A 56,505-nucleotide genomic window follows, 5' to 3' on the forward strand; every position below is an offset into this window, starting at 1 on the left:
AATTTGAACTCAAGTACTCCTGAGTCCAGGGCCAGTGCTTTAACCACTTCACCATCTAGCTGCCCCCAATATCCATCTTACAAGAGAGAATAGGGAGGAAAAATTCAAGGAGTTACTATGAGAAATTTGAAGTAGAGAATACCACCTTTATCTGGGAAAGGTTAGGGGAGGCTTCATGAAGAAGGAAGCTTCTGAGTTGGGCCTTGACAAAAGAGAGAGAGTTCTATGGACAGATCCTAGAAGACAAGAACTTTGTTTTATTTGTCTTTTCATCTCCTCAAGGACCAAGGATAGTGGATTGACTAGACTGGGTTTGGGAAGTGCTTCTGCTCCATTTGGTCACTGCCTCTGCCTGCCAGGACCCTGCTGAGAAGGGTGACTGAAAAAGACTGGATCTGGCTAGAACAATCCTGGAGAATAGGGGTGACTTGGCTGGAATCTGAAGGCAATGATGAGTAGAGTAGAGCCAGTCAAGTCATGTCAAGTCAATAAGCATTTATTAAACTCCAACTATATACTAGGCACTGTGCTAAGTGTTAAGGATACAAAGAAAGGAAAAAATAGCCCCTGACCTCAAGGAGCTCTCCATTTAATGGGAGAGACAACATACATACAACCATGTATGAACAGTATATATCTGTATATTGTTAGTATATATTATATCAATACACATAATATATATTGTATCAAGATTATATCTATAAAATAGATATAGATATATTAAATTATATATAAACATGTACATATTGAATATAAAAACATCAACATTATAGATATATAGCTATGTCTCTGTATATATAGATATATCTGTATGTATATATACATGCATATATATAAACATATGTGCATATACATATATACTATATATACACACATATAGGTATGCGTGTATATATACATATACACAATATATACACACATACACATATAACAAATTGGAACTAATCTCAAAGGGAAGTCACTAGCATTAAGGGGGATACAGAAAAACTTCTTGCAGAAGGTGGGATTTTTACCAGAGATTTGGAGGAAGCCAGGAGGCAGCAGTGAGCCAGGCCTAGATCAGAGGATGCAGACAAGACAGGCTTTAACTCCTCTGGGATAGTGAGATCTGGTTCAAAGTGGTGCCGACCTCTGATCCTTCCCCACCTTTGTTTTTCAAAGTGCTTCTGAACTTAGTGGATTCCAAATTAACTATCCCATCTCTGTTATTTTTCCTCATGCCATGGACAGAGAAAGGGTGGAGGGCAGGAATCTTAGAGAAGAGTCTTTGGCTTGTTAGCAATTACCTTATTAATAAGTCACACTCTAAATTCTATGAATGAGGTTGGTTAGTTGGGGGATGTGAAGGGAGATCTCCAAGCTTTTCTGATTCCCCAAGTTGTTAGTGTCTGCTCCCCAAAATCACTTTCTTTTTTTGGTATACTTCTTGCATTTATTTAATTTTTTTTTAATTTAATTTTTTCTTTTTTGGTGAGGCAATTGGGGTTACGTGACTTGCCCAGGGACACACAGCTAGTAAGTGTTAAGTGTCTGAGGTCAGATTTGAACTCAGGTCCTCCTGATTCCAGGGCTGGTGCACTATCCACTGCACCAACTAGCTGCCCCACCATTTATTTATTTTTGAGGGTGTTAAAGTTTCCTGTTAGAATGCAAGCTCCTTGAGAGGAGCCATTTTCTCATTTGTATATTTATACCCCTAGATCCTGAGTCAGTGCCTGATACATGGTAGGAATGTAACAAACACTTGATTGATTTATTAGAAACAAGAGGGAGTCACTGATGGTTTTTGAGCATGAGAGTAACCTGTGCCTTAAAGAAGATTATTTTGCCAGAGATAATGGATTGAAGAGGGGGAGAGACTAGAAACAGGGGAGCCAATTTGGAGGCTTTTGCAGTACTTTCGGCAAGATGTGCCATGGGCCTAGCAACATACATGGGGAGAAAGTACAGGTGTGAGAGAAATGGTGGATATAGAATTTACAAAGATTTGGCAACTGATTGAATCTGAGCAGTAAGGGAGATAGAAGATTCAAAGATGAACTGTGAACTTGAGTAAAATGAAAGGATTATGATATCCTCAGCAAAAATAGAGGAGTTTGGAAGAAGGAATAGGTTATATGGGAAAGATGAGTTCCATTTTGGACAAGCTGAGTCTGAGATGCCAATGTAGGTGGAGATGCCTTGGACGCAGTCAGTAAAGTAGGCCTGGGATTCAGAAGAGAGATTAGGATTGGATATATAGATTTGGGAGTCATTTGAATAGGGATTATGATTGAACCAAAGGAAATGATGAGGTCACTAAGAAATTACATAGAGGGAGGAAAGGAGAAGAGGATCTAAGTCTTGGGGGTACCCATTACTTAGAGGGTAGGGCATGGATGGTGATTATGGAAGTATACTGAAGCTCCCTGCTTCCTCTTTAGGCTATAGATAAAAAGTAATATTAAGACAGTAATTTAGTCAAGTTTTTCCTTAATTGTCTACCAACTGCCACCCCCTGGGGTGGACAAACCACCCTGACTAAAGTGAGTAGTTCCAGAGAGAGACAGGGGGCAGCAGATGCCAGACAAGTTTAAGCCACTACCACCACCACCTTGACCATAGTCTCCCCTCACACCCTGCTGGAGACAGCCTAGGACCCGGAACCCAAAAGCCTTGGGAAGAATAATGCTGCCAGCCCAGCATCCTCAGCCATCATACTGGGAAGCAACCCATGTGGAGAAGCCTCCTGGCAATTGCTCCTGCAGGTATTACAGCCACAGCTACCAAAGGCCCAGAAAAGCAAGTTCTTGTCCCCAAAGTCTTTGGCATTTTAAGTGGTTCAACATCAAAAACTGGAAATGACACTAAGTAAGAGGCATCACCATCTGCTTTGCTATTGTATCCTAAAGGACCATGGAACTTTTCCATCTGATTTACAGCTGAATAAAGTGTTATCTCTTCCAATTAGAGTGAGAGCTCCTTGAAAGCAGGCACTGGTCTTACTTTTCTGTTTGTATCCCCAGAGCTTTACATGTAGTAAGCCTTAATGCATCATTCATTCATTCATTCATCTATCCATCCATCAGTTTCTAAGCAATGTCTTGCCTCAAAATCTTTTTTATATCATACTTACCAAAAGCCTAATTTCTTTCTAGGGCATGAAGGTGGTGCAGTGGATAGAGTGCCAGGCCCGGAGTCAGGAAGACCTGAATTCAAATCTGGCCTCAGATAATTTTAACTGTGTGACTCTGGGCAAGTCACTTAATCCTGATTGTCTCAGTTTCCTCATCTGTAAAATGAACTGGAGAAGGAAATGGAGAACCACTCTAGTATCTTTGCTAAGATAACTCCAAATGGGGTCATGAAGAGTGTGACACAATTACTATTTGAAAGGCACTGGGGTCAAAGTTTAAGAAGGAACTAAATCTAAGCTCTTAGAAAATGGATTAGGGTGGTAACCAGTTTAAGATAGCAACACCTTAACCCAATTAAGGCCATTACCTATTTCCACCTTTGATTTACTTTAGGAAAATGATTCTTCAAGATGTGCTGACATTTTAAGTGATTATTATTCTGTTTGATGACTGACACTAATAACTGAATTTTCACTTAAGCTCTGTAAAGAAGTTTTATCTTATTGTGGAATTTTGTCTCTGGGAATCCTATAAATTGTAATTTGAAAATTGCTTGCATCTTAAGATTTTAAGGCAGAATTGATTGCTGTCTCTTTGGATTTCTCTCTTAGCAGTGATTCTTCGAATCAATTAATTAATAAAATAATGTTTGACTGGCTTGTGTCCAAAATGCAGAATATTCACTGCATTTTTCTGAGAATAAGAGGGAAGAGGAGAACTAGGAGAGAGCCAGGTCACAGCAGCCAAGGAAGGAGAGATGGAGGGAGGGTGGTGGACAATACAAAGCTGCAGAGTCAAGGAAAATAGGGTCTGAGAAGAAACTACAGTATTAGATCTAGCAGGAAAGAGATCCTTGCTCATCTGAGAGAGAGAGAGAGCAGTTTCAGTTGAGCAGAGAAGTCAGAAGCCTGAATAGCAGGGAATTGAGAACCAAGTGGGAATTTTAGGTACAGGCTATAGCAAGAGGCTCTATGCCTGCATCGCTACACATGCTGCCTGGCTTTGGGCTCTCTCATTCAGGCCCTTTAACTCCCACTCCACAACCTGTTGCCAAGTAGGTAACTGTGATGGAATGAGTCCTCACTTTTGTTGAGGACTTCCTGGCCAGTGGTATCTCCGCTGCTATGTCCAAAATAAAATAAAGGAGGTGCTACAGAATCAAACTGCAAATGTAGCAAACAACACATTTCTGCTGATAAGCAGCACAAGAGCATCAGGGATTTCATGGTCTGAATTCCAAAATAATGAGGTGCTTTCTTTCGGGTGGGGTAACTTAGCAAATGCCCCCCTTGGGCTCTTGCTTTGGTTTTAAGAATAAATTAGAGGGGCAGCAAGGTGGCACAGTGGATAGAGCACTGGCCCTGGAGTCAGGAGGACCTGAGTTCAAATCTGGCCTCAGACACTTAATGCTTACTAGCTGTGTGACCCTAGGCAAGTCACTTAACCCCAATTGCCTCACAAAAAAAAGAAAAAAGAAAAAAAAAAGAATAAGTTAGAAAGAAGCTTTTAGCATTTTTAAGGAGGAGCAGACCAGAACTGGTCTTTTTTTGCTGGTAATCTTGCTTCTGTTGATGCAGATCTCTCCTCAACTTAGACCAACTACTTCATTTATTTATTTATTTTGAGCGGGTCAATGAGGGTTAAGTGACTTGCTCAGGGTCACACAGCTAGTAAGTGTCAAGTGTCTGAGGCGGGATCCAAACTCAGGTCCTCCTGAATTCAGGGCCAGTGCTCTATTCACTGTGCCACCTAGCCACCCTAGACCAACTACTTTAAATGCTATTGTGAAGGACCATGAATTAGTGTTTGGTACTTTTTAAAAAATCATAATTCCCATTGGTGCTCATGCACTAGACATTCTATTTTGTACAGTTGAATAATTAGCAATTATGATCGGTGTTGGATATTCTGCTAGAAAATAATAAATACATAGTACACTTTGTGGGGGAAGAGGAGTTGGAGGTGTTATGGGGGAAATGGTTGGTGTGGGGGTCCTTAGGAATTCCTCTTTAAAGAGTGCCACCCTCCTGCACCCAAATCCAATTAAGATAAAATAATCTTTTATTTAGGCACTAGAGAAAGGAAATCAAGAGAAAAGTCCTTGGAACTTTTCTCATGGGGAGATGGCTTGGCACAGAGACATGGTTCTCTGAGATACTAATCTCCTCAAGCAGGAGAAAGGCAAATACTTTCATAGAGGACCAATGGTGGAGGGACTGATGGGGTGATCATCTGACTGTGGAAAGTTCCCTTTGGGGGTAGGGGAAGCTGGAAGGAGGGAGAGGTGGTCCTGACTTCTGGAGTTATCTGTCCCCTAGGCACCACTCAGACAGCAGTCACAGGGTGGTGGTTCTGGAGTTAACTCAGTCCTGATCCAGTGCTGCTTATCTCTTCAAGTGTGTCAATCCTTTGGTTTACATTGTTAAGGCCAAATTTAGTATTGGGGAGAGTTAATTGGGCAGCTCGCTGTAATATTAGGTTCAAAAAATAATGGGAGACTTCTAGGTCCAGAGTTTCCCCTTCTCCAAACTGACTCTTTTTCAGTTATGTCTCCCAGACTGATAAAAAAGGAGATTAACAGCCTCTGTTTCACAAACAAATCAGGTTTTATTAATGTGAACAATAATACAACACAAGTGGAGTTAATAAAGCCAGGGACAATGAGAAAAGGGATAGAGAAAGGGAAAATTATGACCCTCTTCCCAGAGGAGGTCTAGGGTAAAAAGGCCCCCAGGTGCCTCAAACAAGCTCTACTTCCTCAGCTACTCAGAACAGCTTGGATCTGGCAAAAATTAACTCAAACTCTAAACTTGTTTCCAGCTCAGCTGGCTTAATGAGCCAGCTTCACCTCGCTTTAATAACACAAACTCACCACCACTTGGAATCTGTAGTTCTAAGAAGAATCAGCTTTTCAGTGTCTCCTGGTTAGGTCGGAAGATCAAAAACACACCAGCTCCTCCCTCCACTTTCCTCTCCTCATCCCTCTCTGAGTACTCTCCTCACCTTCCTGCCTCTCTCACAGGAAGGGTGGTTCTATAGCAATGCCGAGTCTCCAATTGGTTCAATGTACCTGCTGGGCTGTTCCCATTATAATTTGGCCAGGCCCATGTGGGTGTGGGGGAACTCCTAAATCGGGGTTAGGTACTTTGGTTTGATACTTTGACTCAGTAAAAGTTCTTTGTGTTGTTTGTTCTATAATCTCTTAAAGTACCCACCCATCTCCTCTTAGGCATTTTTTCATATGGCAATAGATAGCTTTGATTTTGATATAGGGGAAATCGGGTACGGGTTGGGGTTGGGGTTCTTGGGAATTCCTCCTTAAAGAATTACACCCTCTTGCACACAAAACTGTGATAGTTTATTTAGGAGCAAGGGAAGGGAAGGGTGGGGGGAGGGAAACCATGAAAGAAATCCTTAGACTTTTCATGGGGAGATTTGGCATAAAGCACATGGCTCAGAGGTACCAAATCTCCTCGAACATGAGACCTGAAGGTACTTTTATAGATGACTGATGGGGGTGGACCATCCCCCACTGGTGGTAGCTGGGGGAATTGGGTGAGCAGTGGAGGACCATCCCCCACTAGTAGTGACTAGAGGAATTGGGTGAGGGGTGGCTACGGATCCCTCTTCAGGACACAAAGGCCGCAGCCACACCCAAACTTATCTCCCCAGGGTAAGGGAGACCAGAATGAAGGGTAGGAATCCCAAACTAGCTCAGTCCGATTTGGTTCCTCTAGGCGTTATCTGTCCTCTGGTTTAGTTTCTCAAGGAGAAGATTCCTCGGTGTGCCCCAGAGAAATTCTGGGGTGCTCTGCGCCCCATGACAATTTCTTCATCAGAAAACTGCCTGTTAATATCCTTTGACCATTTCTCAATTGGGGAATGACTTGGATTCTTATAAATTTTATTTAGTTCCCTATATATTTTAGAAATGAGGCCTTTATCAGAAGTACTGGCCATAAAAATTGTTTCCCAGCTTTCTGAATCCCTTCTAATTTTGGATGCATTGCTTCTGTTTGTATAAAAACTTTTTAATTTAATGTAATCAAAATAATCCATTTTTCATTTCATAATATTCTCTATCTCTTGTTTGGTCATAAACTGTTCTCCTTTCCAAAGATCTGAAAGGTAGACTATTCCTTCTTCTCCTAATTTACCTATGGTATCACCTCTTATGTCTAAATCATGTACCCATTTTGACCTTATTTTAGTATAAGGTGTAAGATGTTGGTCTATGCCTAATTTCTGCCATACTGTCTTCCAGTTTTCCCAGCAGTTTTTGTCAAATACTGAAGTCCTATCCCAGAAGCTGGAGTCTTTGGGTTTATCAAACAGTACATTACTAATGTCATTTACTAACTCACAGTGATTCTCACAGCCGCCCTATGAGGTGGTTGCTTTTATTATCCCCCATTTACAATTGAATAAAATGAGCCACAGAAAAGTTAAATAACTTGCCTAGAGCTAGTAAGTATCTGAGGTGGGATTTGGTCTTCCTAATTCCAGGCCCACTGTAGCAGTCAGAATAGGAAATGGGCTGGCCATATAGCAAGTGTAAAGGGTAACAGATGGCCCTTGTGCTGCATTGGTGAAGAGATCTAGAGGAAGTCTGCTAGCACACTGGGTAGACTCCTTATAGAAGATTTATAGGAAGGCATGGATAAGAATCTCATAGTATGAGAAGCTGTGGAACACCATCTCTTTAATGTCCTTAGTCAGCTAGGTAGTGCAGTAGATAGAGCACAGGACCTCAAATCAGCAAAGACCTACCAGTCTTCAATGCCTCTTAGCAGCGTGACTCTGAGTAAGTCACTTAACCTCTTTTTGCCTTAGTTTCCTCATGGGTAAAATAGGAATAACCACAGCACTTACATTCCAGGGTGGTTGTGAGGATGAAATGAGATAATATTTGTAAAAGCACTTAGCACAGGGCATAGTAATATAGCATAGTAAGTGCTATATTAAAATGTCAGTATTATGGTTTGAGTAGCCACTGGACCTGCCTAGTCTGGGACCCAAAGCTAAAATTTTCACTATATCATTATTTTTGGCGGCTTTCTACTGTCTTGTGAGAATTTCTAGCAGTTTTGTTCCATTGGTGGCATTTGTGTTGCTGTTTTGGGTAACATTAACCACTGCTGGGCCTGGGAGGGAGGAATGCTGTACCTACTCTTCCCTAAGGGGCCCAGCTTCCCAGGACTCAGGTCTTTGTCTGGAATAGCAGCAGCCCTGAAGGAATTTGGTTTCTCATAAGAGAGGTTAGGCTCCTCTTTTTCACACTCTTCTGCTTATTACAACCCCCATACAAGCACTATAGGGAAAAATTGCTTAAGGCTTAAGCAGAATAGAAAGGTACTCATTATGGGACAGATTTTTTTTTTTTTGGGTGAGGCAATTGGGGTTAAGTGACTTGCCCAGGGTCACACAGCTAGTAAGTGTTAAGTGTCTTGAGGCCGGATTTGAACTCAGATACTCCTGACTCCAGGGCTGGTGCTCTATCCACTGCGCCACCTAGCTGCCCCCATGGGACAGATTTTTATTGCCTACACATAAAGGAAATGCTAAATGATATAAAAGACTCAGACTCATGGTCTATTACTGCATTGACAGAACAAGAAATCTATTCAGTAACCTAACATAACTACTGCTGTCATCTCTCTGGAAGCTTTTAGAATTTTTTTTTGGGGGGGGCACGGCAATGAGGGTTAAGTGACTTGCCCAGGGTCACACAGCTAGTAAGTGTCAAGCGTCTGAGGACAGATTTGAACTCAGGTCCTCCTGAATCCAGGGTTGGTGCTTTATCCACTGCACCACCTAGCTGCCCTCTGGAAGCTTTTAAACTTCATTTTTGGAACATAAAGTAGTTTTTGGAATTGCTGAATAGACAGTGTTATATTTCACCTCAGGCATGCACTGTCCAAACAATTCCTAGTCTTGGCTCCATCCTCTTGGTGGTGGTCATCTTCAAAAGTGGTGGAGATGTGTGCCATGGACTCCTGCCAGTCAGCTCTCACCATAAAAACCCAGCTCTGTACCTCTTAAATTCATAAGGTCTAAAACTCATAACTCTAAGACATATCCATCTCAGGATAGAGACTCATTCATCTAAGACCAGGAAGGAACAAACACAAAAGAGGCAGCCCCAAACCTAGACCCAGGCTTGCCTAGATTTTCTTTGTTAGCCATGTACATTCATGACTGAATGACAGATGGGGTGAAGAACAGGGTAAGCTGCCCTCCTCTCAGTTCTCTCAGGAATGGACCTGAAACAGTCTTGACATGATTCACAACCAGCAGGGTGACCCTTTTAAATATCTGAGTCATTGGATATTTTTTCCTTCACTTTATTTTTTATTCTGAACTTACTACATACCAAATAAAATGAGCATTTCCATATAGATTCCATAGTAAAACAGGAAAAATAAATGATATATGAAATCTCTGTTATGCACAACTTGCTTTTCTTTTAAAATATATAATAAATTCAACATCACTTTCAAAGCTATCCTGCTTGTTTGTGATTCCTTTCTTCTCTTCTTTGCATTAAAAAATGCTTCAATGACCCTCTTTTCTTTTTCTTTTTCTTGTTCCTTTTCAATCATCAACAATTCCTGTTCAGTCTTTGTTACATGAAGATTTCTGTCAGTTTTGCTCCTTGAGTGACATTTGTGTTGCTATTTTTGAAGGGGTTATTGAGGCTGTAGGCTTCCCTTGAGAACACTAACTCTACTTGCTGGAAGGTCACTCCTTGTCTTTTTGCCCATGTCTCTCTTCCTGTTCTAACTGTCTCCATGGAGCTCCCAGGGAATGTTGCTGCTTTCCTTCTCCTCTCCCTATTTCTATGCAGTTGCATCAGAACAGAATGGAAATCCTCCACTTGAGGAGAAAACCAGTTGTGACCAGGAGTTTGCCAAACCTGGGACAGTCGGCAGGTTAGACACAAGTTTATGTCACTAGAAGACATGGAGCCTACTCTGGTCATTTTAGGTCCCATCCCTAAAGAAGCAGAACCTCATTTGGTGATGTTAGACATTTCAAGCCGTTAGAGACTTGCCAAGCTAACAATGTAGTAGTAAATTCAAGTCAAATGGAAGCTACCTACCTTCATGAAACTTCTTAAATGAAATCTCTACCACACTCCAGCATAGCCAGGAAGCCATCTGCTTGTCATAATCTACAGTTGAGAAGGGGTCAAGTGCTATCTCTAAGACCCCCTGATTATTCTTTCCAATTCTTTTTGGTTCATTGGTCCTACTACCGTATCACCTAAGTAGCAATAGCGAGTAGTCCACCCAGCTGTTGGGAGGGGGGGTGACAGAGACTGGACCTATGATTTCATTGATATAGGGAACTCTAGGGTATGGACATTCCCTCTATTAATACAGGTATCACCTTCTCTAAAGCTTATAGTCTTAGGGAGCTGAGAGGCTCATTCTGAGCACTCATAAGTCAGAATTTATTCCCAGATCCAGTAAGTAGGACAGGGACAGGAGTACATAGACCTGTGATTTCACTGGTATATGGGAATCCCAGATGAGGAAGCCCCTTCTACAAATGCAGGTCAACACCTTCTAGTCTTAGAGAATTGCCTAGCTTACTGAGAGGTTAAGTTAGGTCAGGGTTAAGGTCACCATAGCCTGTATGTCAGTGGTGAGATCTGAACCCAGATTTGAACCTTCATGCTTTCAGGGTCAGCCCTCTGGTCCACTGGTAGTGAGTAGAGAAAGAACCAAAGAGCTGCCTCTTATAGAGGATGCCACACTAACTCAGCCCCAATAGTTTCTGAGATGACTAAATGCCAAGTGCTCATAGTTTCTGAAGATTCCATGAGTGGCCCCCTAGTCTCAGCCCTTTTCACCATTAGCCAAAGAAATGAGGGCCTTGGAACTCTGAAGATACAGACATCAAAGGTCATCACACAGAATGGGAAGGGAGGAATTTCATTGTCCTTCCTGCCTGCTGTAAAGCCTGCTATGGATTTCAAAAGTATTTGGGATTTGTACCCATTGATGCTTAAACAACCATGAGCATTGTAGAGATGTCTGTTTCCTTTTCTATTAGAGCTAATGCTAATTGGTTGAGTAAAGAGACATGGCTGGCAATGACTAGATTCAGTAGTTCTCTCTTCTTATAGGTGAATTCTCAAAGTATAACCCTCTAACTTTCAGAATGATAACTGATCTGAGCTACACACACACACACACACACACACACACACACACACACTTCCTATATGCCCTCTCAAGACAATTTCAGTCTTGCAAATAGCCTTGAAAATTAGATAGGAACATTTATACCCCCTCTAAAACTTGTACCCACCCTTCATTTGCCTTGTGTCATAAGAGGGATTAAGGACTCAGAGGAATGGAAATGCTAGAAGGGACTTCTAGCAGGAACAAGTTTAGATTTGGGATTTTTGTTCATTTGCTCACAAAATCCTATATTCTGACCAAGACCAGTGTATCCCCACAGACTGGCATCACTGAGATTGTATATGCATATTCTTTATTTTATGTACACATGTATATTACATATGGTTATATACATATTCTTTTACAGCCGGGTGAAAAAATCAGAACTAAAAACTGGTACCAGAGTGATATGAGGCATAATTTCTATTGAATAGCAAATGCAGCCAAGACTAGATTAAGCAATGATATAGCTTGGGATGTATCAGGTCCCTCAGGTATAGGTAACAATAGATAAATAAGATCTCAGTTAAGGGGATGGATGGAATGGGATGCAATTAAGTTGGGTGCAAATCAGGGATGCTATATTGGGTCTAAACTGGGGTTCTTAACTTGGGATCCCCAGATCCCCAGCAAGTCCATGATTTCAGGCAGGCTCAGGAACTTGGATGGGGTAAAAATGTGTGTATATATATTCATATGTGAATGGATATATATCCTTATTTTTGCTAACCTCTAGCTAAAATTTAGTATTTCCTCCAATTATGAATTTTTAAAAATAACATTCTGAGAAGGGGTTCCTGATTCAAAAAAGATTAAGAGCCCCTGATCTAAACTAAATTCCTAGGTATTGATACGTCCAAGTCTTGAAATAAGAGGAAAAAGGGAGTGGGATGTGTTGTTGGACCTCCTGAAAAGAATTTAGATGCTATCTTATAGCTCCTGCACTCTTCCCTCCTTCTTAGCACTGGATAAGTCTTGTATGACCCAGGTACCAACCTGTTTCTAGGGGCCCATGGCTTGGTATCTCCCTCCATTCCTAAATTGGGCCATTTTATTTCAGGTCTAAATCCTGCAGAATCAACAGGAGCCTGTGGTGGTTGGGCCATGCCTGTCACATGTGGTCCCATGGGAGAGCCCCAGGAATGAGGGGTCTAGGAGGTACAAGGAAAGCAAGAGTGCACCAACGAGGCAGATGAGGACCATCAGGAATCTTAGAAGCCCTGGGCTGTGGTGCTGTTGCTTGTTCCAGGTCTGGATGTAATGGTCTACTGAGTCAGCGAAGTTGAACTTCTCCGGAGTGTAGCCAAGGTGGTCACGGGCCTTTCGAATTTGGAAGGTGTGAGTCACGGCTATATTCCACACCTGAGGGGGTAAGAGGCTAGAGGGAGCCTTTGGGAAGAGTAGGATGGAGTGGGAAAGGAAGGAGATAGAGCCTAATCCTGGCTGCTAGAAGGTGGTCCTAATGCTGGGCAGGCTTAAGCCTCAAGTGCTTTGTGTGAAAGTTATCTCTAATTCTTTCTAATGTGAAATCATTGAAACTCTTGCAAACTAGGAGGTAGAAGAAAGGATCAAAAGAACTTTCCTTGAAAATGCTACTGAGGGAAATAGAGGGAGAGATTTCAAGGAGGGACAGTTCAGGGAAGGAAGCCTCAGGGGAGGATACAGAGATTTGCTGTTGTTGTTCACTCTTTTTTGAGTTGTGTCCCACTCTTTGTGAACCGATTTGGGGTTTTCTTGGCAAAGATACTGTAGTGGTTTGCCATTGCCTTCTCCAGCTCATTTTACAGATGAGGAAACTGAGGCTACTAGCGTTAAGTGACTTGCCCAAGGTTACATAGCTAGTGAGTGAGTTTCTAAGCCTGGATTTGAGCTCAGAAAGATGAGTCTTCTTGACTCCAGGCCTGGTGATCTATTCACTGAGCCACCTAGCTGCCCACAGAGATTTGTTAATTCAGTTCAATTGTTGTTAAACTTGACACGCTACTGTGAAAAGAGTACTCACTGGGTTTAGAGTCAGAAGACCCAGGACAATGGAAAGAACACTAGCTTTGGAGTCAGGGGACCTGAGTTCAAATCCTGTTGCTAGTATTCATTTAGTACCTACCTCGAACAGTTGTTGTGAGGATAAAATGAGATAATATTTGTAAAAAGCAGTTAGTACGGTGCTTGGTACAGGGTAAGGAGTGATATAATATAAACCTTTATTCCCTTCCCTTTCTCCACATAACCTCCCTTGTTCTAATGTTCCTTATTTGTAAAATAAGGGGTTAGGCTCAGAAGTCCTTTCCAGTTTCAGATTCAGACCCAATACAGTGGCTCCATACTCCCAGGATTAAATATAAAACAGTCCATTTGGCATTTAAAACCTATGCAAGCAGTCCACAGCACTGTAAGAAAATTTCTTTCCACACACTCTGATTAAGTTCATTGACTCCTTGCTCTTCCTCCATCTCCCAACTTTATCTCCATTCCTGGAACGATTCCCCTCCCCCCCACTTCTTTCAAGGCATAGCTCAATCCCACCTTCAGCAGGATGCCTTTTCCTCTATTGATCTGTCAATGGGGTACCACTGACGGTGGCTTCCTTCCGAGGCTACCTTCCATTTACACTGCATATATCTTATATGAACCTAGTTGTTTACATGTTATTTCTTCCATTAGAATATGGGGTCCTTGAAGTCTGGAACTGTTTTTACCTTTGTATATCCAATGCTTACCACAGTCCCCTGCACAGAGCAAGCCCTTAACAAGTGCTTTTTGACTTACTGACTTACAATTAAATCCTTACTGCTCATTTCACCTTGGGCACTTAAGTTACTTATGTCTCTGGGGTTCCGTTTCCTCATTTGTAAAAATGCAAGGGTCGGGCTGAGTGACCTTTAAAGTTTCTTCTAGTTCTAAATCCTATGTTCCAAAGAATAGCTCATGTTCTTATATCACCCTGTAGTTCATAAAGTGTTCTTCTAAAAGTCATTACCTTGAGGCTTTAAGGGAAGTAGGTAGAGAAAGTATTCTTTTTCCTATTTCATAGATGAAGAAACTGAAGGTCAGAATTGTGATTTTGGCTTTCAGTCTTAATAACCTGGCCTCTTTCTACCTTTCTAAACTTTTACCGTACTCTCTCTACATACTCTGAGATCCAGTGACGATCTTTCTGCTTTTTTTTTTCTTTTCTGGGGCATTGAGGGTTAAGTGACTTGCTCAGGGTCACATAGCTAGTAAGTGTCAAGTGTCTGAGGCCAGATTTGAACTCAGGTCCTCCTGAATCCAGGGCCGGTGCCACTGTGCCACCTAGCTGCCCCAAGAATTGTGATTTTGGACAGCCAACAAATGATGGTATGCTGTCTTTACTCCTCTCTGGCCATCCTCCTTTAGGGTCCACCTCTTCCATGAAGTCTTCCTTGATTACCCACACTGCCCTGTGCATACTGATTTCTCTCTTCCCTTAAATCCTTTAGCACTGATAGAATGCCTCATATTGTAGCACATACTATTCTCCAACTATTACATGTGGCTTAGTCTTGTCCCTCTAACTAAATTGTACTCAGAGATTTTGCCATTTTTTATGACTCCACAGTGCTGGGCACACAAGTAATTGAATACCTGGGGATATGCTTAATTTTGTTAGTTGATGTTGAAAATCCCTGGCAGTGGGATCAGGGACTGGGTCAACCTGGGGAGCTTAGATTGCCTTTTTTTTTTTTGGGCACGGTGATGAAGGTAAGTGACTTGCTCAGGGTCACACAGCTAGTAAGTGTCAAGTGTCAAGTGTCTGAGGCTGTGATTTGAACTCAGGTCCTCCTGAATCCAGGGCCGGTGCTTTATCCACTGCGCCACCTAATTGCCCCAACCATATCTATCTGCCCCTAGATTGCCCTTTAAGCTTTGTTTTGCCTACTCTGTTCTACCTACACAGAAGGGGCTTTTCAAAGATTACCTTCCCTGGACACATACATATCCAAACTTCCTCTCAGATAGGCAGGCAGCCAGAAACTGGGAAGCCCAGACAGAAATATCTAAAGGGAGGGAGGGAGCTCTGAGCAGCTGGTGAATGTGCCAGGGCCTTCCCTGGAGTATGACCATAATTTTTCCCTTCTGATTAAAGGTTCTCCTTACACAGATTGCTGCAATTATGCAAAACTGATTTCTCTCAAGGGCTCTTCTCTCTACTGCCTGGAGCTGGCCTGGTACTGATGCCACACTCAGGATTCAGGGAATGAGAAAAGACTCCATGATGACAGACAAGTGGGAGGTGGGGACACCGCATTCCAGGCCCACCTTTGAATCCTCATTCTCTGAATTCTGAGTTGGAGACTGAACATGATTCCATCTGTCTTTTTCTTGTCAATCAGCCAATATGTAACCTGCTAGGAGGACACAAAGGAACATAAGACATGGTTTTTGCTCTCAAGGAATTCAATATCTAGTGAAGAAGTCACTATTAACTCACCTAGAACATAAGGGGACCACTAAAGAGCTAAATTTTATAGTAATATCTGTAGTGTTCAGAGAAAAAAAGTCTGTCCTGAAGTGGGGAAAAGGCTAGGGTTGCCAAGAATTTCTTCTATGGGCTGGGGGTCCACAGACTCCCAAGGGGCCCATGGATAGATGTTGGGGGGGGTCTGTGAAATTAGATGGGAAAATATTTTGATAACTATTTCAATATAATTGGTTTCCTTTGTAATCCTATACATTTTATTTTGTGCGTTTAAAAACATCATTCTGAAAAGGGGTTCATAGGCTTTACTAGATTGGCAAAGGGGTACATACACAAAAAAGCTAGAGAATCTTTGTTTCGAAGCATGTAATTTTATTTAGAGAAAAACTGGGTTTTCCTGTCTAAATTGGGATGGGAAGGTAAAGGGGTTAGGAGACATTTGGCTCCTCATCTGAGCCTGAGGTAGCAACCTGCATATCAGATAGTGTCTTGGACTTCTTCCCTATCTGGGCCCAGTAGGTTAATGATAATACTTCCTGAGCCCTACCTCTCCCTATATATTCACGGAACCATCTTTGCAACTTCTCTGAACCAAAGCCTGCAGATGAGCTCTTTGGATTTTTGATAGCTTATAGCCATCTACTTCCCCCCAGTTGTGACTATTTACCTTCAAGGTCCAGCTCCTTACCTAATCTAAGAAGCCTTTCCTAGTTACTCCTCAGTTGGAAATCTCTCCTCCCTTGGATCACTCCACTGTATTTTGAGTCCCTTTATTTGATATTGTGTGTAGGCCTCCATCAGTCGCAGACGACCATGGATCAGCGCCTTGAAGAGCCACAGGCCGCAGTGTGGCTGTGCAGTCCAATATGGGAGCTGCAATTATAGTTTTTATAACCATGTCTTATCCACTTTGCTAAACTATAAGCTCCTTGAGGTTAGGCACTGTGTCTGTTATCTTTGTATCCCTAGTGGCTTACATATGAATGTTGACTCTGGAGTAGGACAGGAACAGGGAGGAGGCATTATTTTTATTCATTTAGGGAACTCCCATATGAGGAAACTCCCTACCAATGTAGGTCAGCACCTTTTCTGTAATTTGTCTCAGAGAATTCCCTAGAGCAGCGAGAGTTTAAGTGACTTGTCCAAGGTCACATAACCAGTATGTGTCAGAGGTAGGACTAGAACCCAGGTCTTCCTGTCTTTGAGGACAACTCTCTATCTACTATGTTATACTGGTTGGTGGTCTGCTGTCATCTCTCCTATTTGAGAATGTCATATTAATTCAGCCTCCCTGTCTCTGAAGATTCCATGAGGACCCTAGAATCTCAACCCCTTTCAGCATTAACAAAAGAACCTTGGAGCTCCAGATTTCCAAATCCAAAAAGGAAGGACCAAGTAGAGAAGAAAAATTTCATTGTCTTTCCTAGACTTTTTATGCAAGGAAGGCCACAGGCACAATCATCTTTTAGATGTACTCATGGCAAATAAAAGGATGATTCCTAATAACAACTTTACTGATTCTGTATTCATTCATCTTCTTGCTATCCTAGTGATGGCCAAGGAGACCTTCTCTAGACTATTTCCCTGTGCACCATCTAAATTCGCTTCCTTACACACACACACACACACACACACACACACACACACACACACACACACACACACACACTCTCTCTCTCTCTCTCTCTCTCTCTCTCTCTCTCTCTCTCTCTCTCTCTCTCTCCACCAAACCTAGCTAGGGCCTGGCCTCAAGAATATGCTCCACAAGCTAGGTTACTCATGCACCCTTTAGGCTCTCTCTGGCTCCCAAACACAAGGCTATCCTTTGGATGGAAGTAAGGATGAGTGCATTGTCATACTTTGGTCAGCAGAGGGCACCCGTGTCTCAGAACAGCACATACCTTGGCTGAATTATTGATTTAGACCTTGAAGAGACCTTAGCCCATCTAACCCAATCCCTTCATCTTTCAAATGAGGAAACCGAGGCCCACAGAGGTGAAGAAATGTGTTTAAGGTCATTCAGGTATTAAGTGGAAGAGCCAGGATTTGAAGCCTTAGTTAGTACAGATTCCCCTTCACAACTGGTGACCACTTATTAGATATGATGCAATGGGGATTCTTTTTTTTTTTCAGGTATGGCTTGGATTAGATGCCAAATAGGAAATAATTAAGAAATCAGTAGTAGAGCCTAACACAGCACCAAACTGAGGGGTGCTACCAACCCAATAAGTGAGACTGGAGCTGAAAAGATGGAGCAGCCTCTATGAGCTTGTGCGTTCTAGAAAGACTTCATGGAGGAGGTGGGACTTCAGCTGAGCCTTGAAGGATTACATTATTGTCATTTAGACAAAATTGAGTATGTAGCATGATGGATGGGTAGGATTTATGTTGGAGGGTATTCCAGGAGGAAGGAACAACATGAGCTAAGGGTAGATAGGCTTGGCTCAAAATAAGGTAGGATAGAGTGGGAGGCTGTCCTGTGGAGATCCTTGCTAAAAGACCAATGTGAAATATTGCATATGCTGTCAGACATTTTGCTGACTTGACCTCTTCCTTCTTCTTCTTCTTTTTTTTTTTTTTTGTGGGGGACAATGAGGGTTAAGTGACTTGCCCAGGGTCACACAGATAGTAAGTGTCAAGTGTCTGAGGCCGGATTTGAACTCAGGTCCTCCTGACTCCAGGGCCGGTGCTCTATCCACTGCACCACCTAGATGCCCCGCCCTTTCCTTTTTTAATCTTTGTTGCAATGTATGGATCATTGGGTAGGGGAGTGGGAAGGAATATATTCAGAAATGAACAAGAAGTAAAAGCCAAAGATATCAATAAAAATAAAATGAGATTTAAAGAAAAAGAGTAACCAACCTACTCTAGGAACAATTAGGAGAGATGCTGTCCTAACTCTCCTTGGTGTAATCATGACCCCAAACTAACACCCTCTCAGGCAATGCACCCAGCAGTCCCTTCATGTTGAGGGGACCAGGACGGGAAAGGAAGGGAAGGAAGGAAGGAAGGAAGGAAGGAAGGAAGGAAGGAAGGAAAGAAATCAGCAATCAGGGCCTTCAAGACAGGGTCAGGTTTGTTACCTCACTTCGGGTCAGCAGAGGTGGGAAATCACAAATGGGTTTCAGGACCAGGTGAAGATATTCCATCCCTGAAGCTATGAAAGAGATAATGGGGCAGGAGGTGATTAGACATCCCAGCTGAGAATACTATGTTTTAAGTAAATCCAATATTTATAAAATATCAATTGAGGTGACAATTTGCTTTATAAAACATTCCTTCCTTTGTATAAAAAAAAATTCCACAGGGTCCCTTTAAATAGAGGGTTCCCATAGTGCACTTAAAATATCAACTGCTTTACATTCAACTATTCAGGAATGTAGCTATTTTATTAGGTGATGCACACTCTAAATACATGAAGGATGACCGCAGACCCATCTAATCCTGATAGCTTTACTTTTTTGTTTCTGCTTAATAAAGTTGCCTGGTTTTCTGACTTGTAACAGTCCTGGGGGTTGGAGGGGGTGGTTTGGGAGAGGATAAGAGGATAGTGTGTTGGTGGAGAGGTGTGTGAATTTGAGGCATGAGGAAGCTTCAAAAGTTGCCAGTTGCCTCCACAATCATCTGTCAGGAAGGTAGAAACTTCTGTTCAGAACTGTGGTTGGGTGGTTACTTTGGCAGCACACAGACAAAATTAGAATGAAACAGAGAAAATTAGCCTGGCTCCTGATCAAGGACAACACACAAATTTGTGGAGTGTCCCATATTAAACAAACAAACAAACCAACCCCAAACACCTCCTCCCCACCATAAAAAAAAGCAGACCAAGTTGGGAATTTGGTCGTGAAGAAGAAATGAGAAAATGTTCCTCATTCCCTTCTTGGCAGAGGTGGGAGAGATGACAGGCGGGGAACACTACATATATTTGCCCAATATCATGTGATGGATAGTTTTGATAAAATTTTTTCTTTCTTTTTTATTCTTTGTTACAAGGAGAGCTTGGATTTGGTCTGCTGGATAAGGTAGGAGAATGATACATTTGGAAATGAAAGTGATAGAAAAACAAAGGAGAACAATAAAAACTAATTAAAAAAAGAATTGTAGTTGGAAATCTAAGAGAATGATAAAGCTCTGTGTGGGAAGCATTCATAACCTTAGATATGAGGATTTTTGTGTGTGTGTAGTACAAAGAGGGTTAAGTGACTTGCCCAGGGTCACACAGAGATATTAGGATTATTAAAAAGGTTATGGAATCTTGGAGATGGGGTCTCTTCATCTCTGCCATGATAACCCACCTCTCCCTCTTCCTTTTACCTTTTTCTCCCCACACAGACTGTCTTTGTTGTTTACCTGCCAGGTAAGCCAAGGAAGTAGGAATCTGGATCCATGGCCGGCTGTATCCCATCTTATCAAACTGTAGGAAAATGGGAAAAGGGCAGAGTGAGCTCAGGGCCCTGCAGGGCTGAGGATCAGGAGGAGGTGGAGAGGTGGTGGCATTCATTCAAAGGCCAGATCCCCTCCATTCTCCCCCATGCTAGGTAAAGGGCATTTCCTGTACTTTTGTTTGTTTGTTTTTGTTTTTGTTTTGTTTTTGCGGGGCAATGAGGATTAAATGACTTGCCCAGGGTCACACAGCTAGTAAGTGTCAAGTGTCTGAGGCCGGATTTGAACTTAGGTCCTCCTGAATCCAGGGCCGGTATTCTATCCGCTGCACCACCTAGCTGCCCCCATTTCCTGTACTTTTGGTTGAGCTATGAAGTGATCCAACCATTCTGGAAAGCAATTTGGAACGTTGCCCCAAAAGTTACTAAGGTATGCATACTCTTTGACCCAGTGATATCACTATTTCATCTCAAAGAGATTAAAGAGAGGAAAAGGACATAGAGATATGAAAATATTTATAATGGCTCTTTTTGTGGTGGCAAGGAATTGGAAACTGAGGGAGTATCTATCTATTTGGGAATAGCTGAACAAGTTAGGGTATATAATATGATGGAATATTATTGTGCTATAAGAAATAATGAAGGGGCAGCTAGGTGGCGCAGTGGATATAACACCGGCCCTGGAGTCAGGAGTACATGAGTTCAAATCCGGCCTCAGACACTTAACACTTACTAGCTGTGTGACCCTGGGCAAGTCACTTAACCCCAATTGCCTCACTAAAAAAAAAAAAAAGAAATCATGAAGGGGGCAGACTCAGAGAAAACTGTGAATATGAAGATAAACATATTTTTCTGGTTATGGCCAATGTGGGGAATTTGTTTTGTTTGACCTTACCTGTATGTTTATTTTTTAAGAAGAGTTTTGTTTTTCTTTCTTTGTCAATGGGGAGGAAAAGGTGGGAAGTGAAGATTAAGATAAACATATTTTTCTGGTTATGGCCAATGTGGGGAATTTGTTTTATTTGACCTTACCTGTTTGTTTATTTGTTAGAAGAGTTTTGTTTTTCTTTCTTTTTCAATGGGGAGGAAAAGGTGGGAAGTAGGGAAGGCAGGTAAATTGAAAACAAAAAAAGAAAATTTAATTTAAAAAATACATTGTACAGTTAAGGTAATGTCAGATGTGGGATTTGAACCCAGGCCCTTACTCTAGTCCATGCACTTTCTGTTGTTCAGCACTGCCCTCCCATGGATCATGATGCTGCCCATGTTGTGAAGTCTTTACTTTTATGAAAATATCATCTTTGCGAAATGCTTTAATACTTTAAGGAACTTTTGTGGAGGCATGGTAACATAGTTGGGAGAAAAATATCATTTCTAAAGTTGGATGTGAACATCTGTTTTCCACATGGTTTCTGTTTTTGGTTTACAGTGGCATTGGAGCATGTAGAAAAATAGCAGATAAATTGGAGTTCAGGATTGGGAAGAGACGAGGTATATGTCTGAATAAATCAAGAAAGCCTTCTCTAGGCTCTTAATTTTACAGTAAAAAGAAGATCAAATTCAGCTTCAGGGCCAATTCTTGTTGGGGAGATCCTAGATGGATGCAGGAAGGAAAAAAGATTCTTGTGGGCTGTGGTTAAGCATCTTTCTTTGGGTCTTTAAGGGCAACCCAGGGACTACTTAGTGACACAGGTAGCCCTGATATCAAATAGAAGCCTAAGGGATCAGGGTTGGGAGGAATATATAATCTCCATATCCTGGGGCATCTGTGGGCATATATGGTACCTACCAGAGGGGATATCCATTCAAAGAGGTTGACGCTCTCGCCATCATTGATGTAATATGCTTGGCCACTCTGAGACAGAAATAGAAGAGAGACCAGTCAAGGACACAATATGACAGCAGCCCCATTTTTAGTTTGCATCAGGTGGTCCAAACACCCAAAGAGGCCTGTTCTGAGTTGAGCTCCTGTAGCAGCCTTCTGCATATATTGGAAATGAATAATACTACTCAGAGCCAGGGTGATGAAAGAGATGCTTTTGTGAACTTTGTGGGAAAGCAGCCATCTTGGTTTAAGCCTATATCACTTCTCTCCTACTTTATGGCAATAGCTTCCCTGTTGGTTTTCTTACTCCAGCCCATCCTCCCAAAACTTCCAAAGTGATTGTCTTTAAGAGAGTCTGGGACCAGGAGAATGTTTTGCACAGGAACAGCAATATTGTTCAATGAAGAACTGTGAATGACTTAACTATTCTCAGAAGACAATCTCAAAGGACTAATGATAAAGCATACTATCTACTTCCAAAGGAAAAAAAAAAAAACCTGATACTGATTGAACACAGACTGAAGTATGCTATTTTTCACTTTCATTTTTTCCTTTTATTCAAATTTTCTTATATAAAATGACTAATATGGTAATATTTTACATAATTGCACATGTATAACCTATATCTGATTGCTTACTGCCTCAGGTATGGGTGAGAGGAAGGAGAGAAGGAGGGATAGAATTTGGAACTCAAAACTTTAAATAAAAATATTTATTATTAAAAAAGAAAAGAAAAAAAAGAGTTTGGAACCATGTTACTCCCTTACTCAATAAGGGAGTAACCCAATACTGGCTCCCTATTCCCCCTTTTTCTTGTTGTTCAGTTGTGCCCAACTCTTTGTGACCCTGTAGACCATAGCATACCAATACTGTCCATGGGGTTTTCTTACCAAGGATACTAGAGTGGTTTGCCATTGCCTTCTTCAGTGGATCAAGGCAAACAGAGATTTAAGTGACTTGACCAGAGTCACACAACTATTAAGTTGTCTGAGGCCAGATTTGAACTTAGGTCTTCTTGACTTCAGGAACAGCGATGTATTTATTCACTGAACTGCCTAGCTGTCCCTAATTCCCTCTAGGATAAAATAGAAACTTCTCTGGTTAGATTTAAGAACCCTTCATAACTTGATCCCAATCTCTCTTTTCAGCCTCAGTGCTTATTAACTGTGCCCCCTCCACTCACCACACACCATGCAACCCAACCAAACTGGTCATCTCTCTCTCTCAAACATTCTTATGCTTTTGTACTAGCCATTAGGGAATGCACTCCCTTCTCACCTCTCTCTCATAGGAGCTGAAACTTAATTCCCTACTGCCCTAACAGCAAGTGCCCCCCAATACCTTGTGTATACTTTATATTTATTTTCTTTACTCTTATTTTATATAAGACTCCCTACAGCAAGCTTTTCCCAACCCCTCTTAATTCTAGTGTCTTCCCTCTGTTAATTATTTCCTATTTATCTTGAACATAGCTTGCTTTGTATATATTTATTTGCATGTTGTCTCCCCCCTTAGATTTTAAGCTCCTTGAGGGTAGAGGGCTGTCTTTTGCCTCTTTTTGTATCCCCAGTGCTTAGCACAGTACATGGCACATAGTAGGTACTTAACAGATGTTTATCAACTGATTGATTGATTCTATATAAAGGACAAAGGAAAGGATTTTGTTTCTCCTTCCTCCATAATTGAAGTGATTCCAGAAAGCAAAAAATAAATAATTGATATAATGAGTTATTAACATGTTATCAAGGTACTCTCTTGGTGATCCCTGTACAAAGTATGTAACATACGTCTTCCATGGAATTATAGGAGAAAATGGCTATGCCTCTGAGAGTCAGTAAAAGGCTGAGTTGTCAGCTCTGCATGTAGTACTTGTCAAGAGAAAGAAATAGTGGAGGCAGCTGGGTGGTGCAGTGGATAAAGCACTGGCCCTGGATTCAGGAGGACCTGAGTACAAATCCAGTCTCAGACACTTGACACTTACTAGCTGTGTGACCCTGGGCAAGTAACTTAACCCCCATTGCCCCACCAAGAAAAAATAAATAAAAAAAAAGCTTATTAAACAAACAAACAAACATGTTATCAAGGTACTCTCTTGGTGATCCCTGTACAAAGTATGTAACACACGTCTTCCATGGAATTATAGGAGAAAATGGCTATGCCTCTGAGAGTCAGTAAAAAGCTGAGTTGTCAGCTCTGCATGTAGTACTTGTCAAGAGAAAGAAATAGTAGAGGCAGCTGGGTGGCGCAGTAGATAAAACACCAGCCCTGGATTCTGGAGGACCTGAGTTCAAATTCAGCCTCACACTTGACACTTAGTAGCTGTGTGACACCCTGGGCAAGTCACTTAATCCTCATTGCTGAGGCCCCTGAAAAGGAAATTACTCTTGGGAGGAAGGAGAGGATTTCTTCCCCTCCTACCCCATCCCAGTCAAGTCACTTTGGAATGGAGCTTCTTAGGAAACAAAGATTCACACTCCAGACAGACAGAGATAAAGAGACAGAGAGGCAGTTACTTGAGGAGGAAATTGTTTCTGGGAGTTTGACCTCTGGAGGCAGGGAAGAGAGCTGGTTGTATACCCTAAGCCCAACAATGGAATGTCATATTTTGGAGGGAAGCAGACCCGGGGACCCCAGCTGAGCAATCTCCCTAGCAGAGATTCTGTGCCCAGCGCAGAACTATGTGAAACATCCTTATGTCATTGAGGCCTGTGGAATCAGAGTCCTGAGATGCTTATGCCATGTGCTCCCTCATTTCTATTGTACTCAAGTTTGTGCTCACTCTTAGTTTTGTTTGTTTTGTTTTTGCGGAGCAATGGGGGTTAAGTGACTTGCCCAGGGTCACACAGCTAGTAAGTGTCAAGTGTCTGAGGCCGGATTTGAACTCAGGTACTCCTGAATCCAGGGCTGGTGCTTTATCCACTGTGCCACCTAGCTACCCCTGTGCTTACTCTTTTCATGTATGCCATGTATATTTTTGGGAAGTATGCTCCAGGTTTATGGGAGGAATGTTCTGTAACTGCTGTTTTTTACTATGCCTTCTGAGTAAATGCCTTTGTGAAGAGGTGTCTCAAATGGAATGGGGAGCTTATTGGACAGGATTCATGAGCTATCATTTTAGGAGTTGGTATCCCCAGGGTACCCCTTAAAACTTAAGGTAGTAGCTGTCCTGTGGGAAGTAGCCTGTTAGGGGTACAACTGTGCCCCAGAATTAGCAATCATCCTATAGGGAGTCAACCAAAGAGCATGAATGTAAATTGGGAAAGTAGCTCAGAGAGAGTGTTATATGCATAGACATATGTTATATATAATAGTTAACTATATCTAGATCTGTATCTGAATCTATATGTATATTCATATCCTTATCCATATCCATACCTATACCTAGATCTATGTCCACATCTATATCCCTATCTATATCTGTCTCTATCTACATCTACATTAGATGTATATTTACATCTATACCTACAATCACATCTATATCTATACCAACTATCTCTCTATCTGTCTATACTTGTCTCCTCTTTTAGAATGTCAACTCCTTGGGGCGGCTAGGTGGCGCAGTGGATAAAGTACCAGCCTTGGATTCAGGAGTACCTGGGTTCAAATCCGGCCTCAGACACTTGACACTTACTAGCTGTGTGACCCTGGGCAAGTCACTTAACCCCCATTGCCCCGCAAAAAACAAAAACAAACAAAAAAAAGAATGTCAACTCCTTGAGAGAAGGATTTTGTCATTATTTGTATTTGCATCTCTAGTGCCTAGCCCAGTACCTTGAACATAGTAGGTGCTTAATAAATGTTTGTTCATTGATTGATTGGCTTATTGAATAGGTTGAATTGTTCTGCTATTCTGCGTGATATGGAACAATATTTTAGTATGTGATACTTCTTTTTATTTTTCTCCCTGTTTTGAGTGGAGGAGATATAAAGGCCCAGGGCCATAGCTTTTATATTCAGTAAAACTCAGCTCTCAAGGCTGTATGACTAAGTCTGAGCTCACTATATCCTCTCTATGGACCAATTCTGTTGGTATAGTTGCTATAATAGAAAGAGTTGTAATTGCACTAAAAGTTGGGAGACTTGGATTCTAGTCCTGGTCCACCATCAACCACCTTTATGATTTTTGGGTAAGTTACTTCACTTTGTTGGGTCATAGTTCCTTCCTTCCTTCCTTCCTTCCTTCCTTCCTTCCTTCCTTCCTTCCTTCCTTCCTTCCTTCCTTCCTTCCTTCCTTCCTTCCTTCCTTCCTTCCTTCCTTCCTTCCTTCCTTCCTTCCTTCCTTCCTTCCTTCCTTCCTTCCTTTTTTGGCAGGGCAATGAGGGTTAAGTAAGTGTCAAGTGTCTGAGGCCAGATTTGAATTCAGGTCCTCCTGAATCCAGGGCCAGTGCTTTATCCACTGCACCACCTAGTGGCTCCTGGTCTTAGTTTCTTTATCTATAAAATGGGTGTAGTAATGGGTGTTAAGCCATTTTCAGTCGTGCCCCTATTTGTGACCCCATTTGGGATTTTCTTGGCAAAGTTACTAGAATGGTTTGCCATTTCTTTCTTCAGCTCATTTTATAGATGAGGAACTAAGGCAGACAGGGTAAAGTGACTTGCCCAGGGTCACACAGCTAGTAAATGTTTGAGGCCAGATTTGAAATAATAAAGAGGAGTCTTCTTGTCTCCAGGCCCTGCACTGTATTCACTATGCCACTTAGCTGCCTTGCCCCTCTGATGGGTGAGAACTTATTATATTTAGCTGACCCCAGACAGACATCTCTCCACCCAGTCATACTTGATTCCAACCATCTTTCTGTCACACTCCTCACTTCCTTCCACTCTTGCTATGGAAACAGATGGTCACATCAATATTTCCATTGTTTCAGGAAATGTCAATTAGCTACCTTATGGCTCCACTCAAAATTCCCGTGACTTCCCTGTCCTAGCTACTACTGTCTTCCATGTGTTAGCTCTTCCTCCTAAAATATAAGGTCCTTGAGGACAGGGATTTGTCTTTGCTTCTGTATTTGTGTGCATGTAGCATAGTGCCCGGCCCATAGTAAGTACTTGATAAATGCTTTCTTACTCATTTCAGGGTGGGGGACAGTTGGATGAGGTGATTTCTAAGGTTCCCTCTAGCTCTAATATTTTGTCTCTGTGTAAACAACTTTATCTAGTGAAGCTGCTCTAAGATCACAGGTGACCTAATCCTTCTGCCCAAGGCACAACTGAAGCCAATCAACGAATCAAGAAGTATTTATTAAGCACCTGCCACATGATAGGCAGTGTGCTAGCAACTAGGGATACAAATGGAAAGAATAAAATGATTCTATGTCCTTTTTATGATAAAAGTATTTTATGATATTAATTGTGTGGTTTTATGGGCATTTGATATTTTACCTAATGGGTCACTTGAATAACATTCTGAAGTTATTGAGAAAACTTGTTGTATTTCTATTAAATACCTTAAACAGCCATAATATCCCACTAGTTACCTAGACAAACCTTCTACTCCAACCCAACAAGTTGATTAAATATTTTTTGAGCAAGCTTTCTACTTGAGGAGCTGATGGATAGAGGAAGGAAAGGGAATAAACATTCATTAAGTGTCTAATGTTTGCCAGACACTGTGCTAAAACGCTTTACAAATATTACCTTGTTTCATTCTTACAACCACTTTGTGAAGTGCTATTATTGGCCTTATTTTACAAAGATTTGTTATTAAGTTGTTTCGGTCATGTCCAACTCTCTGTGATCCCATTTGGGGTTTTCTTGGCAAAGATCCTGGAGTGGTTTGCCATTTCCTTTTCCAGTTCATTTTACAGATGAGGAAACTGAGGCAAATAGGGTTAAGTGACTTGTCCAGGGTCATACAGCTAGTATCTGAGGCCAGATTTGAACTCAAGGAGATGACTCTTCCTGACTCCTTACCCAGTACTCTATCTACTATACCACTTAGCTGCCCTTTTTTTTTTTTTACAGATACCACACATACAAAAATATTTACAACATAAATATAAACTGGATAAATGCACATATATGTATATATATATAAAACATATATATTTGTGTGTGTGTATGCATATGTACAAAGTAGTTAAATATAAGGGACTATGGGAGAGAAGAGACTTAACATTTGAGGGTGGGTAGAACAGGAAAGACTTCCTGAAGAAGATGGATCTTAAAGGAGAGGGACTCCATGAGACAAAGGTGAGGAGGGAGTGCCACTTCCTTCAGGAATCTTTCCCTGAGAAGACCTCTCCTTTGGCCAGCTGATAGGGGTTTAGATAGCTAGCCAGAGACTGAACAGAGGAAGGGGTCCAGACCTTACCGCAATGTAGCTTTTGTTTGCAGTGAGTGCCTCTGCAGCCAGAAGGTGTGCCTGGACCAGGTTCTGGACGTGGACCCAGTTCATACGTGTCCTGGGATCCCCAAATTTGAAGGTGAATAATCTCTTCCTGATGCTACCCTGATAGTGAGAGGGAGAAAGCACAGATTTGACCTCTGGAACAGTTGGGGATCTTAGGAGAGTCAGGGAAACTTCAGGTCTGTTAACCACAGTGTCACAAGTTCATGAGACATTGTGTTGGAACTAGATTTATTACAAGAGCATCCTAAGCTTGTGGAACCCTAAGCAAACACAAAGAGCTCATAATCCAAATAGAAACTTGCATATTTATGAGATTACAACAAAGGAAGGACAAGGAAACAGAAATCTCCTAAATGGGAGCAGGAGGAGAAATCATGTAAAACTGCTAGACCATGAAGATAGGATGGTCTGCTTATCTACAAGGGTCCCACCTGCATAAGCAACTTCTCTGTCTAGTGCTGACTGGCACCTGTCTTGACTCCCAAGGATATACAAGGAGATCAGCTTGGAGTGTAAACAACAAATTATGTCAACTTGGTGCATGGTAGGTAGGTGGGTGTGGTGGGTTTCATCTTAGATGCCTTTGGGACCTTTTGGATATGCTGGGTCCAGTGTTTCTGGAAAATATGGTGACTCAGAAAGGCAAGTTGAGGAGACTCCTTAACAGGTCCTACTAAAGGATTCTTCCCTGCTCTCCTTCTCCAACCATGAGTTGCTGTTTTGTTCTCCAACAAGAAATTTTTACTAGCTGTTTCTCATGCTTGGAACTCCTTCTCTCATCAGTTCTACCTTCTGACTTCCTTCAAGATTCAGCTAAAATCCCATCTTCTTCAAAAAGCCTTTCTAAAGCTTTCTAAAGGTTAATGCCTTCCCTCTGAGATTATGTCCAATTTATCCTATGAATCTCTTGTTCCTATGTAGTTGTTTGCACATTGCCCCTTCCTTTACATTGTGAACTTCTTGAGGGCAGGGGCTATTTTTAAAAAAATTAAATGAAAAAAAATTAAATTAAAAAAAAGTATCCCTTGAGTTTAGCACAGTGCCTGGGGCATGGTAGGGTACTTCATAAATACTTGTTGCTCCCATTATCTCCATTCTCTGCTTACTTCCATACTGCTAAATGTAGTTAGAGGAAATCACACATCTGAGCTGACTACCAAAAATCTGTTATCTATTCTCAACTGGGTCTCTTATTCTTTTTTTTTTTTTTAAGTGAGGCAATTGGGGTTAAGTGACTTGCCCAGGGTCACACAGCTAGTAAGTGTCAACCATCTGAGGCCAGATTTGAACTCAGGTACTCCTGACTCCAGGGCCGGTGCTCTATCCATTGCACCACCTAGCCGCCCCTGGGTCTTTTATTCTTAATCCTTTTCTTCTTCTTTTCTTCTTTATTCTTATCCTATAATCTTTTTATTCTTCCCTAGACTTCCTTTAGTGACTGTTCCAAAATTTCTCCTTTCACCTTTTGCCTTTCTTTGTGTCCCCAGTAACAGATACCATCCACAAAACCTCTGACTCTTCCACATCCCCAGCAAACAATGATCTATTCCTTCTCCAATTTCTCATAGCACTTTGTGTTAACCTCTCTCCTTTCTGCTTATCTAATTTTCCTTCTATCATAGTTATTTGTGTACTTGTCCTTTCTCTCATTAGATTTGAGCTCTAGTAGCTACCTAATAGGGCAGTTAGGTGGCAAAGCAGATAGAGTGCTGGGCCTGGAGTCAGGAAAACTCATCTTCATGAGTTTGAATTCTGCCTCAGACACTTACTAGCTGTGTGACCTTCGGCAATAATTTCACCCTTTTTGTCCCAATTCCTCATTTGTAAAATGATCTGGAGAAAGAAAGCAAACTACTTTAGTATCTTAGCCAAGAAACCCCCAGATGGCATTTAAAGCCCTTTGTAACCTGGCTACTTTCTAACCTTTTTGCACCATTTTTTACACTTCATGCAATTGGTGATCCAGCCATATACTAACCTAGTTAAAGTTCTTTGACTATGAGACTCAATCACCCACCTCCATTCCTTTGCACTGGCTGTCTGCCATGCCTACCACACTCTGACCCTTCACATCCTCTTAGATTCCCTGGCTTCCTTCAAGATTCAGTTCAAATCCTATTGTCTGCAGGATTTCTGCATTTCCTGGTATCTCAAACTGACTATCTTTGTATCCTCAATGCCGGCACCCAGTAGGCACTTAATAATTACTATTGCCTAATTCCTCTCCCTTTCAGATTACCTTCATCTATTCTTGCATGTATTTAGTTATTTACATATCATCTCCTCCATTATAATGTGAATTCCTTAAAGATAGGGACTGGTATTTTTTTTGGCTTTTTTTTTTTTTTTTGGCAGGGCAATGAGGGTTAAGCGACTTGCCCAGGGTCACATAGCTAGTAAGTGTCAAGTGTCTGAGGTTGGATTTGAACTCAGGCCCTCCTGAATCCAGGGCCAGTGCTTTATTCACTGAGCCTCCTGGCTGCCCCCTTTGGCCTTTCTTTGTATCCCCAATGCTGTGCACATACTAGGTGCTTAATATTTGTTGAATTTTATTGATTTGAACAAGACTCTTGATACTGAGTTTGCCTTCTGACTCCATTGTAGCTGCTAGGGCAAGAGTACCTACCGCCACTCGGGGAAGATGCCTCTGCTCTTCTGGTCCATAGATGCCTGGGGGACGAAGGACACATGTTCTCAAGGTCCCTCCTCCTAGGATACAGAGAAGATGGCATTCAGATGGTCCACAGAACAAGGGAATGGTTATTCAAGACCACATTGCATCTTGGGAAAGGACTAATCAAAACACTCCATTTAAAGATTTACTCACTAACCAGGCTCATTATATCCAGGGTGCCTGTGCTTAGCCCTTTACGGAAATGACCTGTAAAAGGGCAGCCTGTTTTGTTCTATCCAGAACAGTGCGTCAAAGGAGTAAGGATGGCCATATCCTGCTCCTCCATTGTAGCCCATGGTGGCAGGGAAGGTAGTCATACCAGTGCCCATTGTTCCTCAAGTGGAAAATATTTACGAAGGAGGCTCAAGGTCATGGGCTTTACTTCTGAATAGCTTCATTATAGCTCATTGGCACAGGTAGTACCTGTCCCCACCCCCCAGCCAGCTGTCTCGAGGATGTCACAAGGGAATGCAAATTCATCCTCATATCCTTGAAAGTCATGACTCTTAAGTATACATCTTTGGTGGGTGTGGTGATGAGTTAGTACTGTCATCTTCACTCAAAAAGGACTGAATTCCTCTTAAATATTGTTTTACTTATATCATAGAAATGACTAGATAGTATAATGATAATCTATTCCTAACACCCCCTCACCACACACTGGCTGAATCCACCCATGTGAATCATAGAAGAATGGAATTTTGGAGCTGGAAGGGACCCTAGGGATCACGTAGTCCAACCCTAGTCCCCACCCCCACCCCAATTTTACAGATGAGAAAACCCTAATGCCCAGGAAGAGGTGGTCCCTTATTTAAGGTCACACAGTGAATTAATGACCAAGCCAGGGATAGGATCTAGCTTTCTTGGAGATGACTACCTAGAAAGTGACCCAAGTGACCACCTAAAAATTCCTGTCCTTGGAGGACAGGTAGTCACAAGCAATCGAGGAAGATTTCCTAGAGCTCAGGGTGTCAAATGGGTCAGGTAGGGTCAAGCTTTGATAGGTGCTGCTCCTTCTGCAAAAGGCCAGGGCTAGAAACTCTCCCAGGTGACCCCTAGGGGCTGCATCCCTGGTTAGTGACTAGGTAAGGAGAGTCCTTTCTGTAAATGGCTCACGTCTAATTTTAAACTCTAGGTCACCTGGGCACAGGGATTAGGTTGCAGCTTATCTTCATTGTTGGTAAGCATGCTGCCCAGGTAAGCAGACAGCCTGCTAGGGTATACATGACTCTCCTCAACATGGAAAACTCAGGGGATGCTCTGATAAATAATTCTAAGCAGGAGGATCGGGTGTCTGCCGCAGAAGCTGCTGGGCCGAAGACAGAGGTATGAGCCAGAAGCCACGTTTGCTTGGGCAGGAGAGCAACCCTGCAACAGGAAAGCTAGATTTTAAAAAATGAGATCTGTAACTGAGAGTGGAGGGATACCCTGGGATCAGGAAAAGGAGCTAGTGCTCCTGATTTGTCTCATTGGGAAGTGAAGGTGGAATTGCTTGAATCTTTCATCACCCCTGACATTTTTACACTTTCATTGGAATTGTGGTTTGGGGGAGGAGAAGATGCAGTTCACTGCCTGCTACATTGCCTACACAGACACACACACACAGAGGACAATAGCAATAGTCAGTGTCACATCAAATATTTTAGCTGATATTCTTTTGGAGGATGGGGGTGAAATCTAGGATTTATAGTTTAGACCCCCAAATGGGTCTGAAAACCCATTGAGCGCCCCAATTTAGGAAAGACACTGATGCACTGGAGAGTGTCTGGAGGACAAAACAGATGGTGAAGGTCTATGAGCACCATCTCTATGAGGATCATTTGCAAAATACTGGGGTGTTAAGTCTACAGAAGAGAAGACTCAGAAGGGACACGTTAGCTGTCATGTGGATGGGGAATTAGTCTTGTTTTGTTTGGTTCTAGAGGGCAGAACAAAAATCAACAGGTAAAAACTATAAAGTTTAGGCTTGAAATGAGGGAAAACTGTAACAATTTAAAAGTGTCCAAAAATGAATGGGCCTTTTGGTGAGTTGGCAGGAGTCTTTCAGCAAAACCTGGATGAGCACTTGTCTCTGCGTTGTGGTAGGGATTCATTTTAGGGGGTTGCATATGGTTTGGACCAGATGAACGAGGGACTCCTTTCCAACTCTGAAAGTCTGTGATCAATTTAAAACAAACTGAGAACATTTCTGGGGCAGCAAAGTTCACTCCCCATGTCCTATAGTGCCTTCCTCCTCCTATCTCCAAATAGGCACAAGTGTGCCTTGATCCCATCATACCAGGGAGTGGAGTTCCATTGGATGTGAGGATCAGCTGGTCTGCCACGGCTTTGGTCCGTGAATAGTGGTCAATGTGCTGAAGCAGGGAGAAAAGAGCCACAGGGGAAGTTAATAAGCAGGGCTGCTTGAGCCTCACCAATAACTACCTCTACTAGGGATGCTCTCTGGGGAGTCTCTACTAAAGAGGTGCCTGCAGCTCAGGATGTGAGATGAAACCTCCTTGGGATGGGATTGAATCTTCTACTCCCTCCCCTCTTTGTTCTTATTTTCAGACATGCACTTTGGGACACCCCTTCTGTATGAACTATTTGAGGGCTTTTGCCCTCTTTCCCAATCTGTCTAGGCTATGCTGGGGAGCTGTCCTGTACTGAATTTGGAGGGGGATAGATGAATTGATCCCTTAAATCCTTAATGATTCACATTTACATAAATGCTTTCCAGTTTATAAAATTATTTCAGCTTTTGCCTCACTTCCCATTCTGCCCAGGCTACTTTAGATGCTATTCTGTCCCAAGTTAGGGGGACAAATGAAATTTGTCTTTCCACTTTCCCAAGAGTTTACCTTATTATAGCATTTTATCGTTTACACTGTGATTTCTTTATAGTAATATTATGAAGTAGTTAGTAGAAATAATTTTAGCCCTATTTAATAGATGAAGAAACTGAGGATGAGAAGTTAGGCTATATAGTCAGTAAGAAGTAACCTAGGTTTCCTACCTCTAAGTCTAACATTACCACTCAATTCAATTAAACAAAAATGTATAAAAATGACAAACAAGGTACTGTGAATAGAAAGACAAAAACAAAGCTGTCCCTTCCCTCTGGGAGATTTCATTCTACTGAAAGGAAGCAACACATACTTAAGTAAATATAATTTTAGCACTAAAAACGACTAACATCTAAGGGGGATCAGGGAAGACTTCACAAAAGATGCAGAACCTGAGCTGAGCCTTAAAGGAAGAAAAGGATTCTGAAAGGCAGAGATGAAGAGGAAGTGCATTCCAGGCACAGGGGGCCTTTTGTGCTTGGAAGCAGGAGATGAAATGTCACTTCACTGCCATTTCCCCCCCCCCCCATCCCCCTTTTTGGTGTGGTGGTTGTTGGCTCCTTTGACTTCTTCTTCTTCTTTCTTCTTCTCTTCCTCTTTGGTGAGGCAATGGGGTTAAGCGACTTGCCCAGGGTCACATAGCTAGTAAGTATCAAGTGTCTGAGGCCAGATTTGAACTCAGGTTCTCCTGACTCCAGAGCCAGTACTCTATCCACTGTGCCACGTAGCTGTTCCTGCTTCATGGCCATTTTGACTGGATCAAAGTGCATTAAGGGGAGTGATGAGACTGGAAAAGTGGATTGGAGCCAGATTATGAAGCCCCTTAAATGCCAGGCTGAGGAATTTGTATTTTATGTCAGAGACACCAAGTAGCCATTGAAAATTCCTTGAGTAGTGGAGTGACATGCTTTAAATAGGCTATTTTGGTAGTTTTGTGGAAGATGGATTAGAAAGAAATGAAAATAGAAGCAAGAAGACAAATCAGGAGGCTAATTTAGGCAAAAGGTGAAGAGATCCTGAGCTAGATTAGTGGCCATTTGCATGAAGAGAAGGGGAAGTATTTGAGAGGTGTTATGAAGATAGAATTAATAGGACCTAGAAGCTGAGATTGCATATGGGGATGAAGGAGGAAAGAATTGAGTAGAAGAGAGAAAAAGAGAGGAGAAAGAGAATATTTTGTTATAGGTTCATAGTTAAGTCTAAGTGTGGCTCACTCATATCTGGAGATAAAGCTCAGTATTCCTGTTAAGTATAGGCAGCAAATAAAAAAAGTTCAGAGCCAGCAGGGAGTCTTGAGGGTGAGAGATGTCAGTTTGCCAGGCAGTAGTGAGGTAGAAGAGGAGGATGAAGTACAGGAGGGAAAAATTTAACAGGTCCTAGTACAGCAATAAATTCTATACAGGTAAGTCACTCCTTAAGTGGGTCTGGGAGCCAGACAAGGCTCTAACTGCTCATGATTATATACGATTTGGGGGTAGCAGTGCCCTTCCCTTGCATTGGCCTAGTGAGAGCCTAATTCACACTCCAAAAGCTCCTGGATTTCCACTGCCCATGATCCTTCAGTCCCTTTTTCCACTTGGGAAAAACTAAACTTCCCATCAGCTCTCTTGCTGATAATAAGGGGCTACAATCATATCTAATGCAAGATTCCAGAGTTATAGTTCAGTGGACTAGGGTAGCAGCAGTAACCTGGATCAACTTCCCTCTGGGTTGACCGCAACTTCTGAATTAAGAACAAGTTGCTGTTAGAGTGCCACACTCAGTTCAAGGTCCTATACTCCCTTACAGAGATGGATCCTCTACCATGGTATTATTGTCATCAATTGATTAAGTGAATATTTATAAAGCACCTACAATATGCCAGGCACTGTCCTAGGCACTGGGGATACAAAGTAATCAATCAATAAACATTTATCAAACACTTACTACAAGCCAGGTCCTGCGTTAAACTCTGGGGATACAAAGAGTCAAAAGCTAGTTCCTAACTTCAAGGAGCTTACAACATAATGGGGGGGGGGCAGCTAGGTGGCACAGTGGATAGCGCACCGGCCCTAGAGTCAGGAGGACCTGAGTTCAAATCCGGCCCCAGACACTTAACACTTACTAGATGTGTGACCCTGGGCAAGTCACTTAACCCCAATTGCCTCACCAAAAAAACAAACAACATAATGGAGAGGCAACATGCACACACATCTAGACAAAGCAAGCTATATACAGGATACGTAGAAAACAATTAATAAAGGGAATGCACCAGATTAAGAAAGGTTGGGAAAGGTTTCTGGTTAAAAATGGGATTGCAGTTGCGACTTAAAGAAAGCCAGGGACATCGGCAGTCAGAGTGGAAGAGAGAGATTGTTCCAGGCAAAGGGGGACAGCCAGAGAAAATGCCCAGAGTCAAGAGATGGATGGAGTGGCTTGTTTGTGGAACAGCCACTGGAATGAAGAGGACACGAAGGGAAGAAGGTGTGGAAGAACACTGGAAAGGTAAAAGGCGGCTAGGTTACAAAGGGTTTTGAATGCCAAACAGAGCATTTTGTATTTGCTCCTGGAGGCAATAGGAAGCCTCTAGAGTTTAATGAGTAGGGGGTTGACATGATTAGACCTGTGCTTTTGGAAAATCACTTTAGCGGTGGATTGGAGGATGAACCCGAGTGGGGAGAGACTTGAGACAAGGCAGACCCACCAGCAGGCTACTGCACTGATCCCAGGCATGATGAGCTGAACATCAGAGCGTTATCACTGTCAGAGGAGAGAAGGGGACTTGTTGGAGAGACGTCCCACAGAGGTGAAACCGACAGACCTTGGCAACAGCTTGGATATGGAGGGGTAGAGGGTGTAGGAGAAATAGTGGGGAGGCCAGAAAGAAACAAAATACAATGGAAGGTGGCTGGGGTAGGGACTGACTTAAGAGACATGTACAGCTATATAAAGCACATCTGTAACAATATACAAGATATATCTAAAGGAGATATAAGGTAACCTTGGAGGGGAAGGTGCTAGCAGTTGGTGGGGGAAGAGGGCTAGGGTGGGGCAGGGATAGGAAAAAGGTGCTATTTGAGCTGAAGTTGGAAGGGAGCAAGGGGCAGGGCCGGGTGCAACAGTCAGTACAAAGACATGGAGATAGATCGCAGCATGTGAGTAACAGCAAATGGGCCAGTATGGTTGAAAGCAGAGTACAAGGAAGGGAATAATATAGGAGGGTTTAAAAAGCAGGCTGGCGGGGTAGCTAGGTGGCGCAGTGGATAAAGCACCGGCCCTGGAGTCAGGAGTACCTGAGTTCAAATCTGGCCTCAGACACTTAACACTTACTAGCTGTGTGACCCTGGGCAAGTCACTTAACCCCAATTGCCTCACTAAAAAAAATTTTTTTAAATTAAAAAAAAACAAAAAGCAGGCTGATGCTAGGTTGTGAGTAGCTCTAAATGCCAACCACTTGGCACTTTATATTTTGATCTGAGAGGTAAAAGGGAACCACTGGAATTTATTGAGTTGGGGATGGGGTGGGAGGGATGACATAGACACGCCTTTTGAGGGAAGTCATTTAAGACTGTCTTATAATTGTTATTGTTGTTGAGTGATTTTTGATTCTTTGTGAACATCCCTTTTGAGGTTTTCTTGGCAAAAATCCTGAAGTGGTTGTTACTTCCTTCTCCAGCTCATTTTACAGATGGGGAAATGGAAGTAAACAGGGTGAAGTGACTTGGCCAGGGTCACACAACTAAGTAGGTGTCTGAGGCCAAATTTGAACTCAGGTCTTCCTGACTCCAGGCCTGGTACTCTATCCATGGTACCACCTACCTTTGCCTAATTCATTACTCAGCTTCAGACAGAGAGATAGGGGTGAGAGAATAGACAAGGGAAAGAAGTCTACATCATTTCAAGTAGGATGGTGGGTTTACCCTTCTTTACCCAACCTAGTCTTCTCCCAAGGAGCCCGGTACCTTTTCGAGAGGGAAATATGGCACGGAGTCTTCATCACCCTGCTGGATGGGCTTTCCCCCAAACGCAACGTTGACTGTGCTGGTGTAGATGAGCCTCGGAATTTGCCGTTTGATGCAGACTATCCGCACAAACATATACATACAAAACACCAGTGTACGTATACAAACATATACATTTGCAAACACACACACACACACACACAACACAGAGGACCTGCTGGGAAGAAGGAGATGACTGGGGAGGTGTCCACAAGGGAAATAATAACCAGGCACATTCCCTTCAGAAGGGACCACCTCTCCTTGCTATGAATGCCTTTGCTCTTTTGGACACAGCCAGAGTTGTGGGTCTCCTCAGACACAAGATGATGCCTTGAAGCACTGATAAAACTGGGGTCCCTGTGTTCAGGTGATAAGTTGTACGCCTTGCCCTTACTAAGACAAGAATGCTAGATGAAGGGACAGCAAGGTGGCACAGTGTATAAAGCACTGGCCCTGGATTCAGGAGAATCTGAGTTCAAATCCAGCCTCAGACACTTGACACTTACTAGCTGTGTGACCCTGGGCAAGTCACTTAACCCTCATTGCCCTGCAAAACAAACAAACAAACAAAAAAAGAATGCTAGATGAAGCGTCATTCTTTGGGTATGTGGTGGCTCTAAGCTATTGGTAAGAACAACTGTATACACAGGATAGGTTGCTAGATAGCCTTAGGGACAGGATTTTCAGGAGTAACATCAATGTGGAATGTTTATTTATATGGTGCTTTAAGTTTGCAAAGTGGTTTGTAAACAGTATTACATTTGACAACCTTGTTATTATGCCCATTTTGCATATAAGGAAATGGGGTAGAAAAAAGATGAAGTGACTTGAACAGTGTCACAGTGGCTGGAGCAGGATTTGAACTCAGGTCTTCCTGATTTCAAGTCTAGGGTTTTAACTACTGGGAGACCAAATATCAAGAAATGAAGTTTGGAGGCTTCCAGGCCAGGATATTGAGGAGGGGCCATGCTTAATGAATCCCTTGATACTTCATTTCTTCCATTTTCAGTAGTTTCTATTCCTTCTATTCCTCCCATTCCTAGCAGTCAGCCTCTACCTTCTGGGCTGGAAACACTTAAAAGTGGTTTTAATCTGAAACTGAATGAACATCCCTGGGGTCCCATAATCCTCCCTTCTCTTCTTCTTCTTCACCCCTACTTCCCCTCTTTTTATCACCTCCATATTTAAGTCTATGGACATGTCAACCACCCCCTCAGCATGACCTTAGGGTGGCAGAACTCAAATTGACCAATCCCCCGTAGGTCCAGTTTGGAGAGAGATCGAGAGAGGGAGGGAGAGATGGAAATGCTCCAGTGCAGGCCACACAACAACGAAAGAATAGGGGATCCCTGCCCCTCCACTTTCTGGGAGGTGGGTCAGGCTCTTCCCATGTCAATGGGAACTTTGTCCACAGAAGGATTCCCAGTTCAGCTCTTTCAGATGCTCAGTTGGGCTTTGTGGTCAGTGAACAGTTTCTCCAAAAGAGAAAAGAGGAGAGGAGAGGAAAGGTCAGGACAGAGCACAGCACTCTTGCAGATTCAGGCCACAGCACTAGGGAGTGGGCAGCTGAGCTCCTACCGTCAATCACTATTTTAGTTCCGCCAATGTTTACAGATTCAATCTGTTCTTTATGCAGCTACAAGAAGAAAATGGGACAAAAGTTGCTGAGTCTCCCCCATACATGCTGAATGTTGAGGCAGCAGATTCAGGCTCTAGCAAGGTTAGGGCTTGTGTGTGTGTGTGTGTGTGTGTGTGTGTGTGAATATACCCTTGGGGAGGTAGGGGGAGATCACTGGATCGCAGAATCATAGATTCAGAAGCCATGGAATCCAGGTCCCTCCCATTTTTACAGATGAGGAAACTGAGGCCTGGGGAAATTAAGAAATTTGTCCAGTGTGTCACACAAGTAGTGTCAGAAGTGGGATTTAAAATACCCAGGTCCTGTTGAGAGGCAATAAACTCAAGGCCACAGGCCACTCAGAGTGGGGCCTGAACCAGATTAAAATGTAATTGGGGGCAGCTAGGTGGTACAGTGGATAGAGCACTGGCCCTGGATTCAGGAGGACCTGAGTTCAAATCCAGCCTCAGACACTTAACAATTACTAGCTCTGTGACCCTAGGCAAGTCACTTAATCCCAATTGCCTCACCAAAAAAAATGTAATTGGGAAATATTTAACAAAATCAGTAGAAGTATAATACAATGTAGATAATGTTAATTTGTGGTTTTCTAAGTCACCAGTTAGACCAGGATCTGGTTCTATTTAAGTCTGATAGCACTGGCATAGTGGATAGGGTACTTACAGTCAGGAAGACTGTCATTCAAATTCCACCACAAATATTTACTAGCTGTGTGACTCTAGGCAAATCACTTAGCCTCTCTGTGCCTCAGTTTCCTCATCTGAAGGTAATGGACATGATGACCTCTAAGGTCCCTTCTAGCTCTAAACATATGATCCTGTGACCCCAGTGCTGTTTTCATTACTCTGCTTCTGGTTTTAAGAAGATAAAGATAAAAAGAAAGGAGGGTTCTCTGGTACACAGCCGGCAGCTATTAACCCTTTCAGCCTGTTCTTTGGTCACTCTCTGTTTCCGCAGGCAGGGTCAGGGGTTCTCACATGTCTTTGCCCCTTCCCATTGCTTCCACCTCCTGTCCCCCTAGCTCTAGGCCTTCTTTTTTACTCTCTTGGATGGGGTACAGAGGAGAACTGGGAAAACATTAACAAAAGTGCCCTGATCCATCCCTTGGGGGTAGGACAGAGACAAGTTAAGAACTAGAGACATGGAACTCTTCCTTTGTGCTCTGACTGATTCCCAAGCACATCTTCTCAGACTGCCTCTCATTCACCCCAGCTCAGGGCACTGGATGAGGCGAGACACAAAGGCAGGGAGATACTTACTCAGCATTGGAAGTTAGTCCCCTTGGAAAATAAGATCAACTCTATGACCCATGATGCCTCTGGGTCACTTCTGAGACACCCTAAGCCAAGGAAGACTGAGACCTTGGCTTCTGGTCCCTCCTTAGAAGCTCTGGGTATATTTGGCTAACAAAACACAAGGCTCCCCATCCCTGGCCTGTGTCCCCATCCTGGTTCTGCTTCCATCTTCCTGGGACCCACATGTGTGTGTCAGAGAGATGGAGAAACAGAGATAGAGATAAAGACAGGAACAACAAAGGGGAAAACAAGAGGAAGAGAGAGACACAGACAGAGAGAAAGGGTGGGAGAGAGAGAGAGAGAGAGAGAGAGAGAGAGAGAGAGAGAGAGAGAGAGAGAGAGAGAGAGAGAGAGAGAAGAATGACAGAGAAGGAGAGACAAAGAGGAACAAGGGGGAAATGAGAGAAAGAAAGAATGAGAGGAACAAGAGAGAAAGAAAGCACACATGGAGAGTGGGAGACAAATTAGTACACTCAAATTCTGTGAAGTTCTTGTCTCATTCCTGTCTTTATATCTCAGGTGCTTACCACAGTGCCTCAAACACACTAGGAACTCATTCAGCTGGGAATTTGGGGTGGGGGACATGGATTCTTTGATTTTTGCTAAATGAATTCTTTCTTCCTCAGAAAGCCAAATACTTCACAGAAGTTAATTTTTTCCTTTAAATTTCTGCACCCCCCCCATAGAACAAAACAACAAAACAAAGAACTACAAAGGGAGAAGAAACTCCCTCATCACCTCTTGTCAATCATGGTGTCTGTGCCCCTCATCTCCCTGACCACCATGGACCAGGGCCCAGGTCCTGGGGGTAGGGAGGAAGGGTGGGGTTTGATCACACCTTTTCAGCACCTGACATTCCATAGGAAGCCACATGGAAGACACAGTCAACCCCTTCACAGGCTTGATATAGGGTCTCTCTGTCCCGGATGTCACCCTGGAAAATAAGAGAGGGAGGAGATGGGGAGGGGGATCAAAACACAGAGGGAGAGGGAGAGTCCTCAGTTTCTTCCTCAGTCCAGGTTTTCACCCTGAGATGGACAAAGACTTCCTTGTTCAAGAAACATTGTCTTACTAGGTTATTAGGAGCAGGGCAAGTATGATATTTTAAATCCCTGACTGAGTCATGATGAACCTTGGTCTGTGGGATGGAAAAGGTTTATGAATGGCTTGACTATTACCCAACTTCCCTTACCTTCACACTGTCCCCCAAGTTCTCTCCAACTTGGAATATTAATTCCATAGACAAAATTCCCCATTTGGCCAACCTCTTTCCCCAACCCCACAAAACAAAAACAAAACCTTTTTCCCCCTACAGAAGTGTAGTTGTCTGTCTGTGGACGTGGCTCTTCTACAAAGGTGATCCCAACCATACCTGGATGAAAGCAGCTCCTTTGGGCACTTCCCATTTAGGACACTGGATGTCGAGCAAAACCACTGGGACCCCTTTCCGGACAAGGCTGGAACCCAGACTGAACCCAAAGTAGCCACCCCCTCCTGTCACCAGGGCCTTCTGGGTGGTGGGACATGGGGGTTCTGCCTGCTCCTTGGGTTTGCTGTTGGGAGCCTGGCCCTGGGGTACCTGGCCTTGGGGTGCTTGGCCTTTGGGTGCTTGGTCTTGGGGTGCCTGACCTTGGAGTGCTTGGCCCTGAGGTGCCTGAACCTGGGGTGCCAGGCCTTTGGGTGTTTGGCCCTGGGGTTTCTGACCTTGGGGTGCCTGGCCCTGAGATGCCTGGCCTTGGGGTGTCTGGCCCTGAGGTGCTTGGCCCTGGGGTTTCTGACCTTGGGGTGCCTGGCCCTGAGGTGCCTGTCCTTGGGGTGTCTGGCCCTGAGGTGCCTGTCCTTGGGGTATCTGGCATTGAGGTGCCTGTCCTTGGGGTGCCTGGCCCTGAGGTGCCTGGCTCTGGGGTGCTTGGCCCTGGGGTACTATTGGGCCACCAGCTTCGGATTGAGCCATGTCAGGACGGGAGGCCCTTGGTCCTTCCCCTGCTCTGCAGGCCTGGCAGACAGGGCAGCTCTTCTCTCCTAAGGTGGCAGCTCCACAATGATGTGGGGGAGAGCTTGTGGAGTTGGGTTTCATCTTCTACGTCCCATTTAGGTCACTGTCTCCTTGTACCTGTTGAACAAATTCCACAATAATAACAACAACAGCAAATACCCCTCCTCCCCTTCAAACAAAGAACAATTTTAAAGAAAGAAACAATAGCTCTGTTTCCCAGATCACTGTATATCCATATAGAACCACAGGTTCTTGGGCTAAATTCATTGCCAGGGTTACTGGGCAGGGGAGAGGGTGTGGGGATGGAAATGCCCGATATTTCCAGAATGGTTTCTGCTTCTTGAGCCACATATGGCTACCTCAGCTCCTCATCCAGCTGGTGGAATTTATTGTATTGCAAGGATTTTCATTTAAGAGGATGGGGGTTGTCTCAGATAGAAAGTCCCCTGTAGAGGCTAAGGGAGCCCCAGATTGGACTACTATGCCCAGGGCTGACCTCTGGGAAAATCTGTGGAGCAGCTAGTTCTTTTGGTTTCTCTCTCCTCTCTGCCATCTCTCAGGCCTCAATTCTGCACTGCAGGGCCTTGCTCCTCTTGGGTCTTCTTGGGCCATTGATACCTTTCCTTCCTGTCTTCTGCTGCACTCCTGACACACCTGGGTTTTCTCTACAATGTCCTTGTACTAGGTACCTTCATCTCTTCAACCTCCTTTATATTTCCTTTTTTTAGGTATTATCTTTCTCCGTTAGACTATAAGCACTTAAGGGCAGGGACTGCTTTTCTTTCTGCTTGTATTTGTATTCCCAGGCTTAGCATAGTGCTTGGCATGTAACAGGAGTATAATAAATAATTTTTTTTGACTTGACTTTTAGCAAGGCATCAGGGATTCAGAGGCTTTAGAGTTGAAAAAGGACCTTGGAAATAAGAAGTTCATGGTGGCGGCTTCATAGATGGAAGGGTGGAAGGGATTGTATTTAGGTGATGCTTCCTCAGTGGAGAGAGGCAACAAGTAGGGGGATATGGACAAGGTCCCTGGGGTCAGATGCCTTCAACTCCAGCTCATTTGCTGGCCTCAAGAGAGTACCAGGCATGCTTTCCCTCAGTCATCTCCTCAGCCTGTTTGCCTTACGTTAGAAAGATCACTGAATATAGAGTCAGGAATTCACCTCTCTGATCCTTATTCTCCTCATCTGTTAAATGGGAATGATAATAGCTTATCCTGAGGGTCATTAAGGCATAGAAGTGCTTTGCAAAACTTAAATCTATTACCATTGCTACCATCACTTAAAGGGGTCTAGGGATTAGATTTGTGATCTCATTGATATAGAGTACTCCTGGATGAAGACATTTTCTGTGTATACATCCCAGTACCTTCTCTGAAGTTTATCATCTTAAAGATTTTATTTATAATCTTAAAGAGCTGCCTAGAGAACTGAGATGTTAAAGTAATTTGGGCAGGGTAATAAATCTAGTTAAAGGCAGAACTTGAACTTGTGTCTTCCTGGCTCCAAGGCTCATTGTCTAGCATTTGTTGTTCAGTCAAATCCGACTCTCTGTGACCCCTTTTCTCGGCAAAGATACTGGAGTGGTTTGCCATTTCCTTCTCCAGCTCGTCTTACAGATGAGGAACTAAGGCAAACAGGGTTAAATGACTTGCTCAGGGTCTTCCTGATTCCAAGCCCAGAACTCTACCTACTGTGCCACCTAGCTGCTCCTCGCTATTGAGTTACTAGAGCACAATGTCTCACCATCATTTAAAGCCCAGCTCAAATGTCATCTTCTCTAGGAAGCCTTCCCTCATCACTTAGCCACCTTTGCTACTCCTCCTCCCGCCCCATTCCCTTTAAGTAATGTTACCTGTCCTCCCTCAGGCCTCACACAAGAATAACTCACATTTCTGTAGTGGTTTAAGAATCACAAAGTACTTTTCTCACAACAATTTTTTTGAGGTAGGTCTTACAAGTATTTGATATTTCCATTTAATGTGGAAAAATATAAGAGAACCAAGGCTCAGTAAGGGTAAGTGATTTGCCCAGGGTCACACTGCTAGTAAGTGTATAGGATAAGAGTCAAACCCAGGTGTCCAGACTACACAAATGACTAGTGTACAGAATAAATGCATAATAAATGCAGATTTCTGTGAAGACAAGAGTTTCTCTAAATTTGGGGGTAAATATTTGTTTAATTCTTTAACAACACATTAAGTGTCTACTGTGTACAGGGCATCGAGAATCAAAAAATGAAAAAAAAAAACCACAAAGATACTAGTTCCTTGCCTTCAGTTACTTACAATCAAGAAATAATAAGGGAAGGATGTGACATTTATAGAAAAGTGGTGTACAAGGTAGAGTGTGATTAAAAACAAAAAGTAGTGTCAGATAATTTGAGAAGAGAGAACACTTTCAGATGAGTACAGAGTTGGATGGTCAGGGAAGGCTTCTTGGGAGAGGTGCCCCCTGAATTGCCCATTAAAGAGAGCAAAAAACTTCACAAAGCAGAGATGAGCAATGAATTCGTTCTAGGCTAAGAAACCTACCTTTGCCAATTACCAGAAGCGGGAATTAGCAGGATAAGGCAACACTGGGACCCAGGTTGTTCCTGACCCCACACTCTTTTTTTTTTTGCAGGGCAATGGGGGTTAAGTGACTTGCCCAGGGTCACACAGCTAGTAAGTGTCAAGTGTCTGAGGCTGGATTTGAACTCAGGTACTCCTGCATCCAGGGTCTGTGCTTTATCCACTGTGCCACCTAGCTGCCCCACTCCACACTCTTTTAATTACATCACACTGCAGTGGAGTGTGCATGAAAGGGAAGAGGGTAAGATTAGGCTGGAAAGGTGGGTTTGACCTGAGATTATAGAGCACCTTCAATGCTAGGCTAAGCATTTTGTCCTGTCCTTTAGGTAATGGGGAACCCCATAGTAATTCAGAGGACATGGAGGGGGTCAGACCCCAGCTTAAGGAAGATTATTTTGGTGACTGGGGGAAGTTCTAGCCCCAGTCTCTTCCTGAGTTTCCGTCCTGATTAATTTACTGTCTGTTGGACATTTTGAACCAGATGTTCCATAGGCATCATGTCTGAAGTAGAATTCATTGTCTTTTCCTCCAAACTTACATTTCTTCTGAACTTCCTATTACCATGAATGTGTCCACTATCTTTTCAATTAAACAGGTTTGAAACCTTAGGGTCATCCTCTGCTGTGAATTGGGGATGATATTAACACCTACCTCACAGAGTTGTGAGGATCAAATGAAATATTTGTAATATATTTAACACAGTACTTGGTCTTCCTTCCTTCCTTCCTTCCTTCCTTCCTTCCTTCCTTCCTTCCTTCCTTCCTTCCTTCCTTCCTTCCTTCCTTCCTTCCTTCCTTCCTTCCTTCCTTCCTTCCTTCCTTCCTCCCTCCTTCCCTCCTTCCTTCCTTCCTTCCTTCCTTCCTCCCTCCTTCCCTCCCTCCCTCCCTCCCTTCCTTCCTTCCTTCCTTCCTTCCTTCCTTCCTTCCTTCCTTCCTTCCTTCCTTCCTTCCTTCCTTCCTTCCTTCCTTCCTTCCTTCCCTCCTTTTCCTTCCCCTCTTCCTCTTTCCTCCCTCCTTCCTTCACTTCCTTCCTTTCTTCTCTGTCTTTTTCCTTTTATTCCTCCCTTTCTTTCTTTTCTTCCTTTCTCCCTTTGTTCTTTCCCCCCTCTCTCCCTTCCTTCCTACCTTCCTCCCTTTATCTTTCCCTTCTTCCCTTTCCTTCTTTCCTCCCTCCCTCTCTCTCTCCCTCCTTCCCTCCCCTTTATCCTTTATCACTAGTCTATATCCAATCATCTGCCAACTCTTGCTATTTTTATTTTCATATCATCTCTCACATATACCCCTTTCTCTCCATTCACAGCACCTTAGTTCAGGCCCTTATCATCATCTCTTACTTGGACTAGTGCAATATCCTCCTAATTGGTTTCCCTGCCTCTCTCCATTCCAAACCATTCTTCACACAGCCACCAAAGTGTAGGTGTGGCCATGTCACTGCGCTTCCATTCCCTTCCTCTCCCTTTCCTCTCTTCCCCCTCCAGAAAATCCAGTGGGACAAATATAAACTCCTCCATTAGGTATCATTTAAAGTTCTCTCCAGCCTGGCCCTTTCTTGCCTTTCCAAGCCTCTAGCAATATGTATTAGTTTCCTTCATGCACTTTGGGGTCTAGTCCCCTTGCTGCTTTTCCTGTTTGACTCTCTATCTCCTTTTCTCCACCTTTCCTCTGGCTGTCCTTCATTCCTAGGAATCTTTCCCTTTTCCTTTAAGACTCAGCTCAAGAGCTCCTGCCTGCGCTCTCTCTTGGTCTATCCAGCTGCCAGTGGCTTCCCCTCCAAGGTTACCTTCTATATGCTTTGCATATGCCTATACATGTGTCTCCTAGGCACCATGAAAGCTCTCTGAGGGAGGGCAAGGCCTGTTTCACTTCTGTCATTTCATCCCCAATGCCTAGTACAATGCATGATGCTTAGTGGGCAAATGATAAATGCCTTCTTTTTGTTTGTTTGTTTGTTTGTTTGTTTTGCGGGGCCATGGGGGTTAAGTGACTTGCCCAGGGTCACACAGCTAGTAAGTGTCAAGGGTCTGAGGCTGGATTTGAACTCAGGTACTCCTGAATCCAGGGCCGGTGCTCTATCCACTGTGCCACCTAGCTGTCCGCCCCCCCCATAAATGCCTTCTTGATTGTTTGACTAAATGATGGAGCTAGGGAGTGGTTGGAGGAAGGGAGAGCAGTTTGGAGTCAAATGAGTATTTATTGAGTCTATATGTGTTGGACACTTTGCTAGTTGTTGAGGATGGAAGCCAATCAACTTACATTCTAGTAGGGGAGACAACATGTGACTAATTGGGTATAGACAAAACTACATTTTAGGAACTTCTATTCTGCTAGAGCTCTTGGGATGCAATGCAACACAGACAAAGACATTATAAATGGGCTCAATCCTGTGCATACCCTTTGACCCAGTAATAGCACTACTAGGTCTGTATCCCAAAAAGATCATAGAAAAGGGAAAAGGCACCACATGTACAAAAACATTTATAGCAACTCTCTGTGGTGGCAAAGAATTGGAAATCGAGGGAATGCCCATCAATTAGGGAATGGCTGAACAAGTTGTAGTATATGAATGTAATGGAATACTATTGTGCTATAAGAAATGATGAGCAGGCAGATTTCAGAGAAACCTGGAAAGACTTAAGTGGACTGATGCTGAGTGAAGTGAGCAGAACCAGGAGAACATTGTACACATTAACAGCAACATTGTGTGATGATCAACTGTGATAGACTTAGCTCTTCTCAGCAGTGCAATGATCCAAGACAATTCCAAAGGACTTGTGATGGAAAATCCAGAAAATAGAACTGTAGAATCTGTCTTTCTTTTTTCTTTTTTTGCAGGGCAATGAGGATTAAGTGACTTACCCAGGGTCACACAGCTAGTAAGTATCAAGTGTCTGAAGCCAGATTTGAACTCAGGTCCTCCTGAATCCAGGCTCAGTGCTTTATCCATTGCACCACCTAACTGCCTCAACTGTGGAATATGAATGCAGACTGAACCATACTGTTTCTACTTTTTTTTTTCTTTTTTGAGAGTTTTCCCTTTTGTTCTGATTCCTCTTTCACAACATGACTAATGTAGAAATGTTTAATGTGATTATACATACATAACCTATATCAGATTGTTTTCTGTGTTGGGGAGGGAAGGGATGGATGGAGAAGAATTTGGAACTCAAACTCTTATAAAAATTAATGTTGAAAACTATCTTTACATATAACTGGAAAATGATAAAATACTTAAAAAAACCAACAAGATAAGATGAAGGCAGGCTGAGAAGGGTATTGTTTGTATATGAGTGTATCTATTATAGGAAGTGGGATGAACCCTGAGCTAAGGATGGTGAGAGCACATCCACTGTCACTCAAGAGAACTCCATATACTGTAGTCAGTACAATGGAAACTATTGCCTTTTCTGCATTGAGTCTCACTAGGCCATTTGGATTAATCATAGCAAATGTGTAACCCCCTCAGCTGTCAAGTATGTATCTGGGTGATATACGTAATGATTTTACTAATCACTTGCATTTGTTGGAGTTTCCATATTTTCCAGGAGACTTTGAGTCCAAAGCTGAAATGAACAATCAGTTCCCAGGCTTTTTTGGGTAAACTGAAGAGATCAATGAGTTCTCCAGACATGCTAACATTCCCCTGAGCCTGTAACCGTCAAGTGAACTGAGCCAGGTGCCTTGCTGCCACTTTGTTATCTTGGTTCTGCATCCTGCTGGGCCACCACAAGACTCAACAACCTTAACGACCTAGAGACTGATCATACAAGATTCATCAATCCTGTATTGTGATCAATGTACCTGGAGACTGTTTACGCAGAACCCAGGAAATTCCAGAGTGTGTGGTTTTCAGGTTTAAAAGCCCAGTTGCCGCCATGAGTGAACAAGCCCCATCCCTCCTCAGGAAGGAGGACTTGGCTCACAAGCTGTTTTCCTCACTTAGAAATTAAATCATTGTTTGTTTGTTTCCTGATTCACCTGTTTCTGGCCTATTCTGTGCAGATCCAGCCATACACAGGTTAGAGGCCCGTTCTGGTCCACTTGATGGTATGTGATACACAAGGTGAAGATATATGACACATATCCAAAAAGGCAACAATACAATAAATACATAACAATTATAAGGTAGATCATAAGAAAACAGGAACATGGAGAAGTACTAAGTAGAATTACAGAATATCAGAGTAGAGAGGGACCTCAAAGGCTGTCTAGTTCAAATTGTACCTAAATGATGCCTCTCTAGCCACCATTACAACAAATGGTCTTTCATCTTGAAGACCTCTAGTGAGGGGAGCCCACTATCTTTCAAGGTAGACCATTGGCTGACTCTAATTGTTAGGAAATTTTGTTCTTTATTTTAGTTTTTAAAATATGGGGCCTAAAATTACCTCTTGGAAAGTCTACCCACTGACACTATTTCTGGCCTCTGGAACCAAATAGAACAAGTTGAATTCCTCTTCCATGTGATAGATGGCTCCTTAAGTACTTAGAAGACAGCTACCTTTTCTCCTACCCCTTTACTGCCCCCCCCACCCCCAATGAGTGTTTTCTTCTCTTCACTAAATGCTAACCATACCCAACTCTTTCAGCTAACCCTTGGATGGCATAGTTTCCATTACCATCACCATTACGGTCAGTTTCCCTTGACTGCTTTCCAGCTTATTGGTGTCTTTCCTAAAATGTGGTACTTCAAATTGAACACATTTTCTAGATGGGTAGAGTACAGAACCATCAACTCCGGTGTTCCTAGAAGCTATATTTTAGTTTACTCTAAGATTGCATTAGCTTGATTCATCTAATAAATTGAGCTTGCAGTCCACTGACTTCCCTGGAGCTTTTTCTTTAAAAAAAATTTTTTTTCAAATTAGCATCCTCCCAACCCACTCCCTGTCCCTGTAGGAAAAAAAAGGGAAAAAAAGGGGCAGCTAGGTAGTGTAGGGGATAAAGCACTGCCCCTGGAGTCAGGAGGACCTCAGTTCAAATCTGCTTCAGACACTTGACACTTACTAGCTGTGTGACCCTGGGCAAGTCACTTAACCCCAATTGTCTCACCCAAAACCCTCAAACCAATACCTTCCTGATTCAGACATGTATAGCGAAACAAAACAAATGCCCACATTGACCATTTCCAATATCTGTCTTATTTAGCATGCTGATTAGTGTGTTTTGTGAAGTCCTCTGGGATTAGCTCCCTGGATCTTTTGCACATGAACTGTTTGTTACTGGGATAAGGGTCCCCCATCTCATGTTTGTGAAGTTGGTTTTTTTGGAACCTGTTAAATCTGATTTCCTTAATGTTAGCCCATCATTTTAGCCTGTTGAGATCTTTCTGAATCCTCACTCTCTCATCCCATGTGTTACTATTTTCCTCAGTTTCAGACCATCTGCAAATCTGATAAAGGTACCATACATTACTTTATCTTTTCTTCTAATACCTCCTCTCCACTCACGCTGCCACCCACTTAGTTGAAACCCTGACTTCCTGGACTATTGTAATAATTTCCGAATTCTGCTTGTTGAAAGCTTTCTCTTCCTTTAAAGCCCAGCTCAGATGCCACTGTATTCATGAAGTCTTCCTTGATCTCTTCTGGATGTATCTGCCCTGCCTTCTTAAACTTTCTTATAGTGCTTTGAATATTTCTTTTACTCTCATCACACTCTGCCATATGGTGTAGTTATTTGGGAACACGTCATTTAACTGCTCTCATTTCAGCTTCAGTTTACTTATCTGTAAAATGGGGATAATGGTACCTGTGGGTACCTACCCTTTGGGATTGTTGTGAGACTCAAAGAAGATAATATATGGTTTTGTTTGTTTGTTTTGCGGGGCAATGAGGGTTAAGTGACTTGCCCAGGGTTACACAGCTAATAAGTGTCAAGTGTCTGAGGCCGGATTTGAACTGAAGTCCTCCTGAATCCAGGGCTGGTGCTTTACCCACTGTGCCACCCAGATGCCCCTGATAATATATGTATTTTGCCAACCTTAAAGTTTTCTGCAAGATGTTCCCAAGGTCTTTGTGTTTTAATAAGCTGTAGTAGCATAAAACTTCAATAAGATTTTTGAGTCATCCTATATAAATGCCAGAAATTATTATTATTCCCATTTGACTGTTAAGTTTAAGTTTATTTTAGTTCCTTAAGGGTAGGTGGTGACTGTCTTTTTCAACTCTGTATCACTATCACTCAACACAGTGCCTGGGAAATACTTGGATAACTCAAGAATCTGTAATTCCATTGCTACTCCTTGCAGTCAATCATTCTGTGCTTTAGTAGATGGATCATAGACCTAGAACAGGAAGGAACTTTAGAACTCATCTAATACAACTCTTTCATTTGGCAGATGAGTAAACCAAGGCTAAGTGACTTGCCTGAGGTGGCACACAGCAAAATTATTATTATTATTATTATTATTATTATTGGTGAGGCAGTTGAGGATAAGTGACTTGACCAGGGTCACACAGCTAGTAAGTGTCAAGGGTCTGAGGCCAGATTTAAACTCAGGTCCTCCTGAATCCAGGGCCGGTGCTTTATCCACTGCACCACCTAGCTGCCCCACATACAGCAAATTTGAGATCTGAACTCAGGTCCTTTGATGCCACACTGCACAATGAAGTATCAGCATCAGAAGACTTCTACGAAGCTAATAAATGTTTGTTAAACTGAACTGATCGGGTCCATCTCCACGTGGAAGAATAATCAGAGAGTGGCTTAAGTTGATTACAAGAGGGAGAGAATGGTGGCAAGAAAACCTGTTAGAAGGGTCTTGGCAGTAGTTCAAGTGGGTGATAATCATTCAATTAATCAAGCATTTATTAAGGAATTACTGTATGCCAGGCATTGTACTAGGTGCTGGGTATATAAATACAGAGAAAGAGGCAATTTCTGCTCTCAAGGATCTTAATGGGGGAGACAACCGTATATATAAGTATATAAGCAATAAACATAAAGAGGATAAACAAATAGCAGTAGGGTTAGAAAGAAGGAAACTAATTCAAAAAACACTGTTGAGATAGAAAAGACAGGACCTAGTTACTGGATGTGGAAGGAGAGGAAGAGGAGAGGTAAATTTGGGTTCATTGTAAGTACATGAGTTTCACTTCTTTTTTGGACACCAGCTGCTGGGAGCCATTGTCTCCCTGAACAGTTGCCTCTCTTACCGCTGTTTAAAGGGCATACCTTGGGCAGTAGCCTCAGTTGGGTGCATCCTAGGGACAGCTCTGCACACAATCACATTATATAGTCTTCCTCACTTTCACAGCCAAACTCTAAGAAGTTGTCTATACTCCTCAACCCACTTTCTTTTTCTTTTTTTTTAATTATAAAAGTATTTTATTATTTTCCAGTTACATGTAGAGATAGTTTTCAACATTTGTTTTTATAAGATTTCTAATTTTGAATTTTTCTCCCTCCCTCCCCTCCATGCCCCCCTCCCCAAGACAGCAGGAAATCCGATATAGGTTATATATGTACAATAACATTAAACATATTTCTGCATTAGTCATGTTATAAGAGAAGAATCAGAGCAAAAGCACCAAAAACAAAAGAAATAGTATGGTTCAATCCGCATCCATATTCCATAGTTCTTTTTTTTTTTTTTTTCTGGATTTGGAGAGCCTTTTCCATCATGAATCCTTTGGAACTTTCTCGTACCATTGTATTGGTGAGAAGAATCAAGTCTATCACAGTTGATCAACACATAATGTTGATGATACTGTGTACAATGTCCTCCTGGTTTTGCTCATCTCACTCATCATCAGTTCATGCAAGTCCTTCCAGGTTTCTCTGAACTCCTCCTGCTCATTGTTTCTTACAACACAATAGAATTCCATTACATTCATATACCACAACTTGTTCAGCCATTCCCCAGTTGATGGGCAGCCCCTCAATTTCCAATTCCTTGCCACCACAAAAAGAGCAGCTATAAATATTTTTGTACATGTGGGTCCTTTTCCCTTTTTTATGATCTCTTTGGGAAAAAGACCCGAAAGTGGTATTTCTGGGTCAAAGGGCATGCACAGCTTTATAGCCCTTTGGGCATAATTCCAAATTGCTCTCCGGAATGGTTGGATCAGTTCACAGCTCCACCAACAATGCATTAGTGTTCCAATTTTTCCACAGCTTCTCCAACATTTATTATTTTCCTTTTTTGTCATATTAGCCAATCTGATAGGTCCTAACTCATTACTTGACTGAAATTGCTCTCTCCAAGGTCAATGAGGATCTTTTAATGGCAAAATCAAATGGTCTTTTCTTAGTCTCTTTGTCTTTGAACTCTTTGCAGCATCCCACACTGTTGGCCACCTCTTTTTCCTGGATGTTTTCCCCTTCCTGGGTTTTGATAGCACTGCTTTCTCCTGGTTCTCTTCCTACCTGTCTGGCCATTAACTTTCTTTGGCTTGTCCGTGTCCTGCCTCTGAAATATAGGTGTCTCCTAAAAGGTGGTTTTGGATCTTATTTTTTCTCTCTATACCCTCTCTCAGGGGGTTCTTGTGAAGAATTCCATCCTATTTTTATGCAGATGGCTCTCAGATCTCTATATCAAACCTTAATCTTTCTCCTGAGCTCTAGTCCCATATACCAACTGCCTAATGGACATCTCTACCTGGAGATAGATATCTCAAACTTAACATGCCTCAAATGAAATTTTATTATCTTTCCTCTCAAACCCACCCTTCTTAACTTCTCTGTTTCTATTAGGGACACCACCATCCTCAGAATCATGCAGGTTTACAACCTTGAAGTCATCCTCAACTCTCTACATTCCCCATATCCAGTCCAAACTCTCATCAGTTCTGCCTCCATCACACTTGGAATCCATCCCCTTCCTCTGTGAATACAGCTATCCCAGACCAGCCTCTTTTCACTTCTCATCTGGACCATTGCAATAGGCTCCTAACTGATCTTCCCTTATCTAGCCCCTTCCTTCTCCAATCTGTCCACACATCTGCCAAAGTGAGATCCCCAGAGCTCACGTCTGACCATGCCACCTCCTTTCTCAGAAAGCTTCCTCTGGCATTTTAAAGCCTTTCACAATTTGGCGTTAACTATCTTTCCAGACTGAATTCACACTACTTCTCCTTAAACATTATGTTCCAACCAAATGGGTCTATTTGCTCTCCCACCCTTGCCCCTACATATGACATCTTCTGCCTTCAAGCTTTTAAGAGTCTGTCCCACATGCCCCGAATTGCACTTCCTCTTCATCTCTGCTTTTTAGAATCTATGGCTTCCTTCAAGTCTCAGTTTAAGTGCCTCTGACACAAGAATATTCCTGATGCTCCCAGATATTGCTTTGTATGTATTGTACACAAATAGTACTTACAGTGTCCTGAATATATGTACACATATTTTCCGTGAACATACTGTTTTTCCTCAAGTAGAATGCAAACTGCTGTTGTTAAAAAAAAATTGTATTCCCAAATGCCTACCTAGCATAGTGTTTGCATAGAATCTGTGATTATATTTATTAATGCCTGTTGAGTGAATGGTCATTAGCATAAATAACACATGAAACACACCTAATTAGGAGAGTGAAGGTGAGTGATGGGAGGATGAGTGTTCTAAGGCAAGTATAACTCCAGAGAAGTGCCCCAAGTACCCCTTCCCCCCAAAGCTATGGGTTGTGTGGGGAGAGATTTTGTTTTTGTTTTTGTTTTTGTTTTGTTTTTTTGTGGGGGGAGGTTGTTATTGGGAATTAGGAGACCTGGGTTCTCCACTGTCATTCCTACCTGGAAAAAGTCACTCTCAACTTCATATTTCTAATTCAATGTAGAGAGAATAAGGCATAATATACAGAGAGTAAGGCATAACACGTGGGCAGATCAAGTGCCAAAAGTGCCAAAGCATGGAATCCAGATATTAGATCAATAATCTATGGAAGATTTATGGAGAAACCTGCATTGTCCAGGATGAAAAGGTTTGGATGGGTTGCCATCTGTTTGGGAAGTATGGTACTATGTAAACAACACTGACCGCTCCAGGTCGTTCCCGGATCTAATCCCGTCTCTGATACTTTCTTATGCATGTGATCTTGGTCAAGTCATTAACTTCTCTAGATCTCAGTTTCCTCTTCCGTAAAATGAGGAGGTTGGACTACAGATTCCTTCCAGCTCTCATCTATGTCCTATTCTCCAAGGTCCTTTCAGGCTTTAACATTCTGGGGCTGGTCTAAGTTAGGTGGAAAGGAATGTATGTTCTGAGAGCGTGAGACCTTTGGGAAAAGGGAAGATGCTCCATCGGCATTTAGGTCTGGTTCTCACTGGCAGAACCCCTATCCACAAAGGAGGAAGAAGCTAAGCCAAGACAAGCTGAATGGAGCTGGACATAAGCACATCTCCCCACCTCCACACACCCCAAGACCTTCTGGTCCCCGAAACTTCATTCCTGATCTTCTCCCGAGTGCAAGGTCTATACTTCTCCCCAACTCCAGGTACTGCACTCCCCGCTCCCCATGTCGCGCATACCCCGCCACCATCACGTCCAGGCCCGGCCCGAGTGCCTCCGCCCTTCTCTCATCCCCCCAGGTAATGGCTCCCAGCTCACCTGGTCCCTCTATAGCTGTCTCGGCCCGGACGCTTGTGCTCCTTAGCACCTGTCTCCCTCCTCTCTCCGGTCCCCAGGAGTGGCCCAGCTGGGCAGTGAGGGGCGGGGCCAGGACGCAAAGGGCGGGGCCACCTCGGGACACGCCCGGAGGTGCGGGGCACTTCACCTCTCATCGCTTTCCAGCTAAAGGGGACTCCTGGGTTCTGTCCCCGAAACTTGAAGCAATCCCCCACCTCCCTGCCCCTTTCCAGGTTCACTTTCTCCAGATGTGACCGAAGCAGCTTGTACCCCTCTGTCCCTTCCATCAGAGGCACCAGGAGAGAAGCAGATCTGGTGGGGCTTAGGTAGAGTTGGAGCGGCAATCGGAAGCCAGCAGTTGTGGAAAGAAAACGGCTTCCTCCTCAGTCCGTCTCCAAAAGGTCCAATCACTTCGACAGAATTTGAACCTTTGCTTCGAGTTTTGAAGTTCGGGGTCATCTCCAAACGGATTGCATCTTCTAGTTATAGAAGAGCACTTAGTAAACACGAATTAACCTGGCCATAAACGCTCCCTTTGAACGGTGGCCTCTTCCCATTTTACAGATAGTGGAAGTGCTCTGATTCCCAAAGTGAGGAAAGGATCTCGGGATCCTCTCATGAGGTGCCTTGTGTAGCAGGGGAGACTCAGGCAGGATCTCCT

The 56,505-nt window shown here is 42.9% G+C and overlaps 1 protein-coding gene and 1 non-coding gene across 2 annotated transcripts; one reads left to right on the forward strand and one right to left on the reverse strand.

The window, feature by feature from the left end:
- Window positions 1–11,680: 11,680 nt before the first annotated feature.
- SDR42E2 (short chain dehydrogenase/reductase family 42E, member 2) lies at window positions 11,681–55,884 on the reverse strand. Its single transcript, XM_043975926.1, has 12 exons — window positions 55,827–55,884; window positions 42,091–42,831; window positions 41,557–41,652; window positions 39,363–39,420; window positions 37,746–37,864; window positions 33,258–33,333; window positions 30,932–31,014; window positions 28,267–28,404; window positions 21,918–21,983; window positions 20,097–20,160; window positions 18,830–18,903; window positions 11,681–12,670 (listed from the first exon to the last, which is right to left on the reverse strand). The coding sequence occupies exons 2-12, from the start codon at window positions 42,793–42,795 to the stop codon at window positions 12,386–12,388; spliced, it is 1,764 nt and encodes a 587-aa protein (XP_043831861.1). The 5' UTR covers window positions 42,796–42,831; window positions 55,827–55,884; the 3' UTR covers window positions 11,681–12,385.
- On the forward strand, window positions 19,414–19,517 carry LOC122737724. The gene has a single exon (XR_006354517.1). It is a non-coding gene; the product is annotated as a U6 spliceosomal RNA (small nuclear RNA).
- Window positions 55,885–56,505: the final 621 nt, after the last annotated feature.

Source organism: Dromiciops gliroides, chromosome 1, assembly GCF_019393635.1.
Source record: "Dromiciops gliroides isolate mDroGli1 chromosome 1, mDroGli1.pri, whole genome shotgun sequence".
In the NCBI taxonomy this organism is placed as follows: domain Eukaryota; kingdom Metazoa; phylum Chordata; class Mammalia; order Microbiotheria; family Microbiotheriidae; genus Dromiciops; species Dromiciops gliroides.

Excerpts from the sequence above, each read along its gene's own strand:
- SDR42E2 (XM_043975926.1), bottom strand. The coding sequence starts at position 42,795 with ATGAAACCCAACTCCACAAGCTCTCCCCCACATCATTGTGGAGCTGCC. Across the intron at positions 28,405-30,931 it reads GGCATCTTCCCCGAGTGGCG|GGTAGCATCAGGAAGAGATT; the intron begins GTAGGTACTCTT and ends TCTCACTATCAG. Across the intron at positions 18,904-20,096 it reads TTCCTTGGCTTACCTGGCAG|CTTCAGGGATGGAATATCTT; the intron begins GTAAACAACAAA and ends TCTCTTTCATAG.